The 68,697-nt window shown below is 54.9% G+C and overlaps 3 protein-coding genes and 1 pseudogene across 5 annotated transcripts; 2 read left to right on the top strand and 2 right to left on the bottom strand.

Moving 5' to 3' along the window:
• The first annotated feature begins 13,040 nt into the window (after positions 1 to 13,040).
• Positions 13,041 to 47,720, top strand: CUNH15orf39 (chromosome unknown C15orf39 homolog). Of its 3 annotated transcripts, none has more exons than XM_029239330.1 (3): positions 13,041 to 13,195; positions 16,470 to 19,335; positions 47,628 to 47,720. In XM_029239330.1, the coding sequence occupies exon 2, from the start codon at positions 16,520 to 16,522 to the stop codon at positions 19,322 to 19,324; it is 2,805 nt and encodes a 934-aa protein (XP_029095163.1). In that variant the 5' UTR covers positions 13,041 to 13,195; positions 16,470 to 16,519; the 3' UTR covers positions 19,325 to 19,335; positions 47,628 to 47,720. The 3 variants fall into 3 exon arrangements, with proteins under 3 accessions (XP_029095163.1, XP_029095161.1, XP_029095162.1); XM_029239328.1 differs by lacking the exon at positions 47,628 to 47,720 and adding an exon at positions 21,247 to 22,724 and having other exon boundaries at positions 16,470 to 19,283; XM_029239329.1 differs by lacking the exon at positions 47,628 to 47,720 and adding an exon at positions 21,247 to 21,429.
• Positions 32,902 to 38,997, bottom strand: LOC114904923 (taste receptor cell protein 1). The gene is made up of 10 exons (XM_029239331.1): positions 38,970 to 38,997; positions 38,076 to 38,330; positions 37,553 to 37,710; positions 37,251 to 37,381; positions 36,761 to 36,825; positions 36,329 to 36,468; positions 35,464 to 35,522; positions 35,174 to 35,351; positions 34,547 to 34,589; positions 32,902 to 34,061 (listed from the first exon to the last, which is right to left on the bottom strand). The coding sequence occupies exons 2-10, from the start codon at positions 38,192 to 38,194 to the stop codon at positions 33,878 to 33,880; spliced, it is 1,077 nt and encodes a 358-aa protein (XP_029095164.1). The 5' UTR covers positions 38,195 to 38,330; positions 38,970 to 38,997; the 3' UTR covers positions 32,902 to 33,877.
• Positions 38,853 to 43,228, bottom strand: LOC114903848 (taste receptor cell protein 1-like). The gene is made up of 4 exons (XM_029237111.1): positions 42,715 to 43,228; positions 41,288 to 41,948; positions 40,568 to 41,219; positions 38,853 to 39,031 (listed from the first exon to the last, which is right to left on the bottom strand). The coding sequence occupies exons 1-4, from the start codon at positions 42,755 to 42,757 to the stop codon at positions 38,966 to 38,968; spliced, it is 1,422 nt and encodes a 473-aa protein (XP_029092944.1). The 5' UTR covers positions 42,758 to 43,228; the 3' UTR covers positions 38,853 to 38,965.
• A 221-nt stretch (positions 47,721 to 47,941) lies between the features above and the next one.
• On the top strand, positions 47,942 to 49,142 carry LOC114903849 (annotated as a pseudogene).
• Positions 49,143 to 68,697: the final 19,555 nt, after the last annotated feature.

Genomic DNA, 68,697 nt, shown 5'->3' on the forward strand with positions numbered 1-68,697 from the left:
ACGCTATGAGCAATAAAGCATCTGAGTTTGCTAATCAGCGTTTGGTTTGGTTTGGTTTGGTTTTGAAGAAGTTAGAGCAGACTCAAGGGTTTGTTTATTTATTTATCCATTCATTCCTGTTGTTTATAATGAACCTGTACACCAGATACACTGATTTTCTAATTTAGTCTCACAACATACCATTAGGTGTTTTTTGTTTGTTTGTTTTTTTGTTTTTGCATTACGCGGGCCTCTCACTGTTGTGGCCTCTCCCGTTGCGGAGCACAGGCTCCAGACTCGCAGGCTCAGCGGCCATGGCTCACGGGCCCAGCTGTTCCACGGCATGTGGGATCTTCCCGGACAGGGGCACGAACCCGTGTCCCCTGCATCGGCAGGCGGACTCTCAACCACTGTGCCACCAGGGAAGCCCACCATTAGGTGTTTTTATTCTTAAATTACAGATGAGGAAACTGAGAGGCAAAGAATAGCTGCGACCCAGCCCCTGTCTAGATGGTACAGGTCTTCCCGTTTGGTAGGGGTGGGGTGGTGGCAGCCCGGGCTTCAAGTGGGAGAGGGTGAGCCAGTGAGGGCTGTGCCAGTGCTTTTTGTTTGCTTCCACGGTAAAAAAGGAAGAAAGGCGTATGAGCCCCGTTTCAGAGATGAGAAAACTGGCCAACCTTGTCCAGTGACTAGCCTGGGGTCACAAAGCTCGGCTGGGGTGCAGCCAGGTTGCAAACTTGCCTTTGCTAGTCTGGTGGAGGAACTCAGTGTAAACCCCAAAGCAGTGAGTTCAGGGACAGGGGCTGGGGATGGGGGAGTGTGGGGGGCGGAGGTGGGAGAGCAAAACCAGAGTCGGGGGCAGTGGGTGATTGAACACCCTCCCCCCAACACCTCCTTATTCTGGGCCAGAAAGGAGAGGCCAGGGGGGCTTTTAGGGCCCTGGGTGACTAGTGGGTCCTGTGGGCACACAGAGAGGGCACGCATACCCTGGCATAACAGGCCTGGCAGAGTGCAGGACACAAAGAACAAGGGGGGAATTCCCTGGCGGTCCAGTAGGATTCCACGCTTCCACTGCAGGGGGCACGGGTTCGGTCCCTGGTCGGGGAACTAAGGTGCTAAGATCCTGCATGCCATGCAGCACAGCCAAAAAAAACCAAGGAGTGAACCAATGAATGAATGAATGGATGGGGGAAAGAATGAATGAAAAGCCATATTCCGAGGTGTGTCTGTCCGTGAGGGGTTGTGCTCCTGTGTGGTTGCAACATCTTCTCCTCCTGGTCCTCTGAGCTCCTTCCTGTGAGTCGGGCCTGGCTGGGAGAGCTCCGTTCCAGGCGCAGTGGCAGGAGCACAGGGCTGGGAGTGAGGAACAACAGCTTGGGGTCTGCTTCTGGATCTGCTGCTTCCTGGCAGTGAGAGCCTGAGCAGGTCACTTCACCCGGGCTTCTGCCTCTGCACGACTGGCCTACTAACCCGCGGCTCGGGAGACTTCTGTCCACTACGGTCTGCTAAGCTTCGTGAGCTGTGAGGCTCTGGACTGATGTTGTCCTCATTACGAGAAGAGTCAATAGTCCTGGACAGAGTCCACAGGCAGCCAGGTGGACAGGAGATTGGACAGGAAATGGGGAGGGGTAGAGGAGGGAATGCGTCTGGCTGAATGAGGGCTGGGGAGGGGGGCAGTGGACACCCCGGTGCAGGCCTGTACTGGGAGAGGGGGGCTCTCTTGGTTGTCCCAGGCCAGTCCCCCACATGTACACGCACCTCCGGCTGCACAGCCCAGCTCGGTCCACTCCACCCCTCGGGTTCACCTCCAGGAAGCACTGAGCATTGCTGAGCCCCAGCTCACGCTGTGTTCCTCACGTTCACAACCTCACTTGGTCTGCCTGATTGTCCCACAAGGTGGGTGACAATTATCCTAATCTTATACCTGCAGAAGCTGTGCTACAGGGAGATGAAGTGACCTGCCTAAGGCAACATAGCTAAGAAGCAGCAGAGGCAGGATTTGAGCTGAGGACAGGGCACCCATCTCCCCCGGCCTCTCCAGCCCAGAGTGTGGGCCCCTGCCCTCCGGTCCCATGGCCCCGGAAGCACATTCTCAAGCTCAGGGAGGGCTCTCATTCTGCCCTGTGAGGCCTGTCTCGACCTGTCACAGGGTGGGGAGGCCAGCATCCTGGTAGAAGCCTATCAGGTCACGGTGACAGTCCTGGTTCCCCAGGGACTGGCTCCCAGCCACAGCCCTGGGGGGTGATTAGCACTCTACCCACACTGACCAGGAGTCGCGGAGTCAGCCAATCAGGGAGCCCCTCAAAGTCCACGGGGGTGCTTGGGACCGAAGGGGCTGCAGGAGTGGATGAGAGGTGGCCCTGGTTCTGGGCAGACCCTGACTGAGAAGTAAAGAAGACTGATCATGGCTGTGGTCACGTGGGCCCCAGGGAGAGGCCCAGGCCTTTCACGTCCAAGCCAGGTCCACTTCCCGGGTTCACCAGCTTCCCCTGCTGCTTCCCTCAGCACCCCCTTCCCAGCTGAGAAGTATAGTCTCCACAGTTGCCCCCAAATGACTTCACAAACGCTTTGCCCTCAAGGCTTTATGATGCCCCTTCTGGGGACAAACAGGGACCATGGTCACAGGCAGGGCTCAGGCTGACCAGAGCCTGATACTTCTGCCCCCCACCGTCAGCACCCGTGGTGTGGGTCACGGGAAGCCCCCGTTGACTTGAGTTTGACACTGAGAAGATCATTGTGGGCAAGGAGGACCAGGCCAGAGGCAGCAGGTGCCCCTCATTGCCCACTGGAGGCAAGGAGCCATGGTTTCCGAGTCCCTTTCCCTTAATTGAACAAACCCACCTCAAGGCCTTTCACCCTATTAGGATAGGGTCCTGCTGTGTTTCCTGGTTGCTGCCCCAGAGCTGGGATAGGAATGGGGATAGAACTGGAGCTGGGAGCCAGGATTGGGATGAAGCTGGGCTGGGAGCTGGAGGCTTGAAAGCAGGAGATGTTACTGGAGGGACTTGCCTGCCCGCTCCCCTCCCGCATGGAGCCTCTGGGGGGAGGCGGTTTTGTCTTTCTGGCCTTTCCGCCATGACTCACAGAACTTCTCCTTTCTAGAGAAGGGAAAGCAGACCTCGACTTTCTCAGGGTCCCAAGGCCTTCTCAGGAACTGGCCTGAGAAAGGAGGGGGAACACAGGCTCCCAGAGTGCTTACTGCCTGCCAGGCCCAATCAAGTGCCTGAGAACACTGGCCGCTTGAGCCTCACCATGAACTTGGGGCAGGATCAGCATCCCACAGTCAAGGACCGTGTAGCTCAGAGAGGGGAAGGGCCCTGCCTGAGGTCCCACAGCCGTGAGTGGCAAGTTGGGATTTGGGACTGGGTTAAGTGGCTGGTGGCATTTTTTCACCAGAGCATCTTTAATAAGGTAATGCTTATCCCAGGGAAGGAGACACTTACAGGGACTTCTGGCACCAGAACAGTGAGGCAGCAATGGGATTTTTCTAGACTGAACTGGAGGAGACTCACTGCAGGGGCAGACCCTGCCCTGGCCAAGTGTCCTCCCCAGCTGCACCCTATTTGCCCTTGCAGCTGCTAGGGCTCCAGTCTGGTGGCTGACCACAGACCGATGTCAGCCCCAGGTTGCCCCGATCTGTGGGTTTTGGCTTGGGGTGGGGCTGACTTCCCGCCTGTCTGGGTCTCCTGCGCCGTTCACACTGGTTGCTTACCTGGGCCTGACATGCCCTCCCTCACACCCTCCCCCAAGCCTGAGCCGTACCTTGGGGGCACCCGCAGCCCTGTCAAGGCCTCTCTCCCTGGGCCAGTGTTTCTCTGACTCTGGGGAGGGAGACAAAAGCTGGCTTCCTGTGATGCTCACCTCCTGCCCCACAGCCTGGGTGCCGCTGCCACCTGCCTCTCACCTCCGTAGCACTGCTGCTCCGCCCCACACCCCACATCTTGTAATTCTCCCCGGAACCTGGGGGCTGTTACTATGACTGTCCCTCTGTTAAAGATGTGGAGGGCTTCCCTGGTGGCACAGAGGTTAAGAATCTGCCTGCCAATGCAGGGGACACGGGTTCGAGCCCTGGTCTGGGAAGATCCCACATGCCGCGGAGCAACGAAGCCTGTGCGCCACAACTAATGAGCCTGCGCTCTAGAGCCCGCGAGCCACAGCTACTGAAGCCCGCATGCCACAACTACTGAAGCCCATGCGCCCTAGAGCCTGCGTACTGCAACTATGGAAGCCCGCGCGCCTAGAGCCCGTGCTCAGCAACAAAGGAAGTTACCGCAACGAGAAGCCCATGCACCGCAATGAAGAGTAGCCCCCACTCACCGCAACTAGAGAAAAGCCCGTGTGCGGCAACGAAGACCCAACACAGCCAAAAAAAAAAAGATGAGGAAATTGAGGTCAGTCAGGGGACATCTTGGCCTGCCCCTCACGCCAGAGCCCCTGCGCTGTGCTGTGGCCTCACACACTCTGACAACCTCTCACATCTCTCCACTTCCTTTTGTCTCTTGCAGGAGGCCCTCTCTGACCCCACCAGCCACAGGCCATCCCACCCCCCCACCCCAACCTCAGCTCCCTCATCTGACCCCAACCGGTTTTGCCTCCTTCCTTTGGGGACTTGGCTGTCCTCTCACGCTTCCCCTGCCCATCACCCTGATATCCCTGCCAGCCAGGGGTCCCTGAGTAAGGGGAGTTGGTGAGGAGGTGTGTGGGGGTGCTGAGAAGTGTCCCAGCGATTGCGGGGAGAAGGCTTGTCCTGGGAGGGGCTCCTCTGCCTCCCAGCCCCCTACTCCAATCCCAGAGGGGTTCTTCAGTTGGCTCCGCTGCCCTGTGCTAGGAACGCCACGTCAGTGAATGCTGGGGCCACCTGTGGGTGCAGGGAGACTGACAGGGGCCTTGCAGCCTGGCCCCTGGGCCTGCACGAACTTGCCCCAGCCCTGGGCACTGAGGTCATGGAGACCTCCTCAAACCCCTTCCCAGGGGAGCTGTTCAAAGGCAGACAGGCCGATGACGTGCTAATTACTGAGCTAATTGGAGCGGAGTCAGCTACAGATGGCCCGATTGTAGGGATTGCACGAGGGGAGGGGGCTGCCCGCAGAGGGTGAGGAAGGAGGCCCGGGTTCAGAGCGGCCTGTGTTTGCTCAGGAATTGTTGATTTACTAGCACTGGCCAGCTGTCCTGCAACGTCCTGGTCTCCTCCACACCTCAGCCCTGGCCCTGGCTTTCCTGCCACCAGAAGACTTGTGTTCTGAGGCCACACTTGTTGGAAGGGTTCACTGAGCACTGGGGGGCAGAGTGCTGTGCTCCAGGGGAGGCTGGAGGAGGAGGGAGGACACCCCTGTTCTGGGGTGGCAGATGTGGGGCTGGGGGCCCTCGAGGCTGCCTGTGAGAATAGCAGTGACATCACTGAGCTGGGTCATCCTGGCAGGGCCTGGGCTCATGCCATGCCAGCCTTGGCTCTCTCTGGACCTCGGCTTGGGCTCTGTCCCTCAAGAACAGGCCTGTGTGGCCTCCCAAGGGGGCTGGAGAGCCCAGGGAGATGGACTTGTGCTCTGTGATGATGGAGGCTCACAGATGGGGGATGAGATTGACCTCCAGACAGAGGGCAGGCGAGTTAGTGTGGCCACCTTGATGCAACCAGAAAGGATTCCCCTCTTCACAGCCCACCTTTCTGGCACAGTCATTCTCAGCACCCTGGAGCAAGGGGGTCTTTGGTTGCCTAGGGCCAGACCCCAGGCCTCAGCAGGGCAGTATGTGACTGTCACTCACATCGGCCTAGGTGTCTCAGCCCACCCCGCCATTGGCTCCCGTGGCTCCTGACCACACTGCACTCTCTCTGGTCTCCAGGCCTTTGTCAAGGCTGTTCCCCCACCAAGCATACCCTCTCTGCTCCTTTCTGCCTAGTGAAGTCCTCCCCACTCTGCAGGCTCTGGTTCCATCTGCATCCCAGGCTGCTCTGTGGCCTTCTGCTTGATCTGCAGCCCCGGCTCCTCCACCCCCCTCAGGGGGCCCAGGACCCCCAGACCAGGAAATCAGGAGACAAAGCTGGGAGGCTAAACACCTCCCCCAGGTGAATGCCTGCCCCCACTCTCCTTCCTCTCAGGGTGCTCTCAGAACTCAATGATATGATGGGTATGAACAGTCACTGGTAGTAATACAGGTTTAATAACGCGATGATAATTGTCCCAGTTTTCTGAGTCCCTACTTCTGAGCCAGGCATTGTGCTAGGTACTTTCCTTGAATATCTTCTCACAGCAACACTCTGGGGCTGGAGTTTCTATTATCTCCACTTGTCAATGAGGAATTGGAGGCTCAGAGAGGTCAAGCAACCCATCCAAAGTTACACAGCAACTAAGTGACAATCTGGGGACTCTCGAGTCCCTCCCCTCACAATGGGAGGGGGGTTGTTATTATTTTTTTGCCAACCTGTTTCCTTCCCCCTTTCCCCTCCCTCCCTGCCTGTTATCCTCTGCCTGGTGAGTTTGCATCATTACTAGGGCTCAGGGGTCCAATTAGGGGACCTCCGCAAAGGAGATGAGTGAGGCAATCCCTGCCCCAAGGGGGCCTCCCTGAGCCAAAAAAATTTTTTTTAATTTATTTATTTTATTTATTTATTTTTGGCTGCATTGAGTCTTCGTTGCGGTGCGCAGGCTTCTCATTGTGATGGCTTCTCTTGTTGCGGAGCACAGGCTCTAGGCACGTGGGCTTCGGTAGTTGTGGCATGCAGGCTCAGTAGTTGTGGCTCACGGGCTCTAGAGCACAGGCTCAGTAGTTGTGGCACATGGGCTTAGTTGCTCTGCGGCATGTGGGATCTTCCTGGACCAGGGGAGCCAAAGTTTTAATTAGCATTTTACAGGCTAAACACTGCCTAATGAGACAGGGGTTACCATCCCATTCTACAGACGAGGCAACCCGAGGCTCAGACAGGCAATCAGCATGTCCAAGGTCACACAACCACTGAGGGGCAGAGCAGGATTTAGACCCAAAGCCCAAGGCCTGTAACCTGGGAAATCATTCTCTTCATGGACCCCACCTCAGGCCACAGAGTGTTGGTCAGTAAGGCCACAGGACTGCACCCCCAGTCCCTAAAGAGGGAAAAATGCCCCTCTCTGCTCCCACTCAGCCTCCCCTCAACCTCCCAGAAACCTGAAGGCTCTGAGTGTGGGTGTTTGTGTGGAAGACCCTGGAGACCTCTTTCGTGGGGCAGGGCTCTGGGTCTAAGCTGAGAAAATGATAAGGAGTTTCTGAGGTTACAGATCTGAGGCACCACCCCCGTCCCGCCCAGGCACATGAGGCCTCCTGACCATGACCCGAGCTGGCCTGAGACTGCAAGCCTCCCCGCTCAGCAGCAGCGGCTGTGCCAGCCCAAAGCCAGAGCCGAGCCCTCGGATGCAGTTGCCTGGTAACCAGCCCTAAGTGATGGAAACCCCAGGGGGCCACTAACGTAGGGGCAGCGCTAACCACCTGGCCCAAACCCCACTGCCCCAGCCGGCCTTAGGAAGCTTTCAATGGGCAGTCTACCCAGCCTGCCCATGGTAGGACAGGAGGGTGCTCCGGCACTGGGGGAGGGGGCCCAGGCAGGGCCAGGAGGAGCTGGGTTGGCAGCCTCCCAAGACCTTTGAACTGGGGAGCTGGGGGAAGGTAATTCCCTATGGAGGCCAAAGCCTGACCAAAGCGCGGTGGGCACTGGGCAGGAGTCAGGGTTGTGGGTACAGCTTGCCCAGGCCCAAACCACCATCCTGGAAACAGCTGGGCTGCTCTGCCCAGGGCACAGAGGCCCGGGGGAGGGGATCCCAAGAGAATGGCCCTGGATGGGGAAGGAAAGGAGGTGATTAGGGAGGCTGGCAGGAGTCCAGGCTCAGGATGTGGGGAGCAGCCTCCTGCGACACCGAGGGGGAAATGCATCAGCCTCTCCCCTTCTCTCAGGGGCTCCCCCTCCCTGGGCCTCAGTTTTCCTATGTTGGCCGGCAGGCTGCCGCTGGCCTCGGGTTTGCGGTCTTGGGTCCTGAGAGGCTGAGAGGGGAAATGCAGGGGCTTCAGGGAAGATTTTGGCAGCAGAGGCTCCTCTTAGGCTCTCACCTCTGGGCCCGGGGAGGTTTTTCTGACTTTCTTCCCTTTCAGATGTGCACAGTCCCCCTTTGCCATGAACCCTTCACTCCACAACCACGGCCTAACTTAGCCTTGTGCTGGGCACTGGAGTCCCAGCGCTCGGGCAGACCCAGGCTAGTATGGGAGCCAGGCTTGCAACTAGGTAATGGAGATAAGTTCATGGCTAGCATGGAGATAAGTTCAGAATGCTATGAGGCCTCAGAAGAGGTGACCAGACTGAGCCTGGATCTCTGGAAGGCTTCTTGGAGGAAGGGGTCTGAGCTGAGCCTTGAAGACCAACAGGAGTTAGCAAAGAAAGAGCTGGACAGGCAGCCAAAGCTCAGGGAGAGCATATTCCAAAGCATGGGGGTGTGACCTGGCTTTGGCTCTGGGGGCTGCAGTGGCAGGCCAGCTGGGGAGGGTCAGTCAGGAGGCAGGCAGAAGCCAGAGTGGGAAACTGGATCCTGAAGGCACTGGGGAGCCATGGGAGACTCCAAGCTGGGGGCAGGGAGGATGACAGGGTCAGATGTGGGCATTAGAAAGACCTCTTTGGAGTCAGGGAGGGAATGTTTCCCACTGCTTCCAGCACCTAGCCAGACACCCTACCCCATCCCACCCGCCAGTGGCTGGGCTCTATCATAGCCAGAATGGGGGACCCTCTCCTGACTCAAGGCCAGTACCCTATCCCTCAGGCCTCTATCAGGCCACAGCAGCCCCATCCCCACACAAGCAAGCATCACACTGGAGTGTCACGGTCTATTTTTTATCCATCTCTCTCACTGGCCAGGGAAACAGTACCAGGGTCCCACTCACTGCCAGCATAAAGCCTGTGGGTCCTCAGTAGTTGGTGGAAGGAAGGAAGGGAAGGACAGTCAATCCACCCTGGCTGTTAATTAATCAGAGTGTCCTCCCTCTCCTGCAGTAGGGTCCCCAAATTATTGTGTGCGGGCTTTTTTTCTAGCCAGAAGGCAGGCATGGTCTTCAGAGTGGCCTAGTGAAAAGTGTTCTCCCTTTCTTGGTCTTTGGGATCCCCCTCTGAGAGACTGATTTCCTCTGGAGGTGGGGTCGGGCTCCTCCAGAGTTTGCAGGGGGAGGGTCCCCACTCCCTGCTCACCCAGGAGGAGTAGCAGGTTCCCCCCGCCCCTAACCTGGCCCTCCCTGCAGAAGGAAACCCTGGTTTTCCAGCACATCTTTCGGAAGTGGCTCACCACACGCTGATCAGATCCTATGAACCTGCCCCACCCCAGGTCCTATCCAATCCAGACCCCCTGAGATGCCCTGAGCCCAGGCTGACAGCCCCTGGTACAGGGGACCACTCAGGCTCTGCTTGCTTGAGTGGCAGAGGCTTCCTGACCACCAGCTGTGCCTGAGCCTTCTCTCAGAAGGGTTTGGGGTCACAGAGTCCTGGGCAGCGGGGAGAGTCCCAGCTCCTCCATTTCTTGGCTATGTGGGCAAGCCGCTTCCCCCTCCACCTCTAGAGCTACCACTGGTTGAGGACTTACTATAAAAAACAAGCTGTGAACTCCTTGGATCTGCATGAGCCCTGTGACATTTTCTAATCATGCCCATTTGACTGATGAGCAAACTGAGAGGTTACGGGGTTTGTCTAAGGTGACTCAGCTCAGTAGGTCACACCTCAGTTCACTTGTTTTTCACACCCCTGCCTCATATGTTTGTTGTAAGAATTAAATGAGATCATGTCTATCAAGCGATGGACGGCAGGGCCACGTTCAAGGCAGAGCTCCTTGCCTTCTTGCCTTGCCCACCCACTAGCACTGAGATGTTCCTCTGTTGGGTAGGAAGAGGGAAGGGATGAGGAAGTAGAGAGGACAGAGAGTGCCATAACAGCAATCCGGGGGCCTCCCTGAAGGAGGCAATGTCTATAGCCGGGTCTGAAAGGATTGGGGAGAGCATTGCTGTGTGTCTTGGGAAAAGGCACCACACTTCTCTGTTTCTCTGCCTGTAGGGTGGCTACCAGCACCACATCTCCCTCCCCTGGGGTGAGAAGGAGCTCCTCTGAGGAAGGAAATTTGTAAATAGCAGGGGTGGCCTCATTAGAGAGAATGGCATTGTTATTAATAGCCATGTGTAGGTAACAAGCAGAGGTTCAGGAAGCTGACCTCTTACCTCGCCTTCCCAGGGAGCCAGGAGGAGTAATCAGTGTCTGTCTGGGGTGGGGTGGAGGGGGAGAATCTGCCTGTGGAGGCTGTGGAGCCCTGGTGTGTGTGTTGGAGGGGGGGTGGTGAGTGTGAAACCTCCCTTCCAGGCTTCTCTATGCCACTGTTCTTTGTTAACACCAGCCAGGAAGCCCACATAAGGGCAGACTATTCCCTTCTCTGTTTTTGCTCTCACTGTTTCTTCCAGCCACAATACCATTCCTCCTCTCCAAGACCACAGCCTAATAAACACACGGTGCGGGGTAAGGGGGGGCGGTTCCCAAGGCAGCCACCTTGTACTGATTACCTTCTTTTATCCAACAAAGGCTTGATAGGCACCTCTCCCAGGCTCTGCACATGACCTTGGGATAGAGAAGAAGAGGGCAAGGTCACGCCTTCAGGAGCTCATAGTCAGCTGATACTCTACAAACTTTTTATGGTTTACAAGCAATTTCCCACACTGATTTTGTTCATTCAACACTCACTGAAGTCTGTGAGGCAGGTTTCATGGTTCCTGTTTTGCAGGTAAGGAAACTGAGTCTCAGAAAGCTACAAAGTGGCTCCCAAGTCCCCTGCCCTGTGATACCTCTTTTGTAGTCCAAGGTGTCTAAGTGATGCCTAAAAGGAATGGAGAAGACAATGATTAAGTGAAGATACTTTGTGAAGTGGTCTCTGAATTAAGACAAGACTCAATGGGGCTTCAGAATCTTTTTTTTTTTTAAATAAATTATTTATTTATTTTTTTGACCGCGTTGGGTCTTCGTTGCTGCGCGCGGGCTTTCTCTAGTTGTGGTGAGCGGGGGCTACTCTTCGTTGGAGTGCATGGGTATCTCCTTGCAGTGGCTTCTTTTGTTGCAGAGCATGGGCTCTAGGCATGCAGGCTTCAGGAGTTGTGGCACGTGGCTTCAGTAGCTGTGGCTCGCGGGCTCTAGAGCACAGGCTCAGTAGTTGTGGCACAGGGGCTTAGTTGCTCCGCGACATGTGGGATCTTCCGGGCCCAGGGCTCGAACCCGTGTCCCTGAATTGGCAGGCGGATTCTTAACCACTGTGCCACCAGGGAAGCCCTGGGCTGAAGTTTCTTAATTGGCCCCCTTGGGGTCTCGCCAGGCTCATCCTGGCCTGGGTCATCCTCGCCAGGCTCAGAGAGATTGAAGGGAACACCCAGCCCTCTAAGCATACAACCCGAGAGTTCTGAGACTAGACCCTAAGAGCTGAGAACACTGCCCTCCCCCCAACCCCCTTATTACAGGGCAGAGGCGGGGGAATGGGTGTCGTGGAGGGGAGGCCAGCTTGGTGAAGAGCAAAAGTGGGGAAGAACAGCCTGTGAGCTGAGGCTTGGCCATGACTCCTACTTGTCAGCACACAGATGCACTTTCCTGATCCCAGACTGCTGTGTGACTTCGGGAAAGCCCCAACCTTCTCTGAGTCTCTGCTTGCCAGCTCTCTCCAAACTCTATTTCTAAGAACCCTCCAGCTCTCAGTTAAGTGACACCCTCTCTGCTGCCCCCAGGTGACCTTCACTTCCTCTTCCTCCCTGCAGTGCCCAGCCCCTGCTGCTCTAGCTGCTTCCTTACTCTTGGAACCTGTGGCCTTACGCTTGCTCTGCCCTTTGACTCAGGCAGGCCTGACCTTTGGGATCTGAGCAAGTGGCCTAGGTGGTTTTGCCCCATGAACTTGCTCTGACCTTTGGCATGTTCACCTGTTCCCTCCCTCCACTGCACACACCTGTCCCCAGTCCTTGGGAAGCCCAGGAAATGTGAGGGACCAGGTTTTTCAGAGAAGGTAGCAGCACCAAGGGTCTTCTTATCCAACATCAGATGGCTCAGAGAGGGCAAATAGAGAAAGCCCTTCCACCACTCCAGCCCCTCTCTTGGTAACAGACCATTCCTGGCTGGGGATGCTCCACCCCATCCCACCTCCCGGGCTACACGTGCTCAGGCTTGAGGGAGATTTGTCCTAAAGGTTCAGAGGCCACTTAACAAACCTCCCAGCACCCTCATTCCTGGCTCACTCCAGAGATGGGGAAATCACCCCTTCCTCAGACAGGTATGGTGCCCTAACAGGAGTTGAGATACATTTGTTTGGAATTTGCCCTCACTGGCTGCACCGAGATGAGGAGACAGACTAAGGAGCCCTTCTCCAGCCTCCTAATGCAACTGTACTAGCCCAAGAGAGCCAGATATTTTATTTTATTTTTTATTTTTTTGCGGTACGCGGGCCTCTCACTGTTGTGGCCTCTCCCGTTGAGGAGCACAGGCTCCGGACGCGCAGGCTCAGCGGCCATGGCTCACGGGCCCACCCGCTCCGCGGCATGTGGGATCCTCCCGGACCAGGGCACGAACGCACGTCCCCTGCATCTGCAGGCGGACTCTCAACCACTGCACCACCAGGGAAGCCCTTTATTTTATATTTTTGAGAGCCAGATATTTTAATACAAACTCTTCTAAGCCTTACGACACAACCACTATGATATAATCCCAGTTTTACTAAAATAAGGAAACTAAAGATCATGAGGTCAAGTGGCGGACGCAAGGCCGCATAGCTAGAAAGTGACAATGAATGAATGATCTAACGGAGTGACTGAATGAAGGCATGGGATGGGCGCGCCAGGCGATGGTTCGCAGAGTGCGGTGGGTACAGACTGTGCACAGCGCCCGCGGCCCGGCCCCCTGAGGGCTGGCAGAGGCAGGCCTTTCGCACCCCGGGGCTCAGGGGAGCGCAAGCTCCCAGAGGCGCGGCCGGGCTCTGCCCCAACCACGCGGGCCGCCCCGCCCCCGCTCCGCCCCCAGCCCGCCCCGCCTGGGACCGCAGACGGCGCCCGGCGGCGGCGCGAAAGGCAGCGAGGAGGGTGGCTCCGAGCTCGGTGCTCACCGCGACTTCCCGTGCAGGGCCCGGCAGGACAAGGACCCGCGGCCTCGGCGGCGCTGGAGGATGCGGCCGCGGCCCCGGGCAGCAGCAGCGGGAACCCCGGTGCCCTGCAGGTAGGAGCTCGCCCACTCGGCGGGCACGGAAACTTGGGCCGAGTTTGCGGGCGGCGCGTGGGGAAGGGGCGGGTGGCGCTGCCCCAGGGCGCCCCTGCCGGCCGGCCCGGGGATGGAGCGCGCTGGGCCTGGGCTGAGGTGGCTTGGCTCCTGGCTGCCGCGGACCCCCGGCTGGCGGGCTGCGGGGCAGGGGTCGCGCCGCTGCCCCAACTTTCCCCGGACTTCGAGGCCCTCGGGGCCTGGTAGCTCTCTGGAGCCCCGGCGGGGCCCCGGCGCCCGATCCTCCGGCGTGGGGCTGGCGAAGAGGAGCTCAGGCCGAGCCCTCGGGCCTCCCGCGGGGCCCGACTCACGTGGACTGCCCGGGCGGAGATGAGGGGGCGGCGGGGGGCTGGCCTGGGGGACGTCTGGCACTGAGGCGCCGCGGGGCCCTGGACGCGCCCTACTGGGACGGGACGGCCCTGCGGTTTCCTCGCTGCGGCTTGACTCACCCTCTGGCCGCAGCCCAGGCTGGCGGGATCGCCCCGAGGCGGTGGCTGCCCGGACTCTGCTGCCAGGCCGCCCCCTGCCCCCGCCCTCCCGCCAGTCTTTGGGTGTCGGTCCGTGGAGCTGGGTGCGCGGGGGCCCGAACGAGGGGAGAACGCAGTTCTGGAGGGGCGTGTGTGCAGATATGGGCCAGGCACGTACTTGCAGGCACGGGTTTGCATGGGTGGCGGCGGCCTGTGTATCGGCCTGCTGGGGTGCACGTGCGCCCCAGCGCCGCAGGGCAGGGCATGGGGACACCCGGAAGCCGCCGGGGTCGGTGTGGCGGCAGCCCCAAAGCTAGGTCGGCTGAGGGCCCCAGGCACCGGAGTTATGGGCCAAGCAGGTAGGGGAAAGTGGGTGGAGCGGATCCCGCGACCCTTCCTCCACCACGGGAGCCTGGGCTGCCCCTAGATGCGGTTGTAGCGTGGGCAGGGCCCAGAGCCTCAGCTGGGGGAGGTGTGAGAACACGGGAAGGGGAGCCGATTCAGCCCTCTCAGAGTCCAAGCGCTGGCCACAGCTGGGCAGGATCGCTCTCTTCTTCCTGGTCTTGCCCAGCGTCCATCCGGAGACCCCTTAGGCGTTGGAAGAGGGAATTGAGCCACGGAGCTGTTTGCTCCCCCTGCTGCGTAGGGCAGGGATGGCACAGCGGTGGTGGGCTCTTCTGGGCGCTGCTTGAGGTTGGTCCTCCCAGCCCAGCCGCAACCTCAGCCAGCAAGCAGCTCGGTGGCCCAAAGGGTGATGTGACCCTGCCCCCTGGGGTCCCGCCCTTCTCCGAACAATTGCTTGCCTCTTGCTGCGTGTGTGTGGGGGAAGGAGGCACCTACATTTTGGCTACCGTTTAGAGTGGAGTGTGTAAAATATTGGGCTCTCCCCATCTCCTAAGAGCCGGAGGTAATGTTACCCCCATACCTTTCATAGTCCTCTGCTGGCTCCCTGGAGCCCCCATCTCTCCCCCAAAGACTCTTGGGGGTCCCAAGTGGCCTCACCTTTATTGGGCTAAGTCCCGGGGGAGTGTCTCAGGAAGTCTCCAGGGTCAAGGGCATGCAATGGGCAGAGCCTAGGAGAGAAGGGCTCTTGGGGCCGGGGGTGGGTATGGAGAAGGCCCCAAGGAGTGTGTGGGGGAGGTGAGACTAGAGCCAGCACTTATTAACCCAGAGCCCCCCCAAGGGCAGGGGGGCTCAGCACTCCCCAAACCATACAACCCCTTCTTGCAAAGTTGCTGTGCAGCAGGGTGGGGGCTTTCCCCTTGGGGTGCAGGGCCCTGTCATAGGGCGCTGCTATCGGTATTGTTGCTCTGGTGCTCCTTCCTGTCTTCTCAGAGCATCCACTTCTCCAGGCTGGCCAGAGGTGTTGGATTCTGGCCCGGAGATGAGACAGCTTTCTTTCTGAGTCGTGTCTGGCTTCCTTGGTGCACTTAGGCTGGGATGAGAGTAGGCATTGGCCCCCATATCACCCTCGGCTTTTTCTGTCCCCAAAATGTGCTGGTCTAACTCTGAACGTGTGGGTTTCGTTGGCCACCAGCCGGAAGGGAGAAGACTGAGGGGGGGCTGATCTTGGCTTGGTGATAGAAACTTGTGACACCTGTCCCATGGCCTAATGATAGCAAGATTGAGCTGATTCGTCCTTTCTAAGCCACCTGAGGGTTTCGGGGAACAGGGCACTGGGGGAGGTAGAAGCAGGTCAATGTGGTCCTAGTAGACTGGCCTCAGATGACCCCCTCCTGTGCCATTGGGTGCCTGCTGCCTTGAGGAAAGCCACACTTGACCTCTCTGAGCCTATAGGTCCCAGTCCTTGCTTGGCCTTGCTTGAGGACCTTAGTCTTTCTCTGGTACTCAGTTTTTCCATCAATACAATGGGGGTCGTTGCCAACTAGCACTTTGTGACCCCTGGAAGCTCCTTCCCTGCATATTCACATCCTCTCGCCTCCCCACCTGCTCCATGGTCCTGTGCTGCCCCCATGTTCTTGGAATAGCTGCAGTTTGGGGGCTGGGATGGGCACAGGTTCTCCTCCCCTCCCCTTTTGGGAGCTTCCTGTTGGCGCCACAGCACCATCTGCTGGACAGCCTTTGCTCACCTCCTGGGGGTGGGTCTGGGGTGGGTCTAGGGTGCGGGGTGGGGCTTATACAAAGGGTTGTGCTGGGGTACTGCCCTCTTAAACTAAGCCCAGTATCTGTCCTCCTGGGCCTAGGGACCCGGGTTCCAGGCCTGGCTCTGCTATTTTCGATGAGACTGGCAGGTCAGAAAGTGAGATCTAGAGTATCACAGGAAATCTGAATTTGTAGACAGTGCCTGATTCCACGTCTCGGCTGCTGTAGGCATCTAGAGATCACTATGGCATCTTGGAATAAGAGCTTGTAGTGAGAGGTAGGAAGCCTGCCTCTCCTCCCATGTCTTTCATCAGTGACTTTGGGATGAATGGGTCTCCTTATCTGTAAATGGGTGGAGGTGTGGGAAATTGTGGAAGGGGTCTTGGGAGTCATGTGGAGGAAAGCTGAACGGAAGGGGCTCCTGGAGTGGGGGGCGGGGGTACGTTAGGGCTGCTGTACAAGAATTCATTAAACAGAGGGTTCTGCAGCTTTTACAGAATAAAGTTGGCTCATGCCTTCATTCATTCATCCATACAGTCTTTATTGAGCATTTACTAAGTGCCAAGTTCTTGGGCATGGCAATGAGCCAGTAAGAGCAACAGCCTTCTGTTGCTTGCCTGTAACCTGTTTTTCTGACAGCCCCTGCCTCTCCCTCTCTCTCCCAGGTCAGCAGTTGAGTAGCTGGGGCCCTGGAGGGCTTGAAGCCTTCACAGTGATGGCGGAGAAGCGGCCACTGGGGACCCTGGGGCCTGTGATGTATGGCAAGCTGCCCCGCCTAGAGGCAGACTCTGGGCCTGGGCACAGCCTGCCCCCCTCTGCTGGTAACCAGGACCCCTGCAGTTACAAAGGTGCCTACTTCTCCTGCCCCATGGGGGGTCCTCCGAAGACAGGGTCTGAGCGGTTGGCATCCTGGACCCCATACCCACCCTTGTACCCCACCAGCATGGCAGGACCCCCACTTCGGGCAGACAACCTTCTGACCAGCTGCCTGCTCTACCGCCCACCCACAGAAAGCTCCGAGAAAGTACAGGACTCTGGCCCGGTTGAGCTCCTACCCTTCGGTCCTCAGGCTCACTCCTACCCAGGCCCACCACTGGCGGCACCCAAACCTGTCTACCGCAACCCTCTGTGTTACGGGCTCTCAACCTGCCTGGGGGAAGGGGCAGCAAAGAGGCCCCTGGATGTTGATTGGACGCTGGTGACTGGATCCCTGTTACCCCCCGCCGACCCATCTTGTTCTCTGCCCCCAGCTCCTGGCAAGGGCCAGTCCCTGGATGGTACCTTCTTGCGTGGGGTGCCAGCTGGGACATCTGGCAAAGACTCCTCGGTGAGCTTCTCCCCGTGCCAGGCATTCTTGGAGAAGTATCGGACCATCCACAGCACAGGCTTCCTGGCCTCCAAGTATGCAGGTCCTTACTCTGGGGACCCCAAGCAGGCATTGTCCGAGGGACCCCCCAGTCCTTGGACGCAGCTGGCCCAACCTCTGGGACCAGCCTGCCAGGATGCAGTGCCCACCCACTATCCTCTGCCCCATGCCGCACAGGCCCTCCCTTGCCCTCCAGCCTGTCGCCACCCAGAGAAGCAGGGCAGCTATGGCTCAATGCTTCCACCGCAGCCGCTGGGAGCCCACAAGGGGGCCGGGTACCCAGCTGGCGGGCTAAGCAGCCCCTACCTGAGGCAGCAGGCAGCCCAGGCACCCTATGTGCCCCCAGGGGGGCTGGATGCTTATTCCTACCCCTCTGCCCCCCTCCCAGCACCCTCGCCAGGCCTCAAGCTGGAGCCACCTCTTGCCTCACGCTGCCCAGTGGACTTTGCCCCCCAGACGCTGGGCTTTCCTTACGCCCGGGATGACCTCTCTCTCTATGGAGCATCCCCAGGGCTCGGAGGGACACCACCTTCCCAGAACAGTGTGCAGGCTGTGCCACAGCCCGGTGCCTTCCAGCGGGCATGCCAGCCTCTGCCTGCCAGCCAGCCATGCTTAGAGCCTGCAAGGCCTGCAGAGAAGCCAGTGCAGGAAGCTGAGGAGAAGATGTGGCTGCCCAGCTGCAGGAGAGAGCAGCTCCAGCCCCACCTCGATGAGCACCCTGGGGCACCCATCATCATTGGAGATAGTCCAGTTCCACGCACCCCACCGGCACTCCCGCCCTGTGCCCAGGAGCGCCAGTCTCTTCCGCAGAACGAGGGCACACTGCCACCCAGCTCCCCACCCATGCCCATTATCGACAACGTCTTCAGCCTGGCCCCCTACCGTGACTACCTGGACGTGCAGGCACCTGAGGCCACAGCTGAGCCACACCTGGCCCCAGCCCCCAGTGAGAGCCATGACAAAGACTGCAGGGGATCTCTGCCTGGCCGGGAAGCCCCCGCGAGTGTGCACGCCTCACTTAAGGAGGAGGTGGCACTGGACTTGAGTGTGAAGAAGACCACGGCAGAGGCCCCCCCTACCAAGGTCCCTCATCCCGCAGGGCATGCCAAGCCCACCGCAGCTGTGGATGTGCCAGGTGTGGGAAACACAGTCTCCGACATGCCAGGTGTGGGGGACACAGTCTCAGATCGGCAAGTCCTGAAAAAGGTAGTCACAGAGGCACCAGACCTGCCTGGGGTGCCAGTGACCACAGAGGCGACCCCAAGGACCAACTTCCACAGCTCTGTAGCCTTCATGTTCCGAAAATTCAAGATCCTCCGGCCAGCACCCTTGCCTGCAACTGTGGTTCCAGCCGTGGTCCCAGCTGTGCCCACCTCAGCCCCTGCTCAGCCTGCACCCACCCCCACACCTGTGCCCGCTGGACTACAGATTCTCACCCAGCCCTTGCCCGTGGCCTGCTTCAACCTGGCGCTGCCCAGCCCTCCAGCCGTAGCCATGACCTCCCCTGCCTCGGCCCCTGCTCCGGCTCCATCGCCTGCACCAGCTCCGGCTCCGGCTCCGGCTCCGGCTCCGGCTCCAGTTGTAGGCCCCGCTCCAGCGTCTACTCCCGCCACAGCAGACTCCCCAGAGCAACACTTTGCAGGACTGCATGCCTCCCTGTGTGACGCCATCTCAGGCTCAGTGGCCCACTCCCCGCCGGAAAAGCTGCGCGAGTGGCTTGAGACGTCTGGGCCTTGGGGCCGGGCGGCGTGGCAGGACTGCCAGGGTGTGCAGGGGCTGCTGAGCAAGCTGCTGTCCCAGCTGCAGAGCTTTGTGTGCACGCAGCAGTGCCCCTTCCCCCACGTGGTGCGGGCCGGGGCCATCTTCGTGCCCATCCACCTGGTGAAGGAGCGGCTCTTCCCGCGGCTGCCACCCGCTTCCGTGGACCATGTGCTGCAGGAGCATCGCGTGGAGCTGCGGCCCACCACGCTGTCGGAGGAGCGGGCCCTGCGGGAGCGCGCCCTGCACGGCTGCACGTCGCGCATGCTGAAGCTGCTGGCGCTGCGCCAGCTGCCCGACATCTACCCTGACCTGCTGGGCCTTCAGTGGCGAGACTGTGTACGCCGCCAGCTGGGTGAGCATGGGGCAGCCCCAGTAGCCACCGGAGCTGTGTGAGCGAGTGACAGGTGTGTGGGCTGTGTGAGTGGTCACAGCCAGGGGCTGAGGGATTCCCGGGCTTCTGGAAAGAGCTCGTGCCTGGGGAGGGGGCTGGCCTTCCAGGGTAGGCTCTGTGGACGCCCGCATCCCTCTTCACCCCCAGCATCAATGAGTGCCTGCACAGCCTCCTTTGTAAGTCTCTGAACATGCCAACTGCTCTGTCCCCAGGAAAACTTGGCCTTCCCTGGCGCAGCACCCTCCCAGGTTCCCCCCTCATCCTCCGTTGTGCCTGTCTGAGGTCATCTCCCCCTGTGTCTGTCCCGCCCCGCTCCCCTCTTCCGAGCTCAAGCCCCAAATACCTGACTGCATGCTGGGCTTCTGCACCTGGGGGCTCTTCAACCCTTAACTCCTCCCAAACCACGCTCCTGACCTTTCCCCTGAGCTCGCTTCCCATCCCCGTCTTTCCCGTCTCAGGAGCACTGCACTCATCCAGCACCTCGTACCCCAAACCTGGGAGGGGGAGGGGAAGGGGTCCCACCCTCCCTCCCGGAACACTTTTAAATGTGTAATTCCCCAGTCCTCCCAGATATTTACACACACAGAAATTGCCTGTAAGTCGGAGCGTCATTTTGTGGTTTGCTTCTCCCTACCAAACAGTCTGTGCACGGTGTTCTCCAATGTGCTGTTTTTGTGTCTGGGAGCACCTTCCGCCTCAGTTCAGGTCGCTGGACCTTGCTCTGGGGAGTGGCTGTAGCGCCCCACGGTGGGTACCATCAGGATCACTCTTCTTCAGCCGCGGCTTTGGTGATGGTGTCAAGTGGTGTCTGTCGTTGCCTGTCCTACTTCAGGACACCTGGCACTGAGGCCAGAGGCCCGCTCTGTAGTCCCCCTGCCTTACGTCCGCCAGGCCTCTGGTTGTGTCTCCACAGAAACTTTCTTGTCCCCTCCCCATCCTGGCAGTCTTGCCCTGGTCCAGACTCCATATCGGGGTAGAGAGGGGGCCTGAGGCAGCGAGGTGCTGATGTGGAGTTTGGGGTGTGGGTGATGAGCACTGCTGAGCACTTACAGAGTTGGGGCATTGCCCTAATGGGGTGCAAAGAAAATGCAAGTACAAGCATTCTATTCCTGGGTGAGAAAGAGTGAAGGTGGGTGTCATGCCTCACTCACAAGCCCCCCAGCCAGTCTTCTCTCTATACATCTGGGCTCTCTGGGGCCCAGAGAGGGACAGGTCCTCTGGACAGTGGGTCACAGGCACATCACAGACCCCTCCTGCTCTGACCAAGCCTATGAGAGTCTGGGGCCCAGCTTCCTACCACTGGCTGCATTTTGGTGCCCCCGTCCCCATTCCCTCCCGTATCCTATGGGGCCAATCCTCAGTGGTGTCCTTAGACAGTGCTCCCCTGACAGCCCCCCTTCCAAGTAGGTGGGCTCTTGGTCCGAAGGCCCCTCCCATTCCCTCCACCCCTTCCTCCACTCCCTCCCTCCCTCCGGGCGCTGCTCTCTGGGCAGTCCCTGCCTGGCTCTTGTTCCGGTTCTGGGGGTGGTGTGACAGAAGAATGATGGCACCCTTATATGTGGCAGGGTCCTCTCTCTCTGTGCCTCAGTTTCCCCACCTGTTCAGTGAGCCTTTGGATCAGACCAATGGTTTCTGGCCTGTTGAGCCCCTTTCCTCTTGTCCTTGCACCCAAAGGGTTCCTGGGGGGTGCCCCCATTAGATAGAGTGCTGGTATCACCTGAGGAGAAGCACACCCTTTCGGCTTGATGGGCATGACGGTCTGGCCAGTGTGCACATGCTGGGAAAGGGTCATGATGTCTGTGACCCTGCCAGGGCTGCCCTAACCTGGGACAGTAGAACCACTGGTCTAGATGGCTTTGGAGGCCTGGAGATGGGACTTGAGGGTGTTGGGGGTCTGCAGCCTGACGGTATGTTCATTTTCCAGGTGACTTTGACACTGAGGCTGGATCTGTGCCCTCCTCAGAGCCCACCGTGGCCAGAGAGGAGCCAGAGAGCCTAGACCTGGCTTGGAAGTTGTCTGCCCCCAAAGCCAAAAAGCCGGGGAGGAAGCCACCAACCCCTGGCCTGGAGAAAGCAGAGGCAACTGCTGGAGGAGGGTCCCGAGGTGCCTCACCCACCCCTGCTGCTGGTGCCAGCTTGCCCGGCCCCACGATGAGGGCGCGCTTCCGCAGCCTGCTCGAATCCGCCTGGCTCAATGGCCTGGCTCTGCCCACTTGGGGCCACAAGGCCTCAGGACCCGACCGGACCGCGCCCCGCCCGCAGCTATTGGGGAGCCAGAGTCATCAGCTGTAGCCTTGGTCGCCTCTGCTGTTTGGAGATCTGGGGATTGCTCTCTGTGCCCCGCTTCTGCCGGTCCAGCTGCTGAGGGCCAGGAGCGGACATGGCCTTGGGGTTTCTCCAGCTCTTACCCTGCCCCCGCCCCCCACCCCAGGCTGGGCTGAGAGCCCCTGAACTTTTAACTTGAGGGCCTTTATCAGAAAGGACTACTTCCTATTTCTTCCTTAGAGAAAACGTGTGGGCTTTGGAGCCCGACAGACTTGGGCTTGAATCCTGGCTCCTGTTCCTTGCTGTGTAAACGGGCAGGCCACTTCCTCTCTTGCGCCCTCAGTTCCCCGTTTGTAAAATAGGACAACACAGCCTACCTCACAGGGTTGTTGTGGGGTGATGCCTGACACACACCCATCATGGTTTGCTGTCTGCTTCCTGCCCAGGACAGGAGCCTAGATCTCAGCCAGAGCCTGGAATAGGAGGCTGAGGCCCACAGAACCTTCCTCTAGAAAGTCTTGATGTGTCATAGGACTTGGTCATCTTAGAGTGGTATGTTGTCCAGTGTACATGGCTCACACACTTTCTAGAGTCATTTCCCAGGAAAGCCTAGGGCTACATACAGCCCCAGCATTTGGGGTTGGGCCCTAACCCCCGAGTCTGGAGCTCCTTGAGGGGAGCCTTCCCCTCCCATCCCCTGCTACAGGGGGTGCAGGGATACAGCCTGGGGCTGGCATCCTTGTCCTGGGCCTGCTGCTTTCACCCCTGAGAGGCCCCGGCCTGTGCTGAATTGACACCAGTGACTTCCCTGAGGTGCCGCCCCAACCTGGTGCATTTTCCCAGGAAAGTTGTGTGTTTGCCGGAAGCCAAGCAGCTGCAGGGACTCAGGGACTAAAAAAGGGACAGGCTGAGTGACAGCTCAGTCCTGGGAGGTCTCCGAAGATGTCGACTAAGGACCTTGGCCCTCCCCAAGCCAGGGCCGCATCAGCCAGGCCTGCTGTGGGTTACCTTCTTGCAGAGTGCTGAACTGAGCCAGAAGCTGGCAAGCCAGGCCCTTGGCCTAGTTAAGGTCTGTAATAAGGCTGTGGGCCCTGGAGGCAGGCCATTAAACATAAAAGCATTTGGGTTGTGTTTGGACCTGGGGCCTGACTGTGTCTTGGGGGGAGGTCATAGATTTCATATGTCATCGCCAGGTGATGTCATCGCTAGCCCTTCACTCAGGCTGCAGCTCTCCCTGCTCCCAGCCCAGAAGATGCTGAGACCGACAAGCACGCTGTGCCCGCTAGCTCCGGCCACATGGGCCCTCACCACATGCCCACGGTGCAGCCGTTTCCCTGCTCAGGCAAAGCCTCTCCCTCCTGAGACCCATGTGGGTCCTGGTGGTTGCTGGTATGTAGCCCACTGCCCAGTGAGAAATGCTGGTCACCAGACCCTATTGTGTGCCCCTCTGCCAGGACCAAGGATGTGCCTGCCAAGGGCTAGGTAAAACAGAGCTGTCCCCGTCTCTCCACTGAGGGATGGCCCCTCTTACACCTTAGCTGGGCTTAGGTTCCCTCCAGACACCCTGCCTCTGCTGGCATGTATTCCCATAGAGGTTTGTTCTCAGGGCTGCTGAGGTTGCCTCCTGGCCGTGGTTTCCCACTCAGTCTGGGCAGAGCCAGTCTGTGAGGGCTGGTCACACCTACCAGCATCTATCCTAATATTTGTGGGTCTTCACTGAGCTCAGCTACACTATTTGCGTAGACCCATTGCCCCCAGTACTCTATCCACACAGGCCCTTGGAGTCCCCCTGGCCTGGGAAGGGGACAGGTCAGGAGATAGGTAACTCCAACACATGTGGTGACTGCAGTGCAGAACCTGGGGGAAGGGTGCCATGGAAGCTCAGAAGGGACCTGGCCTAACCGGGGTGTGAGGAGGTGTCCTTGGGTCTCAGAAGAGGTGCTGCCTGAAGTGGGCCTTGGAGCCAAGTAGGAAGATGTGGGTAAATGAGTGCCAAGTGCTTCCTGAGTCAGGTGAACAGCATGTGCAGGGTCCCAGAGGAAATAGGTGTGGCTGGAGTGCAGGAACGAGATGGGAGGAGGCGGGGCCCGGAAACAAGGCTCAAATCCAGTCTGCTCCTACCACGTCAACTCTGTCTTGCAACCTGAAGAGCTGGGGTGTGGTTCATGTTTACAGAAAGCTGAAGTGTTGGAGAGTTTGAATCACTCCGGGCTACTAGCGTAGGCAGGGAGAGACAGGATTGCAACGTAGGCGAGGTCACTCTGAACCCCCGGGCCCTGGGCTTCTGCAGCCTGCCAGCCTCACCCACCCGGCTACCAGGGCCTTGCTGGATTTGGCTGTGATTCTTTCCTTCTTTACTTTTAATTTTCTTTTCCTTCCTTCCTTCTTTCCTCTGCCCTCTTCCCTCCTTTCCTGCCTTCCTTGTACACCTACTGTGTCCCTGTCATGTGCCAGGCGTGCATCTTGCGCACAGTTACCTGGCAGGATCTGAGGCCTCGAGATAGGACTCCGCACCCGAGTCCGCCTGGGGCCCTAGAGGACCGTAATGGTGCAGAGGCTGGATGAGAGCAGTGCAGAGCTGGAGCTGGTAGGGGGAGGCGGCTGCCTCCCTTGGGATAACTGTGTCCTGGGAGCCCAGTCTGAGGGGAGAGACCTGGCCCTGGCCTGAGGGGTCTGTTAAGGGAGGAGATATGACAGCATCCTAAGGAGCCCAGCCTAAGGTGGTGGGGACGGGAACTGAACTCTGCCCCAGGACTCTTGTCAGGGAGGCAGTGCTATCACCCCTCACAGTTTTTCAGAAAGCCTGTTCCATTCTTTGGTGGGGATATTGATGGCTAAGAGCTGAGGGCAAGGAAGGGGGCGGTGAGGTGTGGGGCCCACTCTGCTTCGGTTCTGACCCCACCGTTCCCTGTAACCGGCTAAGGCTCCTGGGCTGGGCTGCGCCCAGGCAGAGGCTTTTCAAACAATCACCTGGGAAATGGTGTCCCGGGACCTGGGGGGTTTCTTTTGTTTTTTGGGGTTTTTTTGCGGTACGCGGGCCTCTCACTGTTGTGGCCTCTCCCGTTGCGGAGCACGGGCTCCGGACGTGCAGGCTCAGCGGCCATGGCTCACGGGCCCAGCCGCTTCGCGGCATGTGGGATCTTCCCAGACCGGGGCACGAACCCGTGTTCCCTGCGTTGGCAGGCGGCCTCTCAACCACTGCCCACCAGGGAAGCCACAGGAACCTGGGTTTTAATTGAAGGTGATGCTGAGTCAGGTGTTCCAGTAACACGGACTACTACTCCCACTAGATTACAGATGGGGAAACTGGTACAGGAACTTGCTGATGGTCACAGCAAGTCGGGGCCTGTGTTAACACCCAGAGCCAGTCCTGAGGGTTCTGGGCCAGCGGGGAGGCCAGGAACCTTTGTACCTGGCTCCGCTCCGCCCCCTGTTGGCCTGGCTCAGACCTGCCCTGGCTGGGCTTCTCTCCCCACCCAGGTGGGCTTTCTAGACATCACGTGCACCTCTTGCCCTAACAAATGGAGGAGGGCGCTCAGGTGAGCCTCCAGTTTGAGTGAGGCCCTGCCCCCTGGCTGCCCCACCTGGCTCCCCAGCCCAGTACAAAAGGCTGAGGGGCCCAACCAGCTAGTTTTGCTGCCAGGAGTTAAGCCTGCAAAGAGGTGAGTGAGGGGGAAGCTCTGTCTCGAGCGGGTGTTGTGGGGAGGAGGAGAGCGAGGCTATGCACGGGTTGAGGGGTACGAGGATACCCCCTTCCACTCGGTAACCTCCATGGCTTCCTCCCTGGCTTGTCACTGAGGGGGTTGGAGTGACTGGGCTGCTCTCCCTCCGCCCCTTGCAGGAGAAATGGAGGAGGGCCCAACTCCCACCTGACTGACTGTGCCTCTTCTGACCCCCCCAGGCCCCTCTGGAAGTAGGAGTGGTGCCTCCAGCCCTGCCTGCTGCCCCTTAGGCCCGGCCCCAGCTGAAGAAGCCTGGGGAGGGCGTGGGTATGAGGAAGGCCGCAGGGGCGCTCCGGCCGGTGAGCGCTGGGCTCTGCTCTGGCTGTTGTCCTCTGTGCTCTCGGGACCTCTTCTCGGGCAGCTCCCCCAGCCCCCGGCCCGGGGGTGCCGCAGCCCAGTCTAATGCAGCCCTTCCAGGCCCCAGGGCAGGGGAGGTGCTGCAGAGCCCCTCCTCTCGCTCCCCTGGCTGGACTGAGGTTGGCAGGTAGATGGGGGGCTCCTTGGGTACACTGCTGCCTCCTTGGGGATCCCAACTCTGGGCGTCCTAGCCGCTGCCCACCCAGAGGCTCGTACGTCTGTCGACAGAGCTATCCAGCCCATCTGACACCCCCTCCACCCCTCCCCAGCCTCAGCCTGAACTGGTCACTCTGCCTCCTGCACCGCTGCCTCTGTCCTCTAGGGACCCCACCCCCAGGCCCCTGTGCCTTCTCAGGGCAGCGAGAACCTGGGCTCCTGGGGATGATGTGCTGAGCCCCTGTGCTCCTTGGAAGGACCTCAAGAGGCCCCTCCAATGATTACTAGGCCTGGCAGGGGGTGTCCCTTGCTCCTTTCTCCGCCAGCCATCAGATAAAATCATCTACAAGCCCCTCTCCTTCTCAGGTGCGGGTGGTGAGCCCGGGGCGGTCTTCTCTCCGCCCCATAGTTCACAGCCTGCGATTCCAACCCTGGCAGCTGTTTGTCCTCAGACCCTACCTACCTCCCTTCCCCAAGCCCCGCTGTCAGAAGGACTGGGGCTTTGGCTTGGGGCCTCACGGCAGAGAAGCTAGGGGCTTCCGCCAGCCTCTTGCCTGCTGAGGCCTTGGCCCTTCCTTCTGAAGTGTTCTCAGTGAGGCCTGGGCTCCCATCTGCTGTGAGTGGGCAAGAGACCCTGCTCGGGGAGGCCTGGGTGCCCCGGCAGTCCTGGGCCCTGCCTGCCTTTCCGCAAAGCTTGGCGTCTCCTCAGCGTGGGAGAGCCAGGGTAGCCCTGACCAGCCTTGCCTGCCACCCCTCAGCTTGCCACCTGTTGGTCCTGAGGACACACGGACGCCAGCTTCCAGGGGCATCTTCCCCAGCCCTGTCCATCACCACCCTGGTAAAGCCAAGCCTAGCAGGTGGCACGAGTCCCAGCCACTAAACCAGGTCCCCACCAGATCTGCCTGGTGCTTCCCCAACACTGCCTTCCAGCCCAGTGTCATCCCAGGCCCCCAGCTTCTGGTGCCCCAGCCCTGGCCAGTTGTCCAGCTTGGAGCCTCTCCGGACCTGGTGCTGCTCCATCTGGAGGTAGCTCAGACCCCTCTCCTGGTCGCGGGCACCTCTGGCCCCAGCCCCTGGCATCCCGGGCTCTTCCAGCGTTCCTCAGGACTGGTGGGGATGTTGCCGACTGGGTCCTTGGCCTCCTTAATCAGTAAAAATGGATCAGAGGCCAGAAAAGAAATTCAGGCAAGGCTTTATTCGGGCCCCTGTTGTAGCAGCGGGGAGCGAGAACAAGTGACAAGTAACAGATTCCATTGCTTGCTCGCTAGCTGAGGTGGGGTGAGCCAGTTCCTTATGTGGGGGTGTGTCCAGGGGTCGGGCGGAGGGGTGGCTCAGGTGGTGTGCCCACACCTTGGTCTCTTTGTATCTCGTCCAGAATTTGCCCCAACTGCGCATGCATGCAGTTATTTTTAGTCCCTTATATTGATACTTCCTTTGTATTTTCTTGCTGGAGGAGGCTTGTGTCCAGGTGCACGCCTGTCTCAGGGAGACCTCACCCTGCTCAGCTGATGCCATGTTCTGTACACCAGGCTTGCTTTCCATGCGGCAGCAGCCGCTCCTTTCTCTTGTGGCCCCAAGGCCCACCTCCCTGATATGGGCCCTCCATCTGGGCCCACCCTGCAGAGGAGGTGCCTGAGGTTTCTGCAATACTTCCTCTCATGCTGGTCTTCCTCCCAGGGACCCTTCGGGAGGCTGGTGCCACTGACTTCAGTGGGGCAGAGCCCAGTCCCCCTTCTCCCTTACCCATTGGCTCTATGGCCACCAAGGCCTCTGACTGCTGGGGGACCCACACCAGGGCCCAAGACCCACAGCCCCCTTCTTTTTGACTGCTGGCCCACCCGGAGCCTGGATACCTGAGCCTCTGGGCAGAGAGGTATAATGACTCCCAGGACGTTCCTCTCAAGCAGAGAGCCTACTTGGCACCAGGCCCTGGCTCTCTGGGCTGAACTGGGCAGCGGGAGTGTCTCTGAGGACATCTGGGCAGAGGTGCTCAGTCCTGAGGAACCAGCTCTCACAGCTTCTGCTGTGTTCCTATCCAGTATCCATCGGAGGGACCCGGCTTTCCTCCCACCTTGGCTGCTGGGACCCCCAACTCGACTCACTCAGGGGTCCTGACCCAGGAAGCCACAGCCAGCTGGGAGGAGTGCCTGGTGTTTCTGCACCCCTTTTTATGGTGCCCACTTGGACGGGAGGGGGTAGGGACTTTGGGGGGACTACAGGTCCCCTCTGGTCAGCTTATGAGTCTAACCGGAGGATGGGACTGCCCCTGTCACAGAGGTAGGTCTGAGTGGTCCAGGCCCAGTCCTTCCCTCAAGCAGAGTCCCTCTCTTTCCAGCGGGCAAGCAGGCCCCAAACCCCAATAATGGCTGGGTGGCCTGTGTCCCATCCCACTCTGTCTCTTGCCCCTGAGGGGAGTCTGGCTCCAGTCCTGGCACTTGGGTGCCTTTGAGTGGGAGGCCACAGCTGGCAGGCTGTTCCAGCACGGGCAAGGCAGGTACCGTGGCGGAAGCCCCAGGCCTGGCCTCCAAGGCAACCATGCTCCTTTCCACTTCTGTCTCACGCACGTCACCTATGCACTGCTTCTCCCTCACCCCCGGCTCAGCCTGGAAATCATACTGACGGTAAGAATAGTGCCACCCAAGTTACGGTGGAGCCTGCTTAGAGGGTGGCTGGAAAAGGGCCTGAGGCAGAATGTCTGGGAGTTCCTCTCTGCTTATCTTCCTTTCTCCTAGGCCCTCAAAGAAGGCAGTTTTCTCCGTATCTCCTACCCTGCCCCAAGCACGCACAATGCTGCCCCTGGCCCCTCCCTCCCTAGAATGTACCCATGTGGGACTGACGCTTTGTTTTGTCCTAGGTTCCATGTGAGAGGCAATTATCCCTCCTTTCCTCAGCAAAGGGGGCCAACTGAGGCAGTGAGGTGGATGGTTCCCCCACGGCCCCAGCTCTTAATGGTGGAGTCGAGCCCAGCCCTTCCCGGGTGGTCATGCCCGATGGAGTCCATGCTTAGAGGCTTCCCTCTCCTCGGTTCAGGTGCTTGCTGTCCTCCATGCCTGCTTCCTAAAATCCAGTCTGTTTCTAGTAAGTCTTCTCGGCTCCATGGTGTTGCGTGGGCTGCTAAGCCTAGGGGCCCTGCCCACCTCTCAGGCCCCTTCCAGGCTGGGTAGGGGCCCCGGCCTCCAGTGGTGGCTAGCGCGCCAGCTGAGTCCTCACCGCACCGGCTCCCTGCAGCCAGAGGTCGGTGTGGGTGCAGAGCCAGGTGGAGGCTGGAGGCAGTTTCTGCTCGCCAACTCAGACTTCCCGAGCACCGTGGTAGCCAAGGCGCGCCAGCGCAAGGGTACCTGCTGCCCCTGGTGCACGGGCCTGGCCTCACTCAGCCCCAGCGGTGAGTGGGGGGATGCCCGCTCTCTTCTGGAACATGCCCACCACCACACCTTTGTCCCTCCTGGGTTCCCTGGCTGATCTTGTGAGGATGCCTGTCACCTACCCTTCTGACTGCCCTGTGGGCCAGCTCAAACCTTCCCCTAGGCCTAAGAACCTTTTCCTGAAGGGTCATCCCCCACCCTCCTGACCCCACACTTCAACGCTTTCCGTAGGGGTTCATATTAGGGTTGGGTTTTATGGGATGGCCTATGAGGGTCTAGACTAGGACCCAGATGGCTGTGATTCCCTCGGAGCAAGGCCCTCATCTGCCCCAGCCTCACCTTCTAGAACAACCCAGAACCCTGCTTCCTTTGGTCTTGGGCCTGCTGGGAGCTAAGGTTGCCCTTGTTTGCCTTCCAAGGCAATACTGACATCCTCATGAGGCAGCGGGGAAGACTGAGGCCCAGCAGGGGTTGCCGCAGGTCAGAGTCTCCATGGCCAAACAGAGCTCAGGTCTTGGCCCAGAGTGGCCTGGGGGCCCTGTTCAATGTATTTACAATCTCCCGGTGTTGTGCCCTGCAGGGTATACCTCGGAGCACCTGTAGTCTGAGAAGCTGCCCATCACCTGGGTGACCATGGGATCAGCCCCCTGCTCAGGACGAAGGCCAGCTCACACCTATGGAGCAATCTGAAAGCAGGTGCAGCCCCTCCGCCTCCAGGGCCTCTGAGCTGGGAGGATGCTGTTCCCAGGGGCGGGGGCAGAATCGGGAGGACGAGGCTCCATAGGCTGTCCTCTCTAGGGGTAGCTCTGGGCTCCAGGATCAGGACCTCCAAACCTGGCCCTTCCCCTGTGAGTCTCCTGGTCCCAGAGATAGCAAGCAGCTTGTCCAAGGTCACCCTGCAGAGAGGGGGCAGTGGGACCTTGGCTCTTCTCACTCAGCTGCACTTTCTCTCCCCATCCACTCCAGGTGCTAGAGAACCCAGGCAGGCTGGGTCCTGCAACAGCCTCTCACCTCCCTTCACATCTGGTTGGTGGGGGAGGGGGGAGGGAGGGAATAGGGTGCTTTCCCTGCCAACTCATCTCTTATTTGAGGAGAGATGGCGTCTGGGCTGCAGCATGACTGGGTTAGACTAGAAAGGCATTTCCCAGGTTCTTACCTGGCCTTGGGCAGGGTACCCTCACGTGCTTCCTGATCCAGGTGCCCAGGACACCTTGAGTCTGTCTCCCTAGAGGTCCTCAGACCCCTCCCCTGGGCAGTCCCCTATCCCGGCCCTGGGGGATGCTGGGCACAGTCATCCCCAGGGCTGCCCCACCAAGACAGGCTCTGGCCGCTGCAGTTTCCTGCTGGAGCCTTGGGCCATCGCCTTGCCACCTTCCAGCCCCTGGGTGAACACCTAGCCCATAGCTCTTGGGCCCTGGACTTGGACCTGAGGGTCCTTCTGTTGTGGATGGATCTTCCTGGCAGATTCAAAACACATCCTTGCTGGATGTCCCACGCTGGCTAGGCCCCCTCTCCACAGCACTGACATCTGTTTGTCAAGCCCCAACCAGACTGTGAGCTGAGGGTGGGGATAAGGTCTGACTTATGTGGACAAGATGTCCCAGGATGACACTCGCTTAAGCTCGTGGCCCCGGTAGTCTCTTTTGGGCACCGCATACCCCCACCCCCGTGCTGAGGTGCCTGCATTTGGCCACAGGTGCCTCTCCTGCCACCCTCCCTACCTCAGGCCAGTGTCAGGCACCTGTGGTTCCAGGCAGAAGCCCGAGTGCAGAGCCAGGTCCGGCAGACGGTCCCCAGGTGCTGATGGCCTTGCCCAGCTGCTCATGAACCTGAGCTCCCTCGCTGTGGCTGGTGAGTGACACCCCTCCCCCAGCCTGCTGTCCCTCCAGGGGCCAGGCCTGGGCCCAGCTGACCTCTGTCTGCTTCTGGCCCCTCCTTTACCTGCCAGGCTCTCACTGAACATGACTGTCTTGCCCATTTCCTCGTCTGTCCTTAACAGGAAGTTTATAGAACCTCTCAGGGACATTGCGTCTCTTATCTACCAGGCCCTCATCGGAGACGTGGCCACCTTGGTAGGCCTGGGCCTGGCCTTGGAGTAACCAGGAGGTCATGCTCTCCTTCTAGGATACAGCCCCCATGGTTCCCATAGGCTCTTCTCCATCTGAGCAATGGCCTGGTGGGCAGCTGCCCCTTCTCCCCTGCAGGGCACCTTGGGGTGGGGGGAAAGGGTGAGGCAAGAGATCTGGTCCTCTCTCACCCGCCTGAGGCTGCTTGGAGGCAGAGTGCCCATCCCTGCCCACCTCCCACTCCAGGTGCAGCCGGGGCTGAGCCCCTTCCCCGCCCTCTGGCAGGTGCTGATTCAAGGTTCCCAGTGAGTGATGCTGGGGTGGGTGGGGGAGTGGCTCACAGCACTCTCCCTGCCCTTCAGACCCTGGAGAACCACTGGCCCAATGGGCCGGCTTGTTTCCTGCACTGCCACCTCCCAAAACCTGGGGCTGCGCATCGTATGAAAGCAGCAGAGTTCCCGCCTTTCAGGTGCAGATGCTATAGCACCGCCCTGCTGTGGGCATGTGGTCGTCAAGAATGCAGGCTCTGGAGCCCTGTGACTGTGACCTTGGGCAAGTCACTTAACGCCTCTGCTTCCCTCTCCTCGGCTGCGAGATGGGGTAATGGAACCTATTCACAGACGCTGCTTCCCTCTCCTCAGCTGCGAGATGGGGATAATGGAACCTATTCACAGACGCTTGATGAGTGTTAGGTTTTTAGAATGAACTGAGTTCTGGAGGAGGCAGCAGGCGGAGTGATCAAGGTAGCACTGCATGTGCATCTCTGAGCCTCTGTTTATTCAGCTGGAGAATGGGACTACGCAGTTCCAGGGCTGCTGAGAATTAAAGTCCGTGTAACGGTGGGGCGTGGGAGGTGTCCTGCAGGCCCCATCTGGCCCATGGGGAAGACCTGCTTAGGAAAGACTCGTCTGCGTGAGGGTGCTGGTTTGCCAGGCCCCTCCGCCGTCCTGTAGACCCTGGTGATGTCTGTCCAGCCTGGTGTCCGCATGGCTGGCTCACCTTGCCAGGTAGACCCTTTCTCCTTATGTGTTGCAGGTACTGTCACTTCACCTCCAGAGAGACCATGCTAGGTCCCCACGTGTGGGTTTCCTTCCCTGTACCTTCTCCTTCAAACCCACAGAGGTCACTGGGTATGTCTGAACTGTATCTTCATGCAAGGCCTCATGTGATGCTCGACAGCCTGGCTTGTGGAGGGCCAGGCGACCAAAGCCTGAAGAGAAGAGGGGCTCAGTGTTCACTGGCCAGCCTTGGCCCTCAGGCTCTTTCCTGCTTATCCCACCCCCTTCTCTCCTGTATCACCTACAGGGACTCTCATGGTAAGGGGGACAGCTCGGGAGAACAAGGCTAGCATAACCCTCCCTCCCTAAGAAAAACACTAGCAGGGATATTTTAGGCATCCTGACGGTTGGGGGAGCATCTTGCAGGGCCGCCTCCTAGTCCCTGGCCTGCCGTGGCCCTTGAGTCAGAAGTCGTGGAGAGAGGGGGCTGACCCAAGATAGGTGCAGATATCAGGCTACTTTCCGGGTACCAAGGGGTAGAGGCTTGGGGGGCAGGGGACCTTCAGGGGTATGAATGAAAGCTTAAGTGTTCCAGAAGTGCAGAGGAATCGGCCGCCAGCTACAGTCAACCTCTACATGGTGACCTTCCTGTTGACCCTCTCTGGCATCTTGGTGCTGGCTGCTATCTTTGGCCAGGTAAGCCCATGGTCTGGGCCCTGGGCTCCTGGGTCCCCTCACCGGGCCTGCCGGCTCTTCTGTAGGTCGAGGGAGCCTTTGGGGTAAGACTACACTTGAGTCCCCTTCCCTTCTAGGTCATGGTTTCAAAGGCCATCGCCCTGTGCTACCAAATCTCTCACGTCCCAGCGGGCCCAGCAGTCGCTGGAGATTTGTGGGCCAAGGCCTTCACCTCCCTGGCTGTGGTCCAGGAAAGCTGCCTCCCCCTCCAAAGCCCCACCCTCCGCCCCTGAGAGGCTGTCAGCTCAGCTTCTGTCCTAGACCTTCCCTAGCCAGGTGGTCTGTTCTCTGAGCCCGGCTTGCCCCGCGGCACCAACCTTCCCTGGCACACAGCCAGGCCTCACCTCGGCCACCAGCACCCCAAGGCCTTTGGTCTGAGGGTGGCCGGCCCTAAGGCGGAGGTGGGGCTGGGACCAGGCCTTGCCCCCAAGAGTCCCCATTCCCACACTTGACCCTGTCAGTCAGTCTTCTGCCCCCACCTCCTCCTCCTGTGGGCTCTGCTCTGAACCTCTCCTGTGTCCTCATGTTGGATGACTGCCTAGAAACAAAAGCAGTCTTTTGTACCAGCTTCTGATTGCGCCGTGTCATTTAATTTTCCATACCCCAAAAGGACCGGAGTTTGGCTTGAGACCAATGAGACCTCCAGCCCCACCACCGTGTCAGGCCAGGTGTGAGGGCGCCAGCTCTGTTCCCCCGTCCGCATCTTCTGCAGGCCTTCATCTTGCCCTGTTCCGCTCCCCAGGGCCTGACCTGAGTATGACGATGGTATTGAGTAGTTTTCCAGACCTTCTGGGGGGAGGTGGGTGCCGCCGTGGTTAGAGCACGCCTGGTGTCCCTGGTGTGGGTGGTGAGGCGCTGTCTCCCGCACCCTGCCTCTGTCGCGGCCCTGGGAGTCTAGTCCTTGGATGAGCTAGGAGGGAAGAAGCCCCCTTGCTGTGTGACCTCAGGTGGTGCCTTGCTGCTCTGGCTCTCGTTGTCAGGGTTCAGGCGCTGACTGTGGAAGGCTGGGGGCAGGGCCAGGAGGAGGAGAGGTTTGGGGTGCGGTTTTAGTGGCGGGAGCAACAGCGGGAAGGGGCGCCTGGGGGGTGGGGAAAGGACAAAAGCCAGGAGTCAGGAACAACAGTGTACCCAGAACGGTGCTACCTGCCCTCCCCCACGTCCTCCTGGCTTTGGGGGTCAAAGGGGACACTGAGTTGGGGTACGTGTCCCCACTTCTTCCGGGGCGTGGAGGAGTCGCTGCCTGGTCCTCCGGTGGTAGAGGCAAGCTCCCCTCCCCAGATCTCCTTCCCTGCTCCAGCTCTCCTGGCCACGTGGGGCCCTAAGTTCTGCCTCTGTCCACCCACCCTCTGCAGCATTTCTGGGGCTAAGTGGAGCGCATTTAGAGGGTTCCGCTTGACCACCCCGGGTTCACCCCCCATGACAGAGGGGGTGAGCTTTTGGGGCACAGTGACTGTACCGCCCAGGCTCTGTCAACACCCACTGGGAAATGTTTGCACGAGGCCTTGGTGGCTGGGAGGCCGACCCCATCCAGAGTAAACGTCCCGGGGAGCAGGGAGAACTGACCTCTGTACCTGGACACTCTGAAGCAGGCCTTCCGCGTCAGCACCTGGGACGGGAAGGGTGGGGTCAGGCCAAGCTCCCTGGCTGGAAGCCCCTCAGTTCCTGGGGTGGGGAGTGACCCCTCAGCTTGACTCAGAGGGTCAAGGGCCCAGCCTGTCTCCCGGGAAAGAGACCCTGGCTGGCCCAGTCAGACACTCAGCAGGACGAGGGTGAGTGCAAGAAGCAGGAGCCCCAGGACGATGAGCGCCACAGCATGGCTGGGGGTGGGGGCGTGAAGCTGACCTGAGGCTTCGGGACCAACAGGCAGATGATGGCTGGGTGGGTCCCCACTCTTCCAGACTACAGACCCCTGAGAAGGCAAAGCCAGGCCTGCAGAGGAGGCCCAGGCGAGGGGTCCTGGCCCAGAAGGAGCTACAGGAATAGAGCTGTAGAGCTGGGGCCACCTTGGAGGGCTCCCGGGAAGAGGAGGAGCCGGGCCTGGACCCTAAAAAGCAGCCAGCTGGGGGCTAGTCCAGGAGGAAGGGAGGGCCGGAGGGGGGAGCAGGGGCAGCAAGGCAACGAGCCTGAGGCAGGATGCAAACGGCCGGATGACACAGATACATAGAGGGAAGCCGGGAGAGAGGCACTGACCGAGGTCTGGGCTGACCATCTCCACGGAGAGGCCCTCAGCTTCCTGCAGGGCATGCAGACCCCGGAGCACGCAGTCCTGCACGAGGGCTCGGGCCAGCACGGCCCTGAAGAAGGTGGCACCCACCCTGGCAGTCAGTGGGTCGGGCCTGGCAGGAGGATCTTCACCAGTGTCAGGAGGCTAGACAGCCCGGGGGGGGGGGGTCTCAGGAAGGCTGTTTTTCTGAGCCACTGGCCCCACCGCTAGAGTTCAGCCCTGGGCCCCAGGTCACCCAGAGCCACCACAGCCTTACTGGAACTTCTCCACCACCACTTGGCCGAAGTTCTGCAGAGGCCTGAGGACGGTGGTCAGCTGGGGAGCAGAGAGGAGGAAGAGGGTCACAGCTGTACTGCAGCCTTGTTGGGTCCCCACACATGAAGCCTCCAGCCTCCTGCTCCTCCCTTCTCTCCCCCCGCCCCCACTTCACCCATCTCATCAGCATCCCCTGAAGTTTCTGGGACTTAGGGCTGCTTTTGTCCCGCAAGCCCTTGGTGAGGGGTTGGTCCAGGATCTGCAGCCACACTTCATACTGCACCAGCTCTGCTTTCCCCGCTAGAGGGGCGGAGAGGTGGGTGGGCATCAGCCTAAGCCCCCTATCCGGGGAGCCCTGGGAGAGGACCAAGCCCTGCACAGGGCTGCTCACCCCAACCTCTATGCTCTCAGCCAGCAGTCAGCCCCATCCAGGCTGAGGCTCAATCCCTCCCGCTGCCTGTTTACGTATAGCTAAGAACGAGCTAAGAACAGTTTTTACCTTTTTAAATAGTTGAAAAACATCAAAAGGATAGTATTTTGTGGCACATCAAAGTTATGTGATATACAAGTTTCCGTATCCATCAAGTTGTGTTGGCACACAGCCATGATCTGTCTACATATTGCCTGGGGCTGCCTTCTAGCTATAAGGGAGCAGTCGAGTAGCTGTGACAGATACGATGGCCCACGGAGCTTATCGATCCAGCTCCCCATCTGAGGCTCCGTAACTGATTCTTCTCGGTGGCCCCAGCACAAGAGTATTTGTGGTCGAAATGAAATTCTGTCCATTCTCCAGAGGAGGAACATTGAGACCCAGAGACGTTGAGGCTGCTGACCAGAGACACACAGGGATCCCAGCCTTGACTCACCATTGGCCATGATGCTGGATTTCTGGACAGCAGGATCCATTATGTTCCGGGCCAGGTGATTGGCCAAGCCTGGGAGGTGGGTACCGATGGGGGTCTGGAACTTGTATTCGATGTAAACGCCCACCCACTGGCCCGCATTACTAGGGCGAGTACAAGAGGGGAGTGCAGGGGTTACAGACTCCGCCAGCACATGTTTCTAGAAGCAGGTATCCACCCTCCCACCCCAGCACACCCTCAGGCACTAGGGCTCCCTACCTCCTAGGGCAGAGCTTCATAGGGCCAGCTGGAGCTATCTGGGACAAAGCCCTCCCCTGGTGGCTCCCAGCCCATGGCTCCCATGGCCTGGCTCGGAGTCACGCCCCCCTCTGCCCCAGGGTGGCCCCCAGGAGAGGAGCAGGGCAGGCTGGGCAGCAGGGGAAGAGCCCAACCCACCTGAAGAGGAGCAGGGGCTCTTCCTGGGGACGCGCTGTATAGAATCCTGACAGCACGGGTGTGACCTGTGGGGAGTCCTGGAGGTCAGGGCAGGCCTGGGGACTGTCACTCCTGAGACCCAGCATGGGATGGAGTGGGGGCAGGGCTGGGGTGAGGCAACTGAGCGTCTCCTTAAATATTGCGTCCTGGGTGTCTCACTTCCTACCCTAGTGCTGGCCCTGGATAGGGGTGTCTGGTTACAGAGCCTGACCATATGCCCCTGGGACAGAGCTGTCACCTCCCTCAGGCAACCTCTCCACCCCCGGGCAGGGTGTCACCCCTCAAACGGGGGCCCATCAGGCAGGGCTGTGTGCCCTCCATGCCTGCCTCCCCCCACAGGGCTGTGGCTGGGTGCCACCCCACGCCTCACCCCCAAGCCACGGAGGCCTGCAGTCAACGAAGGCAAAGTGGGTGTCCCAGGCTTTGGAGGGAGGGCAAGAGGCCACCTCACCTGTCGGAGGATCGTCTTTTCCAGCAGGACAAAGGGGGCAGAGCCAGGCAGGAGGAGCGGGGGCTGGAAGGGCCTCATGGCCGTGAGATGGATGCTGGTGGTCTCCAGGGCCAGGTCGGTCAGGTTGGACCCTGCAGAGCCATGGCTGGGACTTCAGGAGGCCCCAGGAGCCTCCTGATCTACCACGCGCTGCCTCATGGCCAGGGCAGGAGCTGGGCCCCTCTAGGGAGCACCCCCAGCCATCCGTGGGCAGGCGAGGAGGCACTGAGGTAGGGGGTTGGGGGGGTCGGGCGGAGACTCACCATCAGAGGCGAGGCTGCTCTCATCCAGGGACAGGTTCCCCAACATCTTCCCTGCGGCCTTCACTTTGCGGTACAGAGTCCAGAGGACTTCACGGGCAGAGGGGCCCGGGGCGAGGCCCCCAAACACAAGGGAGGCATTCACAGCTGCAGAGTCAGGCCTGGGGACAGAGACACATCCTTACCAGGGGTCCAGTGGGAGCAGGGAGGGCCCTGGGGGCTGGATGAGGACCTGACTGGTGCACAAGTAGGCCAGTGTCCCGAGGAAGGGGAATCCACCGGGGGAGCCATGGACTGAGTCCCTGTGTGACAACACCCCTCTGGGCCTCAGCTGCCTCCTCGCTAAAATGCGGACAATGATGCCTTTGCTGTAGGGTTGTGTGATGACTAATGGTGCAGCCAGCAGAGCACAAAGCAGGTGCTCGGGAAAGCAGGTTCCCTCGGACACCCCAACAAACTGGTTCTAATGGGAACACTGGGAATCCCGCCCAGGGAGACGGCCGCTGTGAGCAATCAGGAAGTCAACCTGAGCCAGACTGAGAAAAACATCTTTGGTGGCATCACAGGAGCAGGGGATCTGGAGAGAGGGAGGTGACAGGCCTGAGGAATCTCTGAAAGCCTGTAGGAGGTGGACCAACTGGCCATGTCCTGAGGAGGCAGCCTGGCCTGAGCATGGGGTTGAAGGGGTTTGTGGGGAGAGATCTGAAAACAAGCAGCCTCGGGATCCAGATTTCCTTCATCCTTCCCCTGAGGACCCGTTTTCTGCTGTGCCGTCCTGGGGCTGGGGAGACAAAGCTTCTGTTCAGACCCAGGGCAGGGAATTCAGAGAGAGATTTCAGTTCATTAAAAGGGGAAACTTTCTAACTAACTTGGCTCAAGGCCTGGAAAGATAGTGGTGGTGAACTTCCCATCACTAGGTATAATCAAGCCTCTATCAAGGTCTACACCGAGCTCACAATTCACATGTGATGATTTGGACCTTCTCAACCTTTTTTATGAGATTGCAGGGCTGGCATCGGCTTGCAAATCTGGCTTTAGGTCCCCCCCCAGTATCCCCAGGGGCTCAGAACCAGAAAGGGGATTTGTATCTGTTTACATGTCACTTATGGACTCCTGGCCCCAGGGAAGTCCTCTGCCTTTCCCACCACATTCAGGCAATGCCTGGCACCCCTGCCCAAATTCTGCAGCTGGAATTGGGGCTCAGAGCAGGCAGGAGGTCACCTGAGGTCACGCAGCCAGGGGCAGAACCAGATGTGGGCCTCCTGCCCGCCCGCTCAGGGCTTTTCCTGGTCCCTAAGGTGCTTCTGGCCTTGATGGGGCTGGGCACGGCGGGGCAGCCTGGGCAAGTGCTCTTGTGGCCTGAGAAGACACAGACCGGCTGGCAGGCAGGTGGTGGACCCTGAAAGACTCGCTCACTTACCTAAAGAGCAGGACACCGACACCCTCAAAGCTGGAGAAGGCCTCGTGATAGACAGACTGGAGCTGAGGACAGACAGAGGCATTTGAGGGTCATCGTGGCCCCCCACTCCTCCACAGCATCAGCCCACCCTCGTCCACTCTCATTATCTCTGGTCTGGCCCCTGCAATGGCCCCACTGGCCACCTGGACTGCCGGGGGCCACCCAAGACTTCCCCGCATGGCCGCCAGGGACCACCTGCCGATCACCCTCTACTGAGAACCGCAGGGCGCCTCCAGCTGTCCAGCAAACACACAGCCTTCCCAGGCCTTTCCTTCTCTGTAGTTTTATTGAAAATCACTCTCCAATCCAATTGTCCTGTATCCCTACAGCCGCCACCCTGCCATCACACCTGGACGACAGCCCCTCCTCCTAATTCTCCCCCTCCCACCCTGGGTTTCATGTCTTCTCCATGCAGCCCCTCTCTCCCATGGCCCTGGGCCTCAGCCTCTGCCCACCTTTTCACCTCAGGGTCCTCACACACGCTGTTCCCTCTGTCTAGAAAGCCCCTCCCCATTTTATCTGGCTGCCTTCTCTCCATCCCAGTTAAAATTCCCCTTTCTCAGAAAGGTGTTCTCGGACTTCCCTGGTGGCGCAGTGGTTAAGCATCTGCCTGCCAATGCAGGGGACACGGGTTCGAGCCCTGGTCTGGAAAGGTCCTACATACCGCGGAGCAACTAAACCCGTGTGCTACAACTACTGAGCCTGTGCTCTACAGCCCACAAGCCACAACCACTGAGCCCGCGTGCCACAACTACTGAGCCCGCGTGCCACAACTACTGAAGCCCACGCGCCAAGAGTCCGTGCTCTACAAGAGAAGCCACCGCAGTGAGAAGCCCACGCACCACAACAAAGAGCAGCCCCCACTCGCCGCAACTAGAGAAAGCCCGCACGCAGCAACGAAGACCCAACGCAGCCAATAAATAAATAAATTTATACTAAAAAAAAAAAAAGGAAAGAAAGGTGTTCTCTGGGCAGCCCCCTAACCATGGCAATCTAAATCAGTCTTCTGTTTATCCCGTAACAGCTCCCCGCCCTCCTGGGAGAGCGCTCTCTCCACACCCACTCTCTGCAAGGGTCTCTGCCTGGCTCTCCCCTCCTGCTGGAGCCACTCACGGGACAGGGTCAGTTTTCTACCTTTTGGGCTCCCACCTTGCACGCCACATGCTCCTCCCCACACCAAGGAGAGGCACAGGGTGAGTTTCATTGACTCCACACTTCCAGAGCCCCTGTGGGCACCCAGCCCTGTGCCCGGCTGCCCTCAGGGAGCTGAGGTCTGCGGAGAGCCACAGGTTGGGGTGGGACTGTGTGGGAAAGGCAGCTCACAGAGGGAGGGATGCCGATTCTGTGGGGCAGGGGGTCTGAGTCACCGGGGGAGGCCTCTCCAAGGAGGCAGCCTTTGCTAGGCAGCTAGGGCAGCGGAAGGCGCGAGGTGGCCCAGGGTGGAGGAACAGCCTATGCCAAAGCACAGAGGCGGGACGGGCCTGGGTGCTCAGAGGCAAGTGGGGTAGGGGGTGGGCTGGGGTCAGCACGCCTGAGCAGACGGAGGAAGAAGCCCGCACCTGATGTCGGATGTTTTCACTCAGCAGCTGGTACTCCAGGGAGGCAGGGTTCCCGAGTGCCGCTGAGAAGGCTTCATTGGTGATCCTGAAGGTCACAGAGTGAGTCACGCGACTGGGTCCTGGGGAGGGGGAGCCTGAGTCCTGCAATGAGACAGCTTGGCCGGGGTGAGGCAGGAAAGACGACTGGGAGGAGGCGGCACCTCCAGGGACGCTCGGGCAGCCGGCGGGAAGGCCAGAGACACATCCGAGGGAGCGGGTGGTCAAGGGGGCTGCGTTGGCAGGGACCACCGGCCCAGGCTGGACTGTCCACGGAAGAGCAGCCATCCCTGTAACCACCAGAGGTGGCAGGGCAGGTGGGACGCTGGAAACACTGAAGATAAGGCCTGAGGTTGTAGGTGGGAGTTCAGATGCAGAAGCATCTCTGAAGAGGTTCTGGCTCCGGTGGTGAAGGGGGAAACTGGGGCCAGGACTGGTGATGGTGACGTTAGTGCAGGTGACGGGGATGAGGGTGGGGACGACAGTGGCAGTGATGCTGATGACGACTGTGGAGAGGGTACCGCTGAGGGCAATGGCAACATTGAAGGACCACTGGGTGCTGGACCCAGACTGGACGCCAGACCACTTCTGGGTGAGCCTGAGCCCACTGTGAGCGCTGTGGGGGCCGTGTGCGGCCCTGACCATACTGTTGCTACAGGGAGAAGAGGCTCTGTGGCAGCCAACGTGTTACTGATCGATGTAAACGCAAGTGGGCCCTGGGGTGCTGAGGACACGGCCTTCTCTGGGGCCTTTGGAGCCAATGTCAGAAGTGGGGCGGTCCCTGGGCTGAAGTTGCTGGCCCCTGATGCAGATGGCACCCAAGCATTGGGGCTGGAGGCGTGCCTGCCCACGGGCCAGGCCAGAGGTTGTGGAGAAGCCTGCGATGGTGACGTGGCAGCTATCTCTGGAGAGCCGGTGACCAAGATCTCCTCTCCAGGTCCAGCCACGTAGGACACTGGCTGGGACTCAGGGGCCCTGTGGGCTGCAGGCTCAGCCACTGCTGATGGAACTGGTCTGGGTGTGGCCCTGTCTGAGACCCCACTGGTTCCCAAAGGGGCAGGCTGGTCTGAGTGGAGAGGCAAGTCCAGGAGCGAGCCTAGAAGAGTCTGCTGGTCCCCAGGTGCCTCTGGAAAAAGGGCTCCTGCCTTCCTGCCAGGAGCCTCCCCTGGCCTCTTGGCTGAGGGAAAGACTCCAGCGAGGACTGTCACCAAGGCGTTTAATGATGGGAGGACTATCTTCTTGCTGTCCCCTTGCAAAGCAGATGGGCCAGAAGCCAAGGGAGACGGACCCAGGTCTTTGTGAGGAGGAAGACGGGGCAGGGCGGAAGCCGAGACCACCAGGACAGCTGCAAAACAGGAGAGGCCCGTTTTGCCAGCTGCTCGGTGGGGTGGGATTGGCCCACAGCCTCTTAGATGCCGGCCCTCCCTGCCTCCTCCCTCCTTTAGGGCGCCTGAGGAGACCCAAACCCTGGCCCCGGCTCTGCCCCAAACCACTGGGCTACCTCTGGAGAAACTTCCTTTCTCTGGCCCTAGCCCACCAGAGACAGGGGAACTCTGCCCTGCCACCAGACAGGGGGACAGTGAGGGTAAAGGGGCATACCTCAAGGGTCCCTCTCTTCTCTCCCATCCCAGCTCCACCCCATGGCAGGACCCCTCCTCAAAGGAGTCTTTTCTGGTGGGACGCAGGCTGCTTGAGGATGCTGGGAAGTGCTGTTCAACCTCCAGCAAGGAAACAAGGCAATTACCTTATTCCATTCCCAGAACACAGGATGCTTCTGGAGGGCTGAAGGGGGGTGGGGGGATGGGGAGGGGACCCATCTCTGACAGCTGTAATACCACACCTGGCTACAAGGGTGCACTGAGCCCCTTGGGGGCCAGCCCCATGCCAGGCTCACCCAAGTGGGTGACGCTGAGTGCCCTCATGGAGCCCCAAGTGTGGGGGACTGAGCAGGGGATCCTGGCCCCGTCTCAGGATCCTCTGAGCTGACCAAAGCCAGGCTGACATGAAGACAAGGAAGGTCAGCCCTGATGTGGGAGCCATGGAAGTCCCCCAGGTGAGTGGGCGGGGTCTAGGACAGGCCCCCCACCCCCAGGGGCCGCACCTTCACTTACCAGCCAGGAGAAGCCCAGCGGCTGGAAGCCACTGCCCGTTCATGCTGATGGCTCCCGCTCAGGCTGCCAAGCCTCCAGCACCAGATGCAAGGTGGCAGATGGAAGACTCTGCTCAGATCCCCCTTCAGGAAAGGAAGGTTGCCCAGCTGTGAGCTCTGGTTAGCTGAAGCCTCCAGCCACTCCCTGAGCTGCGTCTGCCTGGCCCCTTTCCACACTTCTGCCCTGCAGCTCAGCTGCAAGCCGCTGCTGCCTGACCCTCCAGCAAAGCCCTTCTCCCTCTGGGCTGCAGACTCTGTTGAACGTGCCAGCCCCACAGCCCGAGAGGTTATAGGCCTGAAAACTTATTGAAGAAGAATGAAAAGTTCTGCCCAGTCTTCAAATGTGAGGCGGGTGCTCTTCGTGGGCGTGGCGAGGGTCTCAGGGGTGCAGATAATCCGGGCGCGGGTGGGGCGTTAGTGCTGCTGACGGTGGGGCGGCTGTGGCGACAGTGGCAGTCATGGTAGAGCTGTGATGATGGCAGAGGTGCTAACCGTGGGGGGAGCTCTGCTGGTGTCCAGGTAGAATGGGACTTAGGGGAGGGCAGTGACACTGACAGCCATATCCCATCCCCCGCCCCAGCTCCTGAGGCACTTTTGTCCCTGCTCCCACCACATTAGGCTAAGAGGGGAGTCTGGAGGAGGGCAGATCAGAGAGCAGTCCCCATCTTGCCCACCCCCACTGGGCCCCTGTGGAATCCTGGCCAGAGACCTGGACTGGGGATGTTGGGTGTGGAGATGGGTGGGCTTTGGGTTGAGGGGTCCTTCCCTGGTACCCCCGCAGACCTGGCATTCTGGGCAGACCCAGAACGGTGTGGAGTCTCAACCAGAGCCTCCTCCTGGTTGTTGCTGCAGTCATTCCTGCTTTCTGCTCGCCACCCCTCTTCCTCCCCCTGCCCCTGCAGACACAGGAGGAGAAGGACCAGGGCGGCCCTAAGAAGCTTTGAGCTGCTGAGGGCAGGAAGGGCAGGGGTCTGGTGCCTTCACGGGAGCCAGCTCGGCTTGGGGCTCAGACCATGCTCTGCATCCCTCCCCCGCCAATCCCACCCCTGGCAGCTGTAGGAAGTTTTCAGCTCTTTCAAAGCCTCTCCCACCAGGCTCCTGGCCTGTGTGTGACCTCCGAGAGGGTCAGTGACCTGTCTGCCCCAGGTCACTCACGACAGGCAGACCGCAGAAGCCCCTTAAGGGGAGATAATCCCTAGAACCCTTCACAGCAGGAAATCAGGCTGGAAACTCCAGCCCTCCTCGCCTGCCTCTTGCCACCACCCAGCAACTCCTACCTGGAGGCACTCCTTCCTCTAAGGGAAAAATCCTCCATGGTCCGACCCAGCCCTAACACATATATCATCCCAGGATCAGGCAAACCCCTCAGCCCAGCCCTTTCCCTCTGTTCAATCACAGCTCAACTGCTTTGTAAACCTGCACTCCTGTGTCTGCATCCCAGCCCCTTCAGGGTGAAGAGGTTAAGAGTCCAGGCCTGGCCAGGTTGTGGGGTGGATGCCCTCCTCAGGGCAGGCTTTGGTCTTTGACAACTTATACCTCCGGTCCTAGTTCCATTGCCCCCATTCTCCCACCTGCCCTTCCATAAGCGGCCCCCCAGCCCTGACTGTGGCCTGTGACCCCATCTCCCAGGCCAGCCAACCCACTCTGGCACCCCCATTCCATCTTCCTTGCCTGTGCTCCCAGGATGCCCAGGTCTTACCTGGTGATGCCAGGAAGCCTCTGTCTCCGGAGATGTCAGTGTTCCACAAAGGAGGGAGTGATTGCAGAAACCCCAACCTCTGCCCAGGCTGGCAGGTCCGCCCCCTTCCCAGGCACCCTCAGGGCCAGGAAGATTTGATTTCTGATGGCTCCAGTCCAAGAGCAAAGGCCACTCACACCCTAGGACACTGGGTCCTCATCTCCCGGCCCCTTCAGCGCCCCTCCTGGCCAGGCCAGGCCAGTCTAGGCGAGGCTGGGGCCAAAGCTGGGGGCAGGGCTGAAGATTCTCTCAGCTCTGAGGCCAGCTTAACAGCGATGGTCAAAGCAGGAGCTCCCAGGGACAGGAGAGGGATGAGGGACAGAAGCATGCCTGAAGACCACTGCACACCACTGGGCAAGGGCTCTGGGTTCAGGCTTCAGTGGTGGGAGATGAGCACGTGCTCACTCTCCCCATTCAAGCCCCTGCTGATCAAGAACAATTTTACAGAGAAAGCTCAATCAAGAGCTAGAGATCAGGGCTCAGCCTGTGTCTAGGATCAGGGCTTAGGTTATGCACAAGGATGGGGCTCAGTCTATGACAGGGCTGGTACTGGAATTTGCACTTGAGCTGGGCTAGACCTGGGGTCTCGCTGCTCTTCCCTTGCGCTCCAACAGGATGGCCATCCCAACACCTGAAATAAACTGTTCCTCGTACCTGAAATAAATTGAGTGGGAATTCTAGCTTGAGATCAAGGATTTCAATACAAGAACTTTTAGAAGATTCACAGCTTCTGGGGCAGGATGGGGATCTGGTACCAAGGGTTGGTTAGTATTCCTCTTCTTGTGGAACAGCTCAAGCCCCTCAACCAGGCCCTTCCCTGGCACTGCAGCCGGTGCCAGTGCCTCCCTCCTGCTCCTGAGCTCCACAGCCCTGAGAGGACCACAGTCTAGCGTGATTATAGTCTGACTGTTCTGTGTAAGAGCTCTGCACCGCCCCCATGCCCCATTCCTGACACAGCGGAGTACAGAGGGGAACCCTCTCTCTCTGTGATCATCGGGAGTGGTGGCTTCCCGGGGCAGGAGGAGGGTCTGCACTGGGGGTCATCCTGTGACCCTAGTCCAGCACCAGAAGAGAGGGTGTGTGGAGACCCAAAGAGTCCTGGAGAACATGACAGCAGTGGGCAAGGTGGGACCCCAAAGGGAGGAACAAGACAGGTGGTCCCAGGGCTGACCAGGCAGACATTTGCCTAGACACACCGGCAGTGGGGCTGGCAGATGCTCAGCTTCGCCTATGTACCTTCCGGAGGTAAGGCCTCTCCAGCTTCGAAGGTGGGCCTCCCCTTCCTGGCTCTCTCTCCCGGGCTCCCAGCCCTCTGGTGGAGGAGTGGGGGTGGGGTGAGGGATCAGCTTACACTCCTCATGTGCCCCTTCTCATGTGCCTGCCTGATCCAGACCTTATTCCCGCCCCCCCCGCCCCCCCCACCCCGTCTGTTACCTTGCTCCTCAGAGAAGTGTTGCTATGATGGCCCAAGGTCTCCAGCCACTTGACCAGGACAGAATAGGGGGCTCCCAGGAGGAACAGGGAGAAGAGTATGGGGGAGTGACTTTACACCTGTAAGTACCGGAGATGTCAGGGAAGGCTTCCTGGAGGAGAGAGGGGAGGACAGGATAGAAAAGGGGAGGGTACTAGCAGAGACCACTAGTTGTCCCTGAATATTCCTCCTCCCGTTCTTCATTACTAATACAATCCCTTATTTTTTTTAATTTATTATTTGGCCGTGCCGTGCAGCATGTGGGATCTTAGTTTCTCAGTTCCCTGACCAGGGATCGAACCCGTGCCCCTTGCATTGGGAGCGTGGAGTCTCAACCACTGGACCACCAGGGAAGTCCCCACTATCCCTTATTCTTAGCTGGGCATGGGGTGGTCCAGAATAAAGACTATATTTCCTAGCCTCCCTTGTAGTGGGTGTGACCATGTGACCCCGTTCTGGCCAATAGGATGAGTGCCGTGAGGGATGTAGTGTAAGTGTCCCCAAAAGGAAAAGATGTTACTCTTTGTCCTTCTCCTTCTTGCCGACTGAAATGTGAAACTCAAGCTCTTGGACCATGAAGTAGAGGCTGTGAGTGGAAGATGGTGGAGCAAAAAAGGAAGGTCCTAGACATCCTTGTAAAGTCACCTGACTGACCGTGGACTCCCACCTCCAAACTTGTTTGGTGTGAGAGAGAAATAAATGTCTGTCTTATTCAAACCACTGTTATTTGGGGTTTTCTGGGGTTTTTTTTACTGCCCTAGCCCTGACTTTACACCTGTGTTGGGTAGAAACTTTGCACGGCCTCCCTTCTCTGACTCAGCAGCCCCCAACTCAGCCAGCCTGAGCGGGGCTCCCTCAGTGGGGGCAGTGGACGTCTTTGGGGCATGCATCTCTTTCAGGCAGCCCAGTCTTTTAGGCACTCTTAGCCCTTCATGATTTTCCTCTCTTCACCCTTCTCCATGTCTCCCCAGCAAGCACCCTCCACTTGGGCTAAGTGGGAACCCTCATCCTTTCCAGGTTCATTTCCAACTCCATGCTTTTGCTCCTGTCTCAAGAAGGAGTAGGCAGTATGAACTGCCCATTAACCAAGGAAGAAATTGGAAAAGCAATTTTTACCTTTAATAAAAACTCTGGCTGCAGAGAAACAAAAATCTGCTTGAAGCTGTCATAGGGTCAACACAATAGTGAAGAATTCCTAGAGCAAGATACAGGAGGAGACAAAAATTCAGAGAGGGAGGCTCGGCATTTGGAGCTGTTTTCCCATGGCAGGTAGCGGGGGCGGGGGGTGTTGCCAATCCTAAAAAGGCAGCTGGGAAGCTGAGCAGTACTTTGAACAGCTTCTAGATTACTACAGAGACAAAAGTAGGAGCCCAGGGCCTGCCAAAGTTTGGGACAGGGTGTGTGAATGGCTCTTATAAATCCACAGACCACTCGTTTGAGACCCTGGAAGGCTGTACCTTGGGAGTAAGGGTGATGTGGAAGGCAGACCTCACATAGACTGTAGCCCAGCTTTGAGTCTCAATCCCTAAAATTGGATTAAAATGATCTTTAATTTCTAGTGAGTTCAGGGACCGGGACAGGAAAACAAAATTGTCTCTGCAGGAAGATAACATTGTGTTAATCCTCAAAACATGTTACAAACTAATTTTTTTTTTTTTTAATTTAGCACACAACTAAGGCAGCCAGGCACAGGAGGAGACCAGACAATTGAACCAAGAGCTAGCAGAAACAACAGACAGGGGCTTCCCTGGTGGCGCAGTGGTTGAGAGTCCGTCTGCCGATGCAGGGGACACGGGTTCGTGCCCCGGTCCGGGAAGATCCCACATGCCGCAGAGCGGCTGGGCCCGTGAGCCATGGCCGCTGAGCCTGTGCGTCCGGAGCCTGTGCTCCGCAGCGGGAGAGGCCACAACAGTGAGAGGCCCGCGTACCGCAAAAAAAAAAAAAAAAAAAGAAAGAAACAACAGACAATAGAAACACTCTCAGAGGATGGTTGCAAAACTCTTGCCTTCAAGCCTGACTGGGGCAAGGGCTATTCATGAAAAGCAGAAGCTCTTGAGTTCTTAAACCCATTTGAAGAAGCCAAGCGAATGTATGAGGAGGGTTTAAAACACAAAGCAAACAATCCTCAGCTCAAAGAGGGTTTACAGAGTGTGGAGGCCTGGCTGGCAGACAGGAAAGTCATGACCCCTTTCAACATGTCCAGTCTGTACCAGAAGTTGGAGCGTGATCCCAGGACAATACCTCCACGACCACCTCCTCCCAAAAAGGAGACCAAGCCAGAGCCAATGGAAAAAGATCTTCAGGAGAGTAAGAAGCAGGCACTGAAAGGAAAAGAATTGGGGAATGATGCTTGTAAGAAGAAAGATTCTGACGCAACCTTGAAGCTCTATGACAGAGCCACAGGCCTGGACCCCACCAACATTACTTTCGTGACCAACCAAGCAGCCGTGTACATTGAAAAGGGCAACTACAGTGAATTCCGGGAGCTTTTTGAGAAGGCCATTGAAGTTGGCCAAGAAGACTACCGACAGACTACCAGAGCTTATGCTCAAATTGGCAACGCCTATTTCAAAGAAAAGTACAAGGATGCCATCCATTTCTACAACAAGTCTCTTGCAGAGCACTGAACCCCAGATGTGCTCAAGAAATGCCAACAGGAAGAGAAAATCCTGCAGGAGCAAGAGTGACTGGCCTACATAAAGCCCGAGTGGGCTTTAGAGGAGAAGAACAAAGGCAATGCATGTTTTCAGAAAAGGGACTATCCCCAGGCCAGGAAGCATTAAACAGAAGCCATCAAACAGAACTCAAAAGATGCTAAATTGTACAGCAATCAAGCTTCCTGCTATAGCAAACTCTTGGAGTTTCAGATGGCACTCAAGGACTGTGAGGAATGTATCCGGCTAGAGCCAACGTTCATCAAGGGTTATACATGGAAAGCAGCTGCCCTAGAAGTGACGAAAGACTACCCAAAGGCCACAAATGTCTACCAGAAGGCATCAGACCTGGACTCCAACTGTAAAGGAAGCAGCAGACGGTTACCAATGCTACCTCATGGCCCAGTACAACCAACACGACAGCCTGAAGATGTGAAGTGATGGCCCGTGGCTGCCTTGAGGTGCAGGAGATAATGAGTGACCCGGCCATGCAGCTCATCCTGGAACAGGTGCAGAAGTACCCCTAGGAATGTAAATTGGTACAGCCACTATGGAAAACAGCATGGAGGTTCCTCAAAAAACAAAAAAAGAGTTGCCATATGATCCAGCAATCCCACTCCTGGGCATACAACCAGACAAAACTATAATTTGAAAAACATGCACCCCTGTGTTCATAGAAGAACTATTCACAATAGCCAAGACATGGAAACAACCTAAGTGTCCATCAACAGATGAATGGATAAAGAAGATGTGGTACATATATACAATGGAATATTACTCAGCCATAAAAATAGCAAAAGGATGCCGTTTGCAGCAACATGGATGGATCTAGAGATTATCATACTAAGCGAAGTGAGTCAGAAAGAGAAAGACAAATACCATATGATATGACTTGTATGTGGGATCTAAAATATGACACAAATGAACATACCTACAAAACAAAAACAAACTCACAGATATAAAGAACAGACTTGTGGTTGCTGAAGTGGGGTGGGTAGGAGAAGGAAGGATTGGGAGTTTGGGATTAGCAGAGGCAAACTATTATATACAGGATGGATAAACAACAAGGTCCTACTGTAGAGCACAGGGGACTATATTCAGTATCCTGTGACAAACCATAATGGAAAAGAATATATATATATACACACACACCACACACACACACACATATATATATGGGACCTGGGCCCCTTTGCTTCAGTGCTGCAGTGCTTGCACCTGGACACACATCTCCTCGAGCAACAAACTACAAAGGAAGTATCAATATAAGGGACTAAAAATAACTGCATGCATGCACAGTTGGGGCAAATTCTGGACAACGAGATACAAAGAGACCAAAAAGCCCAACTGCCGCTTCTGAAGAGCTGAAAGCAAAAGCAGGGGACTGCACATGCCCCCTGCACACAATACCACCAAAGGGATGGGCAAACCTCCTAAGGCACCCCTCTGGCCCGACCCCTGGTCACACCCCTACCCACACCCCATATTAGGAAGCTGCTCGCCACACCTCAGAGTGAGTAAGCAAGGGGACCTGTTGTTTGTTCTCGCTCCCCGGTGCTGCGGCAGGAGCCCCAATAAAGCCTTGCCTGAATTTCTTGTCTGGCCTCTGATCAATTTCTATTGATTAAGGAGGCCAAGAACCCTGATCGGTAACATACTCTGTGGGCCAAGAACCCTGATCAGTAATATACTTTGTGGTGACACCACGAAGAGACTATTGTCCCCTTCCCAGGAGAGGATCTGGGCACCTCTGGAACCACTGAACGCAGCTACCCTGTGGTGACAAGCAGCCGCCTGAACCTCTTGTTTCAGTGTCACCACGTTTGGTTAAGTCTGCCTTCTTGGTCCCTCAGGGCCTCAGTACCCTCATTCAGGCAACGTTTTTCCCCTCTCCTTGTTCTTTTTCCCTCACCACTTTCTCTTCCCCTTTGTCCCTTTCCCTCTCCTGAAATCTCTCTACTTCTCTCTCTGTCCTCTCTTACTTCTGTCCTTTCCTTCCAAGAGAGTGGATAGCAGGCAGCTACAGCATCACTCCTCTCAGCCTGTGAGACCTGCTCCCTCTGGCTGGCAATGGCTCACCTTGACAGGTGACAAGCAGAGGTGGGAGAGGCTCACCTCACACCTTGGTCCAGTGGGCTCTCCCCGACTGGAGATTTGTGAGTGATAGAGGTTCAAACCTCATATCGTGTAGCGTCTGGAAGTCTGATCGTCCCAATATTCTTGCCTTTATTTTCCTGCCTCCAAGAGAAGTCCTGTTGGGAACGGGCTGAAGCAGCAGATTTCTATATACTGGTGTACACGTGGGTGAGAGTCCCACCTGTGGATTGGGGACCCACAGATGACGTACAACTGGCTGGTTTCCGGGCTTGATCACCTGGTAGGCAGTGGACGGGGTGCTCCCTCCTTCACTGGCCCTTTCTGGAAGCGCACAGATTGTTGCCTGAATAGACACCGACAGGGGGCAGGTTGAAATAGCAATCTCTTTCTGTCTCTTTCTCTTTTTCAGTCTTTTCTGTCCCTCCTCCCTTTACCTCTCCTTTGGTCCTCACCCTTATACTTCCATCCCCCTTCATCCTGAAGAATCCTTGTTTGTATCTTTACGTTTCTGTCATTGGTACATGTTTTTTTTGGCTGCATTGGGTCTTTGTTGCTGTGTGTAGGCTTTCTCTAGTTGTGGCAAGCGAGGGCCACTCTTCATTGCGGTGCACGGGCTTCTCATTGCGGTGGCTTCTCTTGTTGCGGAGCTCAGGCTCTAGGCGCACAGACTTCAGTAGTTGTGGCACACAGGCTCCGTAGTTGTGGCTCACAGGCTCTAGAGTGCAGGCTTCAGTAGTTGTGGCACACAGACTCAGTAGTTGTGGCTCGTGGGCTCTAGAGTGCAGGCTCAGTAGTTGTGGCGCACGGGCGCGCACAGGCTTAGTTGCCCTGCGGCATGTGGGATCCTCCTGGACCAGGACTCAAACCCATGTCCCCTGCATTGGCAGGCATTTTCCCAACCATTGCGCCACCAGGAAAGCCCCCTGGTACATGTTTTTGAAAGGATCTTTGTTTTATGTAGTTTTGTCTGTCTAACTGCTCGTGCAAGCCTCTGCCAACATTGTGAGCATGGTGGAGCATTTACGCCTTGAAATGAAAATGCAGCCCACATAAACTGAGACTCCAGCCTTGGGTTACTTAGTGAGATTTTTTGTTTTTTTAATTTATTTATTTGGTTGTTGTGCTGGGTCTTAGTTGCGGCAGGCGGGTTCCTCAGTTATGATGTGAGAACTCTTAGTTGCGGCATGCATGTGGGATCTAGTTCCCTGACCAAGGATCGAACCCGGGCCTCCTGCATTGGGAGCGTAGAGTCTTATCCACTGCGCCACCAGGGAAGTCCTACTTAGTGAGATTTTTTTTTTTTTCTTTCGTGGTACGTGGGCCTCTCACTGTTGTGGCCTCTCCCGTTGCGGAGCACAGGCTCCGGACACGCAGGCTCAGCAGCCATGGCTCACGGGCCCAGCCACTCCGCGGCATGTGGGATCTTCCCGGACCAGGGCACGAACCCGTGTCCCCTGCATCGGCAGGCGGACTCTCAACCACTGCGCCACCAGGGAAGCCCTACTTAGATTTTAAAGAGCAAAAAAGGAAGAGAGGAGCTTGCCTCTCTCTCCTCTGCCTTTGTAACGTAACTCTGCCTGGGCTCTCAGAGACCACCTGATTCATCTGTAGTCCCCCAGCCTGCGGTGAAAAAAAAAGAGGGTTTTTAAATTCAAGCGGGAAAACTTTGAGATCTCTGGTTCTGTTTTTATGTGAAAACTAACTTGTAAATAAGCTGTATTTAATTAACTTAAAGAAAATTGAGTACTTATATACATTCTCAGAAATTTAAAAGAAAACTCACCAGAATATATTTCAGGTTCATGTGATCTGGAAAATATTCAATATCGAATTAATATCTGATATTAGAGCTAGCTTAAGCTTATGGGTTTAATTAATACAGACCTGTCTTTAGAGTCATCAACATTATTTATTTATTTTTGGCTGCATTGGGTCTTCGTTGTTGCCTGCGGGCTTTCTCTAGTTGCGGCGAGGGGGGGCTGTTCGTCATTGCAGTGCATGGGCTTCTCATTGCAGTGGCTTCTCTTGTTGCGGAGCACGGGCGCTAGGCGCGCGGGCTTCAGTAGTTGTGGCTCGTGGGCTCTAGAGTGCAGCCTCAGTAGCTGTGGCTCACGGGCTTAGTTGCTCCGCGGCATGTGGGATCTTCCCGACCAGGGCTCAAACCCGTGTCCCCTGCATTGGAAGGCGGATTCTTAACCACTGGGTCAGCAGGGAAGTCCCAGGAGTCCCATTATGTAGGGTTACTGAAAGTTAATAAATGCATATTGTTTCTGTTATGAAATTTGTCAACAGGGAAAATAATCTCATATGATTAAATTTTTAAGTAAAGGTAACTGAGATAACAGCTTTTTGGTAAACTCTATAGGAATAATTATGTTTTGGAAATGTCCATCTAAATAGTCTCTCCAAATTTTGGTAGCATGAAACTAAATTAAGTTAAATGATAGGAACTCATTGAGTACCCAGGCCATTTCAAATAAGATGAAATATTGGAATACTAATTGCCAAACAGGTCTAAATTTACCTACTTTTGTCTTCTTGTGAGAAACTAAAGCTGTTTGGTGCCGCCTTGAGATGTTCTCTACCAATCTACAGAATGCTAATGTAAAAGACAGTTCATGGTTCCTTAAGGAAAGTAGGATGTTTGTTTTCAGAAAAGAAGGTATGAGGAATGGAAATATATTTCGTTAAAGGAAAAAGGGTGACTTTTGTCCTAGAGCTGGTTAGTTTTGAATGGAAAGAATAAGGGACAGGAAAATATGGCTACAGAAAGCTGCAGAAGGTTTGTGGGAAAGGAACATTGAGAAAAGAATTTTGTACATGGTCAGGATTTTCTAAAGTTGGGTTAAATTTAATTAGGTAAATGGATTTTCTTAAGAGTAGGCTGATGCAAGACTGGATTTGGTTTCTCTCTCTCATAAGAGAACAAAGTTTTCCTGGAATTCTGCTTTTGATAACAGATTGTGTGAGTTTCTGTGCCTTTAAGTGATCTGTTTTTATTTATTTTTTAAATAATTTTTTAAAAATTTATTTTTACTTTTGGTTGCCTTGGGTCTTTGTTGCTGTGTGCGGGCTTTTCTCTAGTTGTGGCGAGTGGGGGCTACTCTTCGTTGCAGTTTGCAGGCTTCTCATTGGGTGGCTTCTCTTGTTGCAGAGCACGGGATCTAGGTGCACGGGCTTCAGTAGTTGTGGCACTCGGGCTCAGTAGTTGTGGCTCACAGGCTCTAGAGTGCAGGCTCAGTAGTTGTGACGCATGGGCTTAGTTGCTCCGCGGCATGTGGGATCTTCCCGGACCAGGGCTCGAACCCGTGTCCCCTGCACTGTCAGGTGGATTCTTAACCACTGCGCCACCAGGGAAGTCCCTGTTTTTACTTTTGAAATCTTTTTTTCACCTTAGCTCAAGGAATAATTGTTTCACAGCGACCTACAATTCTATCCGACAAGGTGTTTTAAAACTTCTCAAAATTTTTGACAGACTTCCCAAATATGAAATTCTAATTAAAGTTCTTTTGACCTTCAGCTAACTTTTGGATGCTTCAAACAGCCCCTGGAGCACCCCAAAGAGAGATCCTAAACTAACTGGGTTCATTTTGTATGTTAAATTGCATGGGAAACACTGTCCAAACTTACTGCTGCCTGTGTCAGATAGAATCATCAGGCTCGCCTCAATTTTATCATAGCCACCAAACAGATAGGGGAAAGGGTTTGGGGTTCTTCTGCTGTCTAGTCTCTCACCTTACTCTATGTCCAAAAAATCCCCTGTGGGAATACTCCCAACTCTAGGCCCTCAGGTCCTGACCCCCATGGCATCTTCCATTGTGCCCAACTCCAATTCTTCCAGGAGTTCCTTTCTGCACCTCTAGGACCCCCTTCACTCCAGGTCTTGGCAGCCCATACCTTGTTACAGACTACCTATTGGGCTGGCCAACTCCAAGCAGCCCACATCCTAGTCTTTATAGATGCTCAATTTGAAGGAATATACCCCAACATACGGAACCTTGTTATAGGACATAAGCTTATAGACAACAAATCCCCCTCAAGGGAGAGCCCTGGCAATGCACTGGAACTGGTTCAAATGTCCCTTATTGGGGACCCCTCGCTTGAGGGACTGGTTAGGTGATGGGAGAGTAGAGGACACTCAAAATCCCATTAGGCAAGAGGGATTTCGGAGGACACTCCGACCCCCTTCTGACAAAAGCTTCCTGGTAAAATGTCTCTGGGATGTTGGACTTCATTTCTAAAAGTGCTCTTGGTTGCAGCTTACTCAACATGGGACGATCCTCTTCTAAACCAGAAGAAACATCTTTGGAGTGTATCCTTAAAAATTGGAAAATTTTCGATTGGTTCAAGATGGCGGAGTAGAAAGACATGCTCTCACTCCCTCTTGCGAGAGCACCAGAATCACAACTAACTGCTGAGTGGTCATTGACAGGAAGACACTGGAACTCACCAAGGAGGATACCCCACATCCAGAGACAAAGGAGAGCCAAAATGAGACGGTAGGAGGGGTGCAATCACAATAGAATCAAATCCCATAACTGCTGGGTGGGTGAGTCACAAACTGGAGAACACTTATACCACAGAAGTCCACCCACTGGAATGAAGGTTCGGAGCCCCACGTCAGGCTTCCCAACCTGGGGGTCCGGCAATGGGAGGAGGAATTCCTAGAGAATCAGACGATGAAGGCCAGTGGGATTTGACTGCAGGACTTTGACAGGACTGGTGGAAACAGAGACTCCACTCTTGGAGGGCACACACAAAGTAGTGTGTGCACTGGGACCCAGGGGAAGGAGCAGTGACCCCATAGGACTGAACCAGACCTACCTGCTGGTATTGGAGGGTCTCCTGCAGAGGTGGGGGGTGGCTGTGTCTCACCGTGGGGACAAGGACACTGGCAGCAGAAGTTCTGGGAAGTACTCCTTGGCGTGAGCCCTCCCAGAGTCCGCCATTAGCCCCAGCAAAGAGCCCAGGTAGGCTCCAGTGTTGGGTCACCTCAGGCCAAACAACCAACAGAGAAGGAACCCAGCTCCACCCATCAGGAGACAAATGGAGTAAAGTTTTACTCAGCTCTGCCCACCAGAGCAACAGCCAGCTCTACCCACCACCAGTCCCTCCCATCAAGAAACTTGCACAAGCCTCTTGTATAGCTTCATCCACCAGAGGGCAGACAGCATAAGCAAGAAGAATTACAGTCCTGTAGCCTGTGGAACAAAAACCACATTCACAGAAAGATACACAAGATGAAAAGGCAGAGGGCTATGTACGAGATGAAGGAACAAGATAAAACCCCAGAAAAACAACTAAATGAATTGGAGATAGGCAACCTTCCAGAAAAAGAATTCAGAATAATGATAGTGGAGATGATCCAGGACCTCGGAAAAAGAATGGAGGCAAAGATCGAGAATATGCAAGAAATGTTTAACAAAGACCTAGAAGAATTAAAGAACAAACAAACAGAGATGAACAATACAATAACTGAAATGAAAAACACACTAGAAGGAATCAATAGCAGAATAACCGAGGCAGAAGAACGGATAAGTGACCTGGAAGACAGAATGGTGGAATTCACTGCTGCGGAACAGAATAAACAAAAAAGAATGAAAAGAACTGAAGACAGCCTAAGAGACCTCTGGGACATTAAACGTAACAACATGCACATTATAGGGGTCCCAGAAGGAGAAGAGAGAGAGAAAGGACCCTAGAAAATATTTGAAGAGATTACAGTCAAAAACTTCCTTAACGTGGGAAAGGAAATATCCACCCACGTCCAGGAAGTGCAGACAGTCCCATACAGGATAAACCCAAGGAGAAACACACTGAGACACATAGTAATCAAACTGGCAAAAATTAAAGACAAAGAAAAATTACTGAAAGCAGCAAGGGAAAAATGACAAATAACATACCAGGGAACTCCCATAAGGTTAACAGATGATTTCTCAGCAGAAACTCTGCAAGCCAGAAGGGAGTGGCATGACATATTTAAAGTGATGAAAGGGAAGAACCTAAAACCAAGATTACTCTGCTCAGCAAGGATCTTATTCAGATTCGATGGAGAAATCAAAAACTTTACAGACAAGCAAAAGCTAAGAAAATTCAGCACCACCAAACCAGCTCTACAACAAATGCTAAAGGAACTTCTCTAAGTGGGAAACACAAGAGAAGAAAAAGACCTACAAAAACAAACCCAAAACAATTAAGAAAATGGTAATAGGAACATATATATTGATAATTACCTTAAACGTGAATGGATTAAATGCTCTACCCAAAAGACACAGGCTTGCTGAATGCATACAAAAACAAGACCCATATATATGCTGTCTACAAGAGACCCACTTCAGATCTAGGGACACATACAGACTGAAAGTGAGGGGATGGGAAAAGATATTCCATGCAAATGGAAATCAAAAGAAAGCTGGAGTAGCAATACTCATATCAGATAAAATAGATTTTAAAATGAAGAATGTTACAAGAGACAGGAAGGACACTACATAATGATCAAGGGATCAATCCAAGAAGAAGATATAACAATTATGAATATATGTGCACCCAACATAGGAGCACCTCAATACATAAGGCAGCTGCTAACAGCTCTAAAAGAGGAAATTGACAGTAACACAATAATAGTGGGGGACTTTAACACCTCACTTATACCAATGGACAGATCATCCAGACGGAAAATTAATAAGGAAACACAAGCTTTAAACGACACAATAGACCAGATAGATTTAATTGATATTTATAGGACATTCCATCCAAAAACAGCAGATTACACTTTCTTCTCAAGTGTGCATGGAACATTCTCCAGGATAGATCACATCTTGGGTCACAAATCAAGCCTCAGTAAATTTAAGAAAATTGAAATCATATCAAGCATCTTTTCTGACCACAATGCTATGAGACTAGATATCAATTACAGGGAAAAAAACATAAAAAACACAAACACATGGAGGCTAAGCAATACGTTACTAAATAACCAAGAGCTCACTGAAGAAACCAAAGAGGAAATCAAAAAATACCTAGAGACAAATAACAATGAAAACACGACAATCCAAAACCTATGGGATGCAGCAAAAGCAGTTCTAAGGTAGGATAGCAATACTATCCTACCTCAAGAAACAACAAATACCTCAAATAAACAATCTAACCTTACACCTAAAGGAACTAGAGAAAGAAGAACAAACAAAACCCCAAGTTAGCAGAAGGAAGGAAATCATAAAGATCAGAGCAGAAATAAATGAAATAGAGACAAAGAAAACAATAGCAGAGATCAATAAAACTAAAAGCTGGTTCTTTGAGAAGATAAACAAAATTGATAAACCATTAGCCTGACTCATCAAGAAAAAGAGGGAGAGGACTCAAATCAATAAAATTAGAAATGAAAAAGGAGAAGTTACAAAAGACACCGCAGAAATACAAAGCATCCTAAGAGACTACTACAAGCAACTCTGTGCCAATAAAATGGACAACCTGGAAGAAATGGACAAATTCTTAGAAAGGTATAACCTTCCAAGACTGAACCAGGAAGAAATAGAAAATATGAACATACCAATCACAAGCAATGAAATTGAAACTGTGATTAAAAATCTTCCAACAAACAAAAGTCCAGAACCAGATGGCTTCACAGGTGAATTCTATCAAACATTTACAGAAGAGCTAACACCCATCCCTCTCAAACTCTTTCAAAAAATTGCAGAGGAAGGAAAATTCCCAAAGTCATTCTATGAGGCCACCATCACCCTGATACCAAAACCAGACAAAGATACTATAAAAAAAGGAAACAAAAGATTAATATCACTGATGAATACAGATGCAAAAATCCTCAACAAAATACTAGCAAACAGAATGCAACAACATATTAAAAGGATCATACACCATGATCAAGTGGGATTTATCCCAGGGATGCAAGGATTCTTCAATATACGCAAATCAATCAGTGTGATACACCATATTAACAAATTGAAGAATAAAAACCATATGATCATCTCAATAGATGCAGAAAAAGCTTTTGACAAAATTCAACACCATTTATGATAAAAACTCTCCAGAAAGTGGGCATAGAGGGAACCTACCTCAACATAATAAAGGCTGTATACGACAAGCCCACAGCAAACACCATTCTCAATGGTGAAAAACTGAAAGCATTTCCTCTAAGATCAGCAACAAGACAAGGTTGCCCACTCTCACCACTATTATTCAACATAGTTTTGGAAGTCCTAGCCACAGCAATCAGAGAAGAAAAAGAAATAAAAGGAATACAAATTGGAGAAGAAGAAGTAAAACTGTCACTGTTTGCAGATGACATGATACTATACAGAGAGAATCCTAAAGATGCCACCAGAAAACTACTATAGCTAATGAATAAAACTGGTAAAGTTGCAGGATACAAAATTAATGGACAGAAATCTCTTGCATTCCTGTACACTAATGATGAAAAATCTGAAAGAGAAATTAAGGAAACACTCCCATTTACCATTGCAACAGAAAGAAGAAACTACCTAGGAATAAACCTACCTAGGGACAAAAGACCTGTATGCAGAAAACTATAAGACACTGATGAAAGAAATTAAAGATGATACAAACAGATGGAGAGATATACCATGTTCTTGGATTGGAAGAATCAATATTGTGAAAATGACTACACTACCCAAAGCAATCTACAGATTCAGTGCAATCCCTATCAAATTACCAATGGCATTTTTCACAGAGCTAGAACAAAAAATCTTAAAATTTGTATGGAGACACAAAAGACCCCAAACAGCCAAAGCAGACTTGAGGGAAAAAAACGGAGCTGGAGGAATCAGGCTCCCTGACTTCAGACTGTACTACAAAGCTACAGTAATCAAGACAATATGGTACTGGCACAAAAGCAGAAATATAGATCAATGGAACAGGATAGAAAGTCCAGAGATAAACCCACACGCCTATGGTGAACTGATCTATGACAAAGGAGGCAAGGATATACAATGGAGAAAAGACAGTCTCTTCAATAAGTGGTGCTGGGAAAACTGGACAGCTACATGTAAAAGAGTGAAATTAGAACACTCCCTAACACCATACACAAAAATAAACTCAAAATGGATTAGAGACATAAATGTAAGACCAGACACTATAAAACTCTTAGAGGAAAACGTAGGACGAACACACTTTGACATAAATCACAGCAAGATCTTTTTTCATCCATCTCCTAGAGTAATGGAAATAAAAACAAAAATAAACAAATGGGACCTAATGAAACTTAAAAGCTTTTGCACAGAAAAGGAAACTACAAACAAGACAAAAAGACAACCCTCAGAATGGGAGAAAATATTTGCAAACGAATCAACGGACAAAGGATTAATCTCCAAAATATATAAACAGCTCATGCAGCTCAATATTAAAAAAAAAACGCCCCAATCCAAAAATGCGCAGAAGACCTAAATAGACATTTCTCCAAAGAAGACATACAGATGGCCAAGAAGCACATGAAAAGCTGCTCAACATTACTAATTATTAGAGAAATGCAAATTAAAACTACAGTGAGGTATCACCTCACACCTGTCAGAATGGCCATCATCAGAAAATCTACAAACAACAAATGCTGGAGAGGGTGCGGAGAAAAGGGAACCCTCTTGCACTGTTGGTGGGAATGTAAATTGATACAGCCACTATGGAGAACAGTATGGAGGTTCCTTAAAAAACTAAAAATAGAATTGCCATATGACTCAGCAATCCCACTACTGGGCATATACCCAGAGAAAACCATAATTCAAAAAGACACATGCAGGGCTTCCCTGGTGGCACAGTGGTTAAGAATCCGCCTGCCAATGCAGGGGACATGGGTTTGAGCCCTGGCCCGGGATGATCCCACATGCCGCGGAGCAACTAAGCCTGTGCGCCACAACTACTGAGCCTGAGCTCTAGAGCCCACGAGCCACAACTACTGAGCCCACATGCCACAACTACTGAAGCCTGTGCACCTAGAGCCCGTGCTCCACAACAAGAGAAGCCACGGCAATGAGAAGCCTGCACACTGCAACGAAGAGTAGCCCCTGCTCACCGCAACTAGAGAAAGCCCATGCACAGCAACGAAGACCCAACACAGCCAAAAATAAATAAATAAATAAATTTATTAAAAAAAAAAAAAAAGACACATGCACCCCAATGTTCATTGCAGCACTATTTACAATAGCCAGGACATGGAAGCAACCTAAATGCCCATCGACAGATGAATGGATAAATAAGACGTGGTAAATATATACAATGGAGTATTACTCAGCCATAAAAAGGAACGAAATTGGGTCATTTGTAGAGACGTGGATTGATCTAGAGACTGTCATACAGAGTGAAGTAAGTCAGAAAGAGAAAAACAAATATCATATATTAACACGTATATGTGGAACCTAGAAAAATGGTACAGATGAACCAGTTTGCAGGGCAGAAATTGAGACACAGATGTAGAGGACTAACATATGGACACCATGGGGGAAAGTGGCGGGGAGGGGGTGTGATGGGATAAACTGGGAGATTGGGATTGACATGTATACACTAATATGTATAAAATGGATAACTAATAAGGACCTGCTGTATAAAAAAATTAATTTAATTTAATTTTTAAAAAATACACCAAAAAAAATTGGAAAATTTTCAAAATTGACGGGATGAAAAGGGAAAAACAAACTCTACTGTAACATTACCTGGCCCTTATATAAGCTGGGGAATGGAGAAAAATGGCCTGAAAATGGGCCTTTAAATTATAATACCGTCTTGCAATTGGATCTTTACTGTCACAAGATGGGAAGATGGACTGGGGTTCCCTGCGTTCAAGCGTTCATGATCCTTTACCCAGCTCTATGCAGCTCCTGTAATCAAAAGCCTGGGGAATCAGAAAACACTCCTGATGTTTTAGATGACTCCATTCTAACCTTCTGCAACTCTCAGGGGGGAAATCAAGCCCCACCTACTTCCCCGGAGCCACCTACTTCTCTGGGTCCCTCTGACCAATCCCAAACTCTGCCTCGCTATGTCCCTTTACATCTTCCATTGCCCCAGGAGGGAGAGACTAGTCCCTCCAGGGTAACCTGTAGTGGAACTTCCTGTCACTCCGAATCAGGTTCAAAGTTAGCCCCTACCTCTGCCCCACAAGGCCTTTACCCCCTTCAGGACAGAGGGATTACTAGAGTGCATGTCCCCTTCTCAGTGGGAGACTTAGGAATCTGTAAGGAGATGTTTGGCAGGTTCTCAGAGAACCCTGACAATTTTAGGGATGAATTTATCAGGTTGGGGTTGACATTCTCTCTCACCTGGCAGGACATCGTAGTTATTCTGGCCCACTCTCACACCCCAGATGAAAAGGAGTGTGTATACTGAGGAAGGCCAGGGAACATGGAGATGGCCTACTGGCAACCAATCTACACCACCATATTTATCAGGCAGGTGAGAACGCAATCCCAGAACACGATCCCCACTGGGACAATGAAGATCATCAAGGCCAGGGTAGGACGAGACATGATATCACTTGCCTATGAGAAGGAATGAAAAGGTGTAGGGTGAAGCCTGTAAATTACGATAAGGTCCGAGAGGTTACACAGGAAAAAGATGAAAACCTGGCAGTCTTCCTGAGCTGGGTGACAGATGCATTCAGGAAGAACACCAATACAGACCCTGAGTCCTCAGAAGGAAGGACATTCTTGGCCATGCGTTTTATCACCCAGGCTACTCCTGATATCCAGAGAAAATTACAAAAGCTTGAGGCTGGGCCCCAAACCCCGTTGTCAACCTTGGTAGAGGAGGCCTTCAAGGTCTAGAACAACCGAGACCTAACGGAGGAGGTCAATAAGGATAAGAGGCTTAACAAAGAAAATGCAGCTTTAGGCTGCTCTGATCCACGCACCACCTCAAGGGGACCCTGAAGGGCCGAGAAGGCTGGACAGACCACCAAGAAGCTGCCTGGGCCCGAACCAGTGTGTCTTTTGTCAGAAAGGGGGGCACTGGGAGGGGGAATGTCCTGAGCGCCTTCTAGTGGGATGCCCGAGGGGCAACTCTGACTGGCCCCAGTTCCTTGTGAATCTCTCTGATGAGAGATTCCCACACACCGACTGAGCACCTGCCCGGCTCCAGATCCCACTCGATCGATCCTCATTACTCCAGCGGAGCCTCAGGTGACCCTTGATGTGGCAGGTAGAAGAACTAAATTTCTTGTAGACGCTGGAGCCGCCTGCTCTGCTCTGACTTGGCCAGCTGTCCCCCTCTCCAACCGAGTGTACTGGGATGGGAGTTGATGGACAGCCAAAAGTAAGGCGATTTACATCTCCCCTTGCCTGCAGAATCGGGTCCATTAATATTACTTACTCCTTTTTGTATATGCCAGAATGCCCTGTCCCTCTCCTCGGGAAAGATGTGCTAAATAAGTTAGGAGCTAGTATATTCTTAGGACAGGGTGAAGTCCAACGAGGTAGAGAATTCAAACAGAGAATGCCATCTATTAGTAGCCCCAGATGACCCACCTGCTGGTCATTATAATTCTCCTCAAAACATCCCTCAAGGTGTTAGAGAATGAGTAGATCCTGAAGTTTGGAATACATTGGTGCCAGAAAGGGCAAAACGCGTTCCCCCAATAAAAAAAAAAGTTTAAGGCCTGGGGAAAAATACTCCTGGAAAAGGCAATATCCTTTAAAGCCTGAAGCCCTGAGGGGAGCCCAACTGCTGCTCAGCAAATTCCTAAAACACTGACACATTAGGCCCTACCAATCCCCTTGCAATACCGCCATCCTCCCCACTCAGAAGCCTAACGGGGACTATCTGTTTGTGCAAGACTTAGGAGCTTACGAGCAGTGAATGAGGCAGCCATCCCTATTCACCCACTGGTGCCAAACCCATACACCCTCACCCATGTGCCGGGGAGCGCTCAGTATTTCTGTTTCGGACCTCACAGATGCGTTTTTCTGTATTCCCCTACATCCTTTTTGCCTTTGCGTTGGATGGATGCTGACACCCTGGAGGCTACCCAGTATACCTGGACAGTGCTTCCTCAGGGTTTTCAGGACAGCCCCCATCTTCTGGGAAACATGTTAACAAGAGAACTGAGGAAACTGGGCCTTGAGAAGGGAACTCTGCTGCAATATGTGGATGTGATTTATTGGTAAGTAGTGAGACCAAACAAGATTCAGATCAAAATACTGTTAGGGTCCCAAATTTTCTGGCAAAAAGGGGATGTAAAGTCTCTTCAACCAGGGCTCAGATCTCACAGCAACAGATTCAATATTTAGGATTTCTTTTGAGCCCAGGGGCATGAGCCCTGGCCATAGATCGAAAAACAGCAATTAGTGCATTACCATCTCCAACCACAGAGGCAACTCCGAGGCTTTCTCAGGATGGCTGAGTTCTGTTGTATCTGGATTCCAAATTATGGCCTTATAGCCAAACCTGTATATGAGGCTCTAAAGGGAGAAGAAAGGGAACCCCTTCAATGGAATAAGGACTACCAACAGGACTTTGAGACTCGAAAGTCTGAGTTGAGCAGAGCACCAGCATTGGGGCTTCCAAATCTACACAAGCCCTTCACCCTATACGTTCACAAGAGGTCAGGGACAGCACTAGGAGTCCTGACCCAAAAGCTGGGACTGGATCAGAGACCAGTGGCTTACTTTTCAAAACAACTGGATTCAGTGGCCCTGGGATGGCCAAGCTGCCTGTGGGCAGTAGCAGCCACAGCCCTGTGGGTTAATGAGGCTTCCAAACTTATCCTGGGACAACACTTAGATGTGTTAACCGCTCATGAGGTACAATCTGTGCTGAAAGTCAAGGGACATCATTGGTTGACTGGCGGAAGGTTAACAAGATATCAGGCCCTCCTAATGGGTACCCCTGACATTCCCTTAAAGGTATGCCAAACCCTGAAGAACCCAGCAACTCTGTTTCCAGTGGTCGAGAGTGGAGACTCAGTGCATCTGTGTATTGAGACCATAGAACAAACTTACTCCAGCACGTCTGATCTTCTAGATGAGCCTCTTGACAGCCCTGAGGTCGAATGGTTTACTGATGGGAGCAGTTTTGTAGAAATGGAAACCTGAAAGGCGGGGTATGCCATAGTTAGTCTAGATGAAGTTATAGAAGCCAAGGCCCTGCCACCCCAGACGTCAGCCCAGAAGGTTGAACTAATTGCATTAATGAGAGCTTTGCAATTAGGGAAGGATAAGAAATTAAATATTTTTACTGACTCTAATTATGGGTTCCATGTGCTACAGGCTCATGCTGCCATTTGGAAAGAAAGGGGAATGTTAACCCCTAGAAATTCCCTCATAAAACATAAAGATTTGATTCTGGCTCTTTTAGAAGCAGTGCAGCTCCCGACCCAGGTAGCAGTAGCCCACTGTAGGGTCCATCAGAGGGGTGGATTTTCTGTGAGCCAAGGGAAGAGCAAAGCTGATCAAATTGCAAAACAGGCAGCTTGATTTCAGGAACCTGAACAAATTATGGCCCCCTGAACACCCTAGCCTTCCCCAGTATTCCCCACAGGAACAAGAAAATGCTGAGAAATGGGACTATGAGAAAGGAAGCACTGGCTGGTATAAAAAGGAGGATAAAGTTCGAATCCTACTGGCCCGACAGTGGAAACTCACTAAGAGTTTACATGATGCCACCTACTATGGGAGGGATGTACTATGGGACTTGATGCAAAAGGCTTTTTCAGGGAAGGGGCTTAAAAGAACAGTAAAACAAGTAACACTTGTCTGTGATTTATGTGCCTGTAATAACCCACAGACCCATCCAATCCCCCCTTCGTTACTCAGGCCAATTCAATGCCGAGGGACATAGCCGGGGGAAGACTGGCAGTTAGATTTCACCCAATGTCCCCACGATGAGGATATAAATATCTTCTGGTGTTTGTTGATACTTTCACAGTATGGGTTGAAGCCTTCCCCTACCCGATCTGAAAAGATTATGGAAGTCTGTATGTCCCTTTTAAAAGAAATAATTCCTTGGTTTGGACTTCCAAAGTCCCTGCAGAGTGATAACAGCCCCTTTATAACCATAATCACACAGGGGTTCACAGTGGCCCTAGGGATAGATTACAAGCTACACACCTCTTGGCACCCCCAGTGCCAAGGAAAGGTAGAGAAAGGGAAGGTAGAGAAAATGAACCACACTTTAAAGAAAACCTTAGCAAAGCTCTGCCAAGACACTCATGAACCCTGGACCAGCTTGCTTCCTACTGCACCCCTCAGGGTCCGTGTAGCCCCCAGGAGTGGTCTGAGGCTTAAGCCATTTGAAATGACCTATGGGGGGCCTATTCTTACTACTGACATTGTACTGGGTGAGGAAGTAAACCAGGCCCTGAGATATACTATTAACCTAGGACAAGTTCAGAAGGCAATCCAGGACTGTGCCCACAAAGCACGGCCAGCTCCCACTAAAAATACAGAGGAAGGAGCAGTTCCTTCACAAATAAACCCCAGGGACCAAGTGCGTAAAACCTGGAAAGTTGGATCCCCGAAGACCAACTATTGCCAAAATGGAAGGTCCCCTGTAAAGTAACTTTAGCCACTCCCACTGCTGTCAAACTCAAAGGATATCTAGTTGGGTACATTTGTCCACACTAAAGCTTTTACCTCCAGAAGCCCCGCAGGTCACAACAGAAGAACAATACACCTGTGAGCCAGTGGAAGATCTGAGGTATCTATTCAAAAGTCAGGCACCATTGACAGCTAGTCTGTGTGATAACTAATACTTTCGGCTGCACCTGGATCAATGCGACAGGACATGTAGAAGTTAATATTAAGGAAATATATGCCTGAGCAAAGTGGCTTCACAATTTTGGCAGGGGTGATACCGCCTCAGCTGTCTGGTCAACAGTTAAGGAAGCCCTCCCAAAGTTAACCTGGTTCCTTCCCTTTCTAGGCCCTTTAATGGCTATTGTTGTTCTTGCCCTTTTTAGCCCTTGTTTGTTTAATCTTCTGGTTAAGGTTGTGTCTTCTAGGCTCCAACAGTCTGAAGTAAGGCTCATGACGGCTCAAGGCATTCAACCCATTCCAGCGGAGAGTGGCCCAGGTCCCTACAAGTCCTTGAAACAATCAGCGAGGGACTTCTACACCTCTAGGGTTGGCTAGGGTCTGCAGCCCATCCAGGAGGAAGAGTTTCAGAAGAAGAGACCTTCAGCCCCTTACCCCTTAAGAAAAAAGGTGTAGAGTCTCTTGGGGGAAATGAGACAGGCTGGGACCCGGGACCCTTTGCTGCAGTGCCACAGTGCTGCAGTGCTTGCACCTGGTCAAACATCACCTTGAGCAACAAAATACAAAGAAACTATAAGGGACTAAAAATAACTGTGCGCATGCGCAGTTGGGGCAAATTCTGGACAACAAGATACAAAGAGACCAAAAAGCCCAACTGGCTCTCCTAAAGAGCCAGGGGCAAAGGCAGGGTACTGCGCATGCCCCCAGCACACAGCACCACCTAAGGGGCGGGCACACCATCTAAGCCACCCCACCGGCCTGAACCCTGGACACACCCCTACCCTCACCCCATATAAGGAATCAGCTCACACCACCTTGAGGGAGGGAGCTAGCAAGGGAAACTGTTACTTGTTCTTGCTCCCCTCTGCTACAGCAGGGGCCCCCATAAAGCCTTACTTGAATTTCTTGTCTGTCCTCTAATCAATTTCTATTGATTAAGGAGGAGAAGAACCCTGGTCTGTAACATATGTATAACTGAGTCACTTTGCTGTACATAAGAAATTAACACAACATTTTAAATCAACTATGCTTCAATAAAATTTTTTAAAAAAAGAATTACCCCTAGGCACTCAGTGAACATTGAAGAATCTTGTAATAGCATGGAAGATCCAGATCATGGATATGAGTCTGACTGCAATTTAGTGATGACGTACTCGTCATTCCACTTCCTTTCGCCCTCATGTGGAAAAAGGAGCTGGGATTGCAGCAAGCAGCATGAAGCAGAAGGGAGAGAGGGTGGGGGAAAGTGACAACTTATCTCTCCGTACTTATACAGACCTATGTGGAAGATACAGAGACTTGTACTCACGTTATTCATGCAGCTGCTGCCTCTGGGCCCTCCCAGCCCATGCATGGTCTCTCCTGCTGCCCTTGACTTCCATGTCTCCTTCCCCTGAAGCCCGGTCACTGTCTCAGCTGCTCCCTCATAGTTGGTTATTTTTTATTTGTAGCAGTGGGCATGTATGGGGAGGGGAGGATGTTTTTCCCAACCTCAGATACTGAGGTAGGAGATAGATGGGCCCCTGGGCTGGACAGCTGGTGTTTGTCAAGTGGAGTAAAATGGAAGCTTTGTTCTCACCCAGACGCTCCAAGGACAAAGCTAGTGGCAGAAGCTGAGCTCTGTTGAAGTAAAGAGATAAGATGACCGCTCCTGAGGTCGAGGAAAACTTCCCTGTCTGCACATGCACAGGAAGGCTCCTTGGGGGTCAAAAAGGGAGGGGGCGCCACCCCATAATAAGTGTGGACGTACCCCCACAGGCCTCTGCAATGGAATCCATCTTAGCAAAAAGTTGTGCACGCAAGTTGGGAAGGGTCCTAGGACCAGTCAGGTGTGAAAAAGGAAATAAGATAATTGGCCAAAGGTAAACAAACACTCAGAAGAACTGCCCTATTTAAGTGATTTGAATCACCTCTTTACTGCGCTCCTCCTCATTAGGAAGGACGCCCATACCCTTTCTCTTCAGGTGTGTATTTCTGCCTGCTTCTTCTTAAATGAACAAACTGTTTCTCTGTGTGCTCTCCCACTTGTGCTGTGTCTCTAATAATAAACTTTGTACCTGTTCTTACAGTTTGTGCCTCGCTGAAACATTCTTGCTTTCAATGGGGTAAGAGCCAGGGGGAACTTTGCTTCTAGCGTCTAGCCTCTGGTGGGCTACTGGCTAGGATTCCTGGTTTTCATCCAGGCTACCCAGGTTCAATTCCTGGGCAGGGAACTAAGATCTCTCTTCAGCACCACTCACTGCTGTCTCTCCGAGATCAGTACCAACTGTCTTCACAT

The sequence above is a fragment of the Monodon monoceros genome, unplaced genomic scaffold, assembly GCF_005190385.1.
Source record: "Monodon monoceros isolate NGI ecotype Baffin Bay Population unplaced genomic scaffold, NGI_Narwhal_1 Super_Scaffold_21, whole genome shotgun sequence".
Lineage (NCBI taxonomy): Eukaryota > Metazoa > Chordata > Mammalia > Artiodactyla > Monodontidae > Monodon > Monodon monoceros.

Bases quoted from the DNA above. Each gene is read 5' to 3' on its own strand.
- CUNH15orf39 (XM_029239328.1), top strand. From the start codon at position 16,520: ATGGCGGAGAAGCGGCCACTGGGGACCCTGGGGCCTGTGATGTATGGC. The intron at 19,284-21,246 runs GTGAGCATGGGG...TTCATTTTCCAG, and splicing joins CTGTGTACGCCGCCAGCTGG to GTGACTTTGACACTGAGGCT.
- LOC114904923 (XM_029239331.1), bottom strand. From the start codon at position 38,194: ATGGCCAGTTGGTCCACCTCCTACAGGCTTTCAGAGATTCCTCAGGCC. The intron at 34,590-35,173 runs GTCAGTGCCTCT...TTCCCGTCCCAG, and splicing joins GATGGTCAGCCCAGACCTCG to GTGCTGACGCGGAAGGCCTG. The intron at 34,062-34,546 runs GTCAGTTCTCCC...CCCACCCCCCAG, and splicing joins CAGAGTGTCCAGGTACAGAG to GCGCCCCTTCCCGCTGTTGC.
- LOC114903848 (XM_029237111.1), bottom strand. From the start codon at position 42,757: ATGAACGGGCAGTGGCTTCCAGCCGCTGGGCTTCTCCTGGCTG. The intron at 41,949-42,714 runs GTAAGTGAAGGT...CCTGTTTTGCAG, and splicing joins CGCTGGGCTTCTCCTGGCTG to CTGTCCTGGTGGTCTCGGCT. The intron at 39,032-40,567 runs GTGCGGGCTTCT...GTCTGTCCTCAG, and splicing joins GTGAAAACATCCGACATCAG to CTCCAGTCTGTCTATCACGA.